This window comes from Anopheles moucheti, unplaced genomic scaffold, assembly GCF_943734755.1.
Source record: "Anopheles moucheti unplaced genomic scaffold, idAnoMoucSN_F20_07 putative_Y_8, whole genome shotgun sequence".
NCBI lineage: Eukaryota > Metazoa > Arthropoda > Insecta > Diptera > Culicidae > Anopheles > Anopheles moucheti.
In genome coordinates this window covers 127,051-199,139 of record NW_026453658.1, presented here as the reverse complement: position 1 = coordinate 199,139, position 72,089 = coordinate 127,051, and the positions used below count along the sequence as shown (strand labels likewise).

Below are 72,089 nucleotides of genomic sequence, written 5' to 3'. Positions count from 1 at the left end.
CAAATCAAAGAACAAAGTTCGAATCGGATGGACAAAGTTAGTTCTAATTAACAGTTTTTGTATGAAAACACACTTCTGGTGGAACTTCAAATCAAAGAACAAAGTTCGAATCGGATGGACAAAGTTAGTTCTAATTAACAGTTTTTGTATGAAAACACACTTCTGGTGGAACTTCAAATCAAAGAACAAAGTTCGAATCGGATGGACAAAGTTAGTTGTAATTAACAGTTTTTGTATGAAAACACACTTGTAGTGGAACTTCATATCAAAGAACAAAGTTCGAATCGGATGGACAAAGTTAGTTGTAATTAACAGTTTTTGTATGAAAACACACTTCTAGTGGAACTTCATATCAAAAAACAAAGTTCGAATCGGATGGACAAAGTTAGTTGTAATTAACAGTTTTTGTATGAAAACACACTTCTGGTGGAACTTCAAATCAAAGAACAAAGTTCGAATCGGATGGACAAAGTTAGTTGTAATTAACAGTTTTTGTATGAAAACACACTTCTGGTGGAACTTCATATCAAAGAACAAAATTCGAATCGGATGGACAAAGTTAGTTGTAATTAACAGTTTTTGTATGAAAACACACTTCTAGTGGAACTTCATATCAAAGAACAAAATTCGAATCGGATGGACAAAGTTAGTTGTAATTAACAGTTTTTGTATGAAAACACACTTCTGGTGGAACTTCAAATCAAAGAACAAAGTTCGAATCGGATGGACAAAGTTAGTTGTAATTAACAGTTTTTGTATGAAAACACACTTCTGGTGGAACTTCAAATCAAAGAACAAAGTTCGAATCGGATGGACAAAGTTAGTTGTAATTAACAGTTTTTGTATGAAAACACACTTCTGGTGGAACATCAAATCAAAGAACAAAGTTCGAATCGGATGGACAAAGTTAGTTGTAATTAACAGTTTTTGTATGAAAACACACTTCTAGTGGAACTTCATATCAAAAAACAAAGTTCGAATCGGATGGACAAAGTTAGTTGTAATTAACAGTTTTTGTATGAAAACACACTTCTGGTGGAACTTCAAATCAAAGAACAAAGTTCGAATCGGATGGACAAAGTTAGTTGTAATTAACAGTTTTTGTATGAAAACACACTTCTGGTGGAACTTCATATCAAAGAACAAAATTCGAATCGGATGGACAAAGTTAGTTGTAATTAACAGTTTTTGTATGAAAACACACTTCTAGTGGAACTTCATATCAAAGAACAAAATTCGAATCGGATGGACAAAGTTAGTTGTAATTAACAGTTTTTGTATGAAAACACACTTCTGGTGGAACTTCAAATCAAAGAACAAAGTTCGAATCGGATGGACAAAGTTAGTTGTAATTAACAGTTTTTGTATGAAAACTCACTTCTGGTGCAACTTCTTATCAAAGAACAAAGTTCGAATCGGATGGACAAAGTTAGTTGTAATTAACAGTTTTTGTATAAAAACACACTTCTGGTGGAACTTCAAATCAAAGAACAAAGTTCGAATCGGATGGACAAAGTTAGTTGTAATTAACAGTTTTTGTATGAAAACACACTTCTGGTGGAACTTCAAATCAAAGAACAAAGTTCGAATCGGATGGACAAAGTTAGTTGTAATTAACAGTTTTTGTATGAAAACACACTTCTAGTGGAACTTTAAATCAAAGAACAAAGTTCGAATCGGATGGACAAAGTTAGTTGTAATTAACAGTTTTTGTATGAAAACACACTTCTAGTGGAACTTCAAATCAAAGAACAAAGTTCGAATCGGATGGACAAAGTTAGTCGTAATTAACAGTTTTTGTATGAAAACACACTTCTGGTGGAACTTCATATCAAAGAACAAAGATCGAATCGGATGGACAAAGTTTGTTGCAACGCAACGTTCTTTCCAGTTTCTGTCTCGCCGTGGACGCGTTTCCTAACACCAATTTTCACAGGTTTCTACCAACTTTATTTTCTACTTCAAACTTCTTTCGCGGAGCACTGGTTTTGGGCAGGTGGTACGGCTTCGCTGGTATAATTCGGGTGCGTGGTACGAGTGTTACGAGTGGTGCGAGTGGTGGTGTTAAAAAATTACACGTCTTATCACTTGCGCGTTTCGGTTGTGAATAACTCTAAATCGATGGCGCACACGCGATGGCCGTTATCGTCCCTTTTCGCGCCTCGATCTCGATCCCTTTATGGCATCGTCCCTTCGGTAACGGCTTCTGTCACCCGTCACCGAGCTGTCACCGTCATTACGTCAGGTGACGAAAACAAAAAACAAATCATGCGTTAAACTACAAGTGCCGACTTCACCGTAGTCTACAACAAAGTTAGTTGTAATTAACAGTTTTTGTATGAAAACACACTTCTGGTGGAACTTCAAATCAAAGAACAAAGTTCGAATCGGATGGACAAAGTTAGTTGTAATTAACAGTTTTTGTATGAAAACACACTTCTGATGGAACTTCAAATCAAAGAACAAAGTTCGAATCGGATGGACAAAGTTAGTTGTAATTAACAGTTTTTGTATGAAAACACACTTCTAGTGGAACTTCATATCAAAGAACAAAATTCGAATCGGATGGACAAAGTTAGTTGTAATTAACAGTTTTTGTATGAAAACACACTTCTGGTGGAACTTCAAATCAAAGAACAAAGTTCGAATCGGATGGACAAAGTTAGTTGTAATTAACAGTTTTTGTATGAAAACTCACTTCTGGTGCAACTTCTTATCAAAGAACAAAGTTCGAATCGGATGGACAAAGTTAGTTGTAATTAACAGTTTTTGTATAAAAACACACTTCTGGTGGAACTTCAAATCAAAGAACAAAGTTCGAATCGGATGGACAAAGTTAGTTGTAATTAACAGTTTTTGTATGAAAACACACTTCTGGTGGAACTTCAAATCAAAGAACAAAGTTCGAATCGGATGGACAAAGTTAGTCGTAATTAACAGTTTTTGTATGAAAACACACTTCTAGTGGAACTTTAAATCAAAGAACAAAGTTCGAATCGGATGGACAAAGTTAGTTGTAATTAACAGTTTTTGTATGAAAACACACTTCTGATGGAACTTCAAATCAAAGAACAAAGTTCGAATCGGATGGACAAAGTTAGTCGTAATTAACAGTTTTTGTATGAAAACACACTTCTGGTGGAACTTCATATCAAAGAACAAAGATCGAATCGGATGGACAAAGTTTGTTGCAACGCAACGTTCTTTCCAGTTTCTGTCTCGCCGTGGACGCGTTTCCTAACACCAATTTTCACAGGTTTCTACCAATTTTATTTTCTACTTCAAACTTCTTTCGCGGAGCACTGGTTTTGGGCAGGTGGTACGGCTTCGCTGGTATAATTCGGGTGCGTGGTACGAGTGTTACGAGTGGTGCGAGTGGTGGTGTTAAAAAATTACACGTCTTATCACTTGCGCGTTTCGGTTGTGAATAACTCTAAATCGATGGCGCACACACGATGGCCGTTATCGTCCCTTTTCGCGCCTCGATCTCGATCCCTTTATGGCATCGTCCCTTCGGTAACGGCTTCTGTCACCCGTCACCGAGCTGTCACCGTCATTACGTCAGGTGACGAAAACAAAAAACAAATCATGCGTTAAACTACAAGTGCCGACTTCACCGTTGTCTACAACATTCTCCCGCCCGGTACTTTGCTCGTATGAGCAATTTACCCTACTTGAAGTCGGTGATCTGTTCTGTTTAATATTCGGCCTTATAAGAAGATGCCCATTGGTAAGCTTGGCTGTATCGTTCCTGTTGGCGTTTTACTTCCGCACTTCCAACACCGCTATCTTTGTTGCAGGGCTCTCGATTATTCCGCTGTATCATCCGATCGCGTCGGTGGAATTGGCCATTCCTTCTCTGGCTGCCAAAGAAAGCTCGGACCTTTGAGCCATCGGCTTGATGTGCTCAAATCGGGAATTCTCGTCCACTTTGTACCATCGTCGGCTACATTGACCTTCGTTGACAGCCACTGCCAATCGTCAACCTTGGTGGACTCGAGTATTTCACCGACTCGGAAAGCTACAAATTGACTATATCGATGATGATCCGACCGTAGCCAATAGATGACGTCACGCGAATCCGTCCAATATGTAGTTCGAGTGATGTTCAAACGGTGCGATTGAATAATCGTATTCGCAAGTCGGACGCCGATAATCGCTGCTTGCAGTTCTAATCGAAGGATCGATAGAAATCGCAGTAGTGCCACTCTAGTTTTCGATCCGACAAGAGCGCATTCTATGGTCCCTTCTTCAAATCGGAAATATGCAAAAGCTGCCATCCCGTTTTCGCTCGCGTCGCAGAATACGTGAAGCTGTATGCTACGAGTCAACGCCGACGCGTTATGTCGATAGCACCTTGGTATCCTGATCTGGCAAACGTCGGGTAATATGGTGATCCACCTTTCCCACTGTTCTGCTAAACGGCCGCTGACTTTTTCATCCCATCCGTCATCAGCACGCCAGATCTCTTGAAGCAGAATTTTCAGGAACATAAGCACATTACCCAAGAGACCCAACGGGTCGTAGATCCGCATTAGGATCCGTAGCACCTCACGTTTAGTTGGATGCTTTGCTCCCGTTAGCAGCTGCTCATCGTTTCTAGGTGAGACTTTATAGGTGAATGTGTCGGATTGCGTATCCCACCACATTCCCAATACCTTTTCTGTTTTCGTATCTGTACCAACGTTAACATCTTTCTCTTTCGTTATAGATGCCTCTAATTGCTGAATCACCACGTTTGAATTGGACAGCCAGTTTCTTATTTCAAAGCCCTGTGCATGTACGTGTCGCACGTCTTTTGCCAGCATTATAGCTTCGCCTTCAGTTTCGACACTTGCCAGCATGTCGTCAACATAGTGCTCTTTAACGATGCATTCGAAGGCGCGAGGAAAATCGGATTTAAATCGCTCGGCGTTAAGGTTCTTCACATAGTGCGCGCAGCATGGTGAACATGCGGCGCCAAACGTCATAACGGTCATGGCGTATACGTCTGGAGTCATGTCAGCCACGCCGCCGTTCCACAGTATCATTTGGCTACGTTGATCTTCGGGTCTGATGGCTACTTGAAAAAACATCTCTTTGATGTCTACAACAATGCCTATTCGGAACTCTCTGAATTTATATAAGACTGTCAGGAGCTCTGCCAGCTGATCTGGTCCCTTGAGGAGAAATGTGTTTAGGCTAACGCCGTTTACTTTGGCAGCAGCATCAAATACCAACCGGATTTTTCCTGGCTTGTTGGGGTTTATGACAGGAAAAATTGGCAAGAACCAATCTGCATCACGTTTTTCCGATAGCTCTCTCGGTGTTAGGCGCCTGATGTAGCCCTTTCTCTCGTACTCATTCATCTTTTCAACGATGGCAGCCCTCAACACTGGTTCTTTTTCCATTTTTCTTTTGAGGCATTCAAAGCGTTTTAGTGCCATCGGCTTACTCGGTGGTAATTGAATTGTGCTGTACTTCCACAACAAACTTGACTCATAACGTTCGCCCTTTAAACGGGTTGTCGCGGCCAGAATTTCTAGCGCCTTTCTTTCATCTTTGGAACCTATGTGATGAGGTAACTTGGTGATACCTAACGAATCAATTACAAAGTATTCCTTCAATTGTGCATCGGTTTTATCGTCGTTGATGTCCATGCATGGGCACACCTTTGGTCTATTGTGGTTGAGAATCCCGTTTGCTTCACCGGGATTCGTTTCGTACGATCCGTAGACAATCCAGCCTAATCGCGTTTTTGCAGCAACGGGTTCATGCGATTTTCCCTCACGATATGTCAACGGATGACCCAGATGACAGTTATCTATGCCGATTAGAACCCTTGGCATGATATTCGTGTACGAGGTCAGTTTTAGGCCGGTCAAGTGCGCGAAAGTGTTCTGAAGTTTCTGGGCGCACAGACTCTGCTTCGGTCGCGCCAAGCTGTGCACGGTATGTACATTGGGCAATACGAATACTTTGCCGGCTTCCGCACTGCCGGATATTCTCAACGATACTCTCACGGAATTTTTCTCTTCTCTTTTCTGGTTTCCGTTAATCATATCCAGCATCTCTTCCTCTACCTCACGCATCAACGAATCCTCGCTGACCTCGTCTTCGATGCGCACCTTGCTGGGACTTCCTTCGCTGGGTGTAGAGGATTTGCTGTCGATCACCGGTGCCGTAAACTCTGCCTCCAATTGGCATGTTTCCATCGCCGGTTCAATTTCTTCAGACGCAGCACAAGCGTCGACGATAGTTGTGGAATCATTTTTGGTCAGCTCCTGACCGTCCACTACCTCTTGCTCCATCACCACTTCCTGTTCGATCACTTCCTGTGGTGATAGTTCGTCCTGTTCAACCAACACTTCCTGTTTAGGCGCTGGCATATATCGCACCTTGTTCACCAGGGAGTGGACAATAATTTCGGGACGGCCGAAAAGCATCCTTAGCGTGGAGATCACGCCAGGTACGTTGGATGGATGCATCAAGCGATAACGTACTGCCTCTAACGCTTTTCCTTTTAGGGCCTTCTGCAGCCGGTCCAGATTCTCCACGTCGTTATAACCGCACGCCTCCGTGGTGTACTCGAAGGATGCAATAAACATCGGCCATTCTTCGGGATTGCCGGAGAACGTCGGCAGGTCCCGTTTCCTCTCTTGCCGGGCTATGTATTGCGTCTGCGAAAGATCAAAGGCTGAGAAGGCGTTCGCCTGCAATCTATCTGGAACGATACTCACGCGTGATAGCGGATGTGCGCTTCGTTGATGATCCGTTGCTTCGAAGGATTGCATCAAGCGGTTTCGCTCCCGAAGATGCTCGATCTCCATGTCTTCCAAAGCCCGCTGAAGATCACGTTCTCGTACGGGATGTACGGCTGTTCTTTTTCCGGTAGCCCCGTACCGGTCTGCTTCGCTACGCCAAGCCGTTGACGGTCCGGCATGCGCGTCATAGCGCAAAAAATCTGGAAACGCAATGGCCGGTCGCAGCGACGCGCTCACAGGTTCACGCTCTGTGTCGCTAATGAATGGCGTCCCAAGCGTCGATCTTCCTGACGGGCCGGCTTGCGCGTCGTAGCGCAGGAAATCTGGAAACGCGATGGCCGGTCGCGGCGATGCGCTCACAGGTTCACTTTCCGTGCCTCTTGCGTAAGGCGTCCCGAGCGTTGATCTCCGCGGCAGGGTGGCGGCCGAAGGAAAAGGCACATCTTCGGCGGTTCCTGTGCGGACGCGTGGGGATATCGCGCCTTCGCGTTGCTCGTTCAGTGACGTTCCGAGTCCTCTTGATACGCTTGGGCTCAACTGAGCGATTTGCGCGGTCAGCCTGATGAAGCTTTCGTTCGCTTTTCTGGCTTGCTGAATCAACTCCTGTATCGAAGCAGTGTCTTCCGCTAGGTCTTGCACTGGGGAAAGTTGTCGCACTGTCGAATTCGCGGCGGGGTTGGACTCAACGTTTTCGCGGTTCATCTTCACTCAATTGTCAATTGTTCACACAAAATCACCAGTGTAATTTTTTAAAATGTTGCAACGCAACGTTCTTTCCAGTTTCTGTCTCGCCGTGGACGCGTTTCCTAACACCAATTTTCACAGGTTTCTACCAATTTTATTTTCTACTTCAAACTTCTTTCGCGGAGCACTGGTTTTGGGCAGGTGGTACGGCTTCGCTGGTATAATTCGGGTGCGTGGTACGAGTGTTACGAGTGGTGCGAGTGGTGGTGTTAAAAAATTACACGTCTTATCACTTGCGCGTTTCGGTTGTGAATAACTCTAAATCGATGGCGCACACGCGATGGCCGTTATCGTCCCTTTTCGCGCCTCGATCTCGATCCCTTTATGGCATCGTCCCTTCGGTAACGGCTTCTGTCACCCGTCACCGAGCTGTCACCGTCATTACGTCAGGTGACGAAAACAAAAAACAAATCATGCGTTAAACTACAAGTGCCGACTTCACCGTAGTCTACAACAAAGTTAGTTGTAATTAACAGTTTTTGTATGAAAACACACTTCTGGTGGAACTTCAAATCAAAGAACAAAGTTCGAATCGGATGGACAAAGTTAGTTGTAATTAACAGTTTTTGTATGAAAACACACTTCTGATGGAACTTCAAATCAAAGAACAAAGTTCGAATCGGATGGACAAAGTTAGTTGTAATTAACAGTTTTTGTATGAAAACACACTTCTGGTGGAACTTCATATCAAAGAACAAAGATCGAATCGGATGGACAAAGTTAGTTGTAATTAACAGTTTTTGTATGAAAACACACTTCTGGTGGAACTTCAAATCAAAGAACAAAGTTCGAATCGGATGGACAAAGTTAGTTGTAATTAACAGTTTTTGTATGAAAACACACTTCTGGTGGAACATCAAATCAAAGAACAAAGTTCGAATCGGATGGACAAAGTTAGTTGTAATTAACAGTTTTTGTATGAAAACACACTTCTGGTGCAACTGCGAATCAAAGAACAAAGTTCGAATCGGATGGACAAAGTTAGTTGTAATTAACAGTTTTTGTATGAAAACTCACTTCTGGTGCAACTTCTTATCAAAGAACAAAGTTCGAATCGGATGGACAAAGTTAGTTGTAATTAACAGTTTTTGTATCAAAACTCACTTCTGGTGCAATTTCATATTAAAGAACAAAGTTCGAATCGGATGGACAAAGTTAGTTGTAATTAACAGTTTTTGTATGAAAACACACTTCTGGTGGAACTTCAAATCAAAGAACAAAGTTCGAATCGGATGGACAAAGTTAGTTGTAATTAACAGTTTTTGTATGAAAACACACTTCTAGTGGAACTTTAAATCAAAGAACAAAGTTCGAATCGGATGGACAAAGTTAGTTGTAATTAACAGTTTTTGTATGAAAACACACTTCTGGTGGAACTTCAAATCAAAGAACAAAGTTCGAATCGGATGGACAAAGTTAGTTGTAATTAACAGTTTTTGTATGAAAACACACTTCTGGCGGAACTTCAAATCAAAGAACAAAGTTCGAATCGGATGGACAAAGTTAGTTGTAATTAACAGTTTTTGTATGAAAACACACTTCTAGTGGAACTTCAAATCAAAGAACAAAGTTCGAATCGGATGGACAAAGTTAGTCGTAGTTAACAGTTTTTGTATGAAAACACACTTCTGGTGGAACTTCAAATCAAAGAACATAGTTCGAATCGGATGGACAAAGTTAGTTGTAATTAACAGTTTTTGTATGAAAACACACTTCTGGTGGAACTTCAAATCAAAGAACAAAGTTCGAATCGGATGGACAAAGTTAGTTGTAATTAACAGTTTTTGTATGAAAACACACTTCTGGTGGAACTTCATATCAAAGAACAAAGATCGAATCGGATGGACAAAGTTAGTTCTAATTAACAGTTTTTGTATGAAAACACACTTCTGGTGGAACTTCAAATCAAAGAACAAAGTTCGAATCGGATGGACAAAGTTAGTTGTAATTAACAGTTTTTGTATGAAAACACACTTCTGGTGGAACTTCAAATCAAACAACAAAGTTCGAATCGGATGGACAAAGTTAGTTGTAATTAACAGTTTTTGTATGAAAACACACTTCTGGTGGAACTTCAAATCAAAGAACAAAGTTCGAATCGGATGGACAAAGTTAGTTGTAATTAACAGTTTTTGTATGAAAACACACTTCTGGTGGAACTTCAAATCAAAGAACAAAGTTCGAATCGGATGGACAAAGTTAGTTGTAATTAACAGTTTTTGTATGAAAACACACTTCTGGTGGAACTTCAAATCAAAGAACAAAGTTCGAATCGGATGGACAAAGTTAGTTGTAATTAACAGTTTTTGTATGAAAACACACTTCTGGTGGAACTTCGTATCAAAGTACAAAGTTCGAATCGGATGGACAAAGTTAGTTGTAATTAACAGTTATTGTATGAAAACACACTTCTGGTGGAACTTCAAATCAAAGAACAAAGTTCGAATCGGATGGACAAAGTTAGTTGTAATTAACAGTTTTTGTATGAAAACACACTTCTGGTGGAACTTCAAATCAAAGAACAAAGTTCGAATCGGATGGACAAAGTTAGTTGTAATTAACAGTTTTTGTATGAAAACACACTTCTGGTGGAACTTCAAATCAAAGAACAAAGTTCGAATCGGATGGACAAAGTTAGTTGTAATTAACAGTTTTTGTATGAAAACACACTTCTAGTGGAACTTCATATCAAAGAACAAAGTTCGTTTCGGATGGACAAAGTTAGTTGTAATTAACAGTTTTTGTATAAAAACACACTTCTGGTGGAACTTTGTATCAAAGAACAAAGTTCGAATCGGATGGACAAAGTTAGTTGTAATTAACAGTTTTTGTATGAAAACACACTTCTGGTGGAACTTCAAATCAAAGAACAAAATTCGAATCGGATGGACAAAGTTAGTTGTAATTAACAGTTTTTGTATGAAAACACACTTCTAGTGGAACTTCATATCAAAAAACAAAGTTCGAATCGGATGGACAAAGTTAGTTGTAATTAACAGTTATTGTATGAAAACACACTTCTGGTGGAACTTCAAATCAAAGAACAAAGTTCGAATCGGATGGACAAAGTTAGTTGTAATTAACAGTTATTGTATGAAAACACACTTCTGGTGGAACTTCAAATCAAAGAACAAAGTTCGAATCGGATGGACAAAGTTAGTTGTAATTAACAGTTATTGTATGAAAACACACTTCTGGTGGAACTTCAAATCAAAGAACAAAGTTCGAATCGGATGGACAAAGTTAGTTGTAATTAACAGTTTTTGTATGAAAACACACTTCTGGTGGAACTTCAAATCAAAGAACAAAGTTCGAATCGGATGGACAAAGTTAGTTGTAATTAACAGTTTTTGTATGAAAACACACTTCTGGTGGAACTTCAAATCAAAGAACAAAGTTCGAATCGGATGGACAAAGTTAGTTGTAATTAACAGTTTTTGTATGAAAACACACTTCTGGTGGAACTTCAAATCAAAGAACAAAGTTCGAATCGGATGGACAAAGTTAGTTGTAATTAACAGTTTTTGTATGAAAACACACTTCTGGTGGAACTTCAAATCAAAGAACAAAATTCGAATCGGATGGACAAAGTTAGTTGTAATTAACAGTTTTTGTATGAAAACACACTTCTGGTGGAACTTCAAATCAAAGAACAAAGTTCGAATCGGATGGACAAAGTTAGTTGTAATTAACAGTTATTGTATGAAAACACACTTCTGGTGGAACTTCAAATCAAAGAACAAAGTTCGAATCGGATGGACAAAGTTAGTTGTAATTAACAGTTTTTGTATGAAAACACACTTCTGGTGGAACTTCAAATCAAAGAACAAAGTTCGAATCGGATGGACAAAGTTAGTTGTAATTAACAGTTTTTGTATGAAAACACACTTCTGGTGGAACTTCAAATCAAAGAACAAAATTCGAATCGGATGGACAAAGTTAGTTGTAATTAACAGTTTTTGTATGAAAACACACTTCTAGTGGAACTTCATATCAAAAAACAAAGTTCGAATCGGATGGACAAAGTTAGTTGTAATTAACAGTTTTTGTATAAAAACACACTTCTGGTGGAACTTCAAATCAAAGAACAAAGTTCGAATCGGATGGACAAAGTTAGTTGTAATTAACAGTTTTTGTATGAAAACACACTTCTGGTGGAACTTCAAATCAAAGAACAAAGTTCGAATCGGATGGACAAAGTTAGTTGTAATTAACAGTTATTGTATGAAAACACACTTCTGGTGGAACTTCAAATCAAAGAACAAAGTTCGAATCGGATGGACAAAGTTAGTTGTAATTAACAGTTTTTGTATGAAAACACACTTCTGGTGGAACTTCAAATGAAAGAACAAAGTTCGAATCGGATGGACAAAGTTAGTTGTAATTAACAGTTTTTGTATGAAAACACACTTCTGGTGGAACTTCAAATCAAAGAACAAAATTCGAATCGGATGGACAAAGTTAGTTGTAATTAACAGTTTTTGTATGAAAACACACTTCTGGTGGAACTTCATATCAAAGAAAAAAGATCGAATCGGATGGACAAAGTTAGTTCTAATTAACAGTTTTTGTATGAAAACACACTTCTGGTGGAACTTCAAATCAAAGAACAAAGTTCGAATCGGATGGACAAAGTTAGTTGTAATTAACAGTTTTTGTATGAAAACACACTTCTGGTGGAACTTCAAATCAAAGAACAAAGTTCGAATCGGATGGACAAAGTAAGTTGTAATTAACAGTTTTTGTATGAAAACACACTTCTGGTGGAACTTCAAATCAAAGAACAAAATTCGAATCGGATGGACAAAGTTAGTTGTAATTAACAGTTTTTGTATGAAAACACACTTCTGGTGGAACTTCATATCAAAGAACAAAGTTCGAATCGGATGGACAAAGTTAGTTGTAATTAACAGTTTTTGTATGAAAACACACTTCTGGTGCAACTGCAAATCAAAGAACAAAGTTCGAATCGGATGGACAAAGTTAATTGTAATTAACAGTTTTTGTATGAAAACACACTTCTGGTGGAACTTCATATCAAAGAACAAAGTTCGAATCGGATGGACAAAGTTAGTTGTAATTAACAGTTTTTGTATGAAAACACACTTCTAGTGGAACTTCAAATCAAAAAACAAAGTTCGAATCGGATGGACAAAGTTAGTTCTAATTAACAGTTTTTGTATGAAAACACACTTCTGGTGGAACTTCAAATCAAAGTACAAAGTTCGAATCGGATGGACAAAGTTAGTTGTAATTAACAGTTTTTGTATGAAAACACACTTCTGGTGGAACTTCAAATCAAAGAACAAAGTTCGAATCGGATGGACAAAGTTAGTTGTAATTAACAGTTTTTGTATGAAAACACACTTCTGGTGGAACTTCATATCAAAGAACAAAGTTCGAATCGGATGGACAAAGTTAGTTGTAATTAACAGTTTTTGTATGAAAACACACTTCTGGTGGAACTTCATATCAAAGAACAAAGTTCGAATCGGATGGACAAAGTTAGTTGTAATTAACAGTTTTTGTATGAAAACACACTTCTGGTGGAACTTCAAATCAAAGAACAAAGTTCGAATCGGATGGACAAAGTTAGTTGTAATTAACAGTTTTTGTATGAAAACACACTTCTGGTGGAACTTCAAATCAAAGAACAAAGTTCGAATCGGATGGACAAAGTTAATTGTAATTAACAGTTATTGTATGAAAACACACTTCTAGTGGAACTTCATATAAAAAAACAAAGTTCGAATCGGATGGACAAAGTTAGTTGTAATTAACAGTTTTTGTATGAAAACACACTTCTGGTGGAACTTCAAATCAAAGAACAAAGTTCGAATCGGATGGACAAAGTTAGTTGTAATTAACAGTTTTTGTATGAAAACACACTTCTGGTGGAACTTCATATCAAAGAACAAAATTCGAATCGGATGGACAAAGTTAGTTGTAATTAACAGTTTTTGTATGAAAACACACTTCTAGTGGAACTTCATATCAACGAACGAAGTTCGAATCGGATAGACAAAGTTAGTTGTAATTAACAGTTTTTGTATGAAAACACACTTCTGGTGGAACTTCAAATCAAAGAACAAAGTTCGAATCGGATGGACAAAGTTAGTTGTAATTAACAGTTTTTGTATGAAAACACACTTCTGGTGGAACTTCAAATCAAAGAACAAAGTTCGAATCGGATGGACAAAGTTAGTTGTAATTAACAGTTTTTGTATGAAAACACACTTCTGGTGGAACTTCAAATCAAAGAACAAAGTTCGAATCGGATGGACAAAGTTAGTTGTAATTAACAGTTTTTGTATGAAAACACACTTCTGGTGGAACTTCATATCAAAGAACAAAATTCGAATCGGATGGACAAAGTTAGTTGTAATTAACAGTTTTTGTATGAAAACACACTTCTGGTGGAACTTCAAATCAAAGAACAAAGTTCGAATCGGATGGACAAAGTTAGTTGTAATTAACAGTTTTTGTATGAAAACACACTTCTGGTGGAACTTCAAATCAAAGAACAAAGTTCGAATCGGATGGACAAAGTTAGTTGTAATTAACAGTTTTTGTATGAAAACACACTTCTGGTGGAACTTCAAATCAAAGAACAAAGTTCGAATCGGATGGACAAAGTTAATTGTAATTAACAGTTTTTGTATGAAAACACACTTCTGGTGGAACTTCAAATCAAAGAACAAAGTTCGAATCGGATGGACAAAGTTAGTTGTAATTAACAGTTTTTGTATGAAAACACACTTGTAGTGGAACTTCATATCAAAGAACAAAGTTCGAATCGGATGGACAAAGTTAGTTGTAATTAACAGTTTTTGTATGAAAACACACTTCTAGTGGAACTTCATATAAAAAAACAAAGTTCGAATCGGATGGACAAAGTTAGTTGTAATTAACAGTTTTTGTATGAAAACACACTTCTGGTGGAACTTCAAATCAAAGAACAAAGTTCGAATCGGATGGACAAAGTTAGTTGTAATTAACAGTTTTTGTATGTAAACACACTTCTGGTGGAACTTCAAATCAAAGAACAAAGTTCGAATCGGATGGACAAAGTTAGTTGTAATTAACAGTTTTTGTATGAAAACACACTTCTGGTGGAACTTCATATCAAAGAACAAAATTCGAATCGGATGGACAAAGTTAGTTGTAATTAACAGTTTTTGTATGAAAACACACTTCTAGTGGAACTTCATATCAACGAACGAAGTTCGAATCGGATAGACAAAGTTAGTTGTAATTAACAGTTTTTGTATGAAAACACACTTCTGGTGGAACTTCAAATCAAAGAACAAAGTTCGAATCGGATGGACAAAGTTAGTTGTAATTAACAGTTTTTGTATGAAAACACACTTCTGGTGGAACTTCAAATCAAAGAACAAAGTTCGAATCGGATGGACAAAGTTAGTTGTAATTAACAGTTTTTGTATGAAAACACACTTCTGGTGGAACTTCAAATCAAAGAACAAAGTTCGAATCGGATGGACAAAGTTAGTTGTAATTAACAGTTTTTGTATGAAAACACACTTCTGGTGGAACTTCATATCAAAGAACAAAATTCGAATCGGATGGACAAAGTTAGTTGTAATTAACAGTTTTTGTATGAAAACACACTTCTAGTGGAACTTCATATCAACGAACGAAGTTCGAATCGGATAGACAAAGTTAGTTGTAATTAACAGTTTTTGTATGAAAACACACTTCTAGTGGAACTTCATATAAAAAAACAAAGTTCGAATCGGATGGACAAAGTTAGTTGTAATTAACAGTTTTTGTATGAAAACACACTTCTGGTGGAACTTCAAATCAAAGAACAAAGTTCGAATCGGATGGACAAAGTTAGTTGTAATTAACAGTTTTTGTATGTAAACACACTTCTGGTGGAACTTCAAATCAAAGAACAAAGTTCGAATCGGATGGACAAAGTTAGTTGTAATTAACAGTTTTTGTATGAAAACACACTTCTGGTGGAACTTCATATCAAAGAACAAAATTCGAATCGGATGGACAAAGTTAGTTGTAATTAACAGTTTTTGTATGAAAACACACTTCTGGTGGAACTTCAAATCAAAGAACAAAGTTCGAATCGGATGGACAAAGTTAGTTGTAATTAACAGTTTTTGTATGAAAACACACTTCTGGTGGAACTTCAAATCAAAGAACAAAGTTCGAATCGGATGGACAAAGTTAGTTGTAATTAACAGTTTTTGTATGAAAACACACTTCTGGTGGAACTTCAAATCAAAGAACAAAGTTCGAATCGGATGGACAAAGTTAATTGTAATTAACAGTTTTTGTATGAAAACACACTTCTGGTGGAACTTCAAATCAAAGAACAAAGTTCGAATCGGATGGACAAAGTTAGTTGTAATTAACAGTTTTTGTATGAAAACACACTTGTAGTGGAACTTCATATCAAAGAACAAAGTTCGAATCGGATGGACAAAGTTAGTTGTAATTAACAGTTTTTGTATGAAAACACACTTCTAGTGGAACTTCATATAAAAAAACAAAGTTCGAATCGGATGGACAAAGTTAGTTGTAATTAACAGTTTTTGTATGAAAACACACTTCTGGTGGAACTTCAAATCAAAGAACAAAGTTCGAATCGGATGGACAAAGTTAGTTGTAATTAACAGTTTTTGTATGTAAACACACTTCTGGTGGAACTTCAAATCAAAGAACAAAGTTCGAATCGGATGGACAAAGTTAGTTGTAATTAACAGTTTTTGTATGAAAACACACCTCTGGTGGAACTTCATATCAAAGAACAAAATTCGAATCGGATGGACAAAGTTAGTTGTAATTAACAGTTTTTGTATGAAAACACACTTCTGGTGGAACTTCAAATCAAAGAACAAAGTTCGAATCGGATGGACAAAGTTAGTTGTAATTAACAGTTTTTGTATGAAAACACACTTCTGGTGGAACTTCAAATCAAAGAACAAAGTTCGAATCGGATGGACAAAGTTAGTTGTAATTAACAGTTTTTGTATGAAAACACACTTCTGGTGGAACTTCAAATCAAAGAACAAAGTTCGAATAAGATGGACAAAGTTAGTTGTAATTAACAGTTTTTGTATGAAAACACACTTCTAGTGGAACTTCATATCAAAGAACAAAATTCGAATCGGATGGACAAAGTTAGTTGTAATTAACAGTTTTTGTATGAAAACACACTTCTGGTGGAACTTCGTATCAAAGAACAAAGTTCGAATCGGATGGACAAAGTTAGTTGTAATTAACAGTTTTTGTATGAAAACACACTTCTGGTGGAACTTCATATCAAAGAACAAAGTTCGTTTCGGATGGACAAAGTTAGTTGTAATTAACAGTTTTTGTATGAAAACACACTTCTGGTGGAACTTCAAATCAAAGAACAAAGTTCGAATAAGATGGACAAAGTTAGTTGTAATTAACAGTTTTTGTATGAAAACACACTTCTGGTGGAACTTCGTATCAAAGTACAAAGTTCGAATCGGATGGACAAAGTTAGTTGTAATTAACAGTTTTTGTATGAAAACACACTTCTGGTGGAACTTCATATCAAAGAACAAAGTTCGAATCGGATGGACAAAGTTAGTTGTAATTAACAGTTTTTGTATGAAAACACACTTCTGATGGAACTTCAAATCAAAGAACAAAGTTCGAATCGGATGGACAAAGTTAGTTGTAATTAACAGTTTTTGTATGAAAACACACTTCTGGTGGAACTTCAAATCAAAGAATAAAGTTCGAATCGGATGGACAAAGTTAGTTGTAATTAACAGTTTTTGTATGAAAACACACTTCTAGTGGAACTTCATATCAAAGAACAAAGTTCGAATCGGATGGACAAAGTTAGTTGTAATTAACAGTTTTTGTATAAAAACACACTTCTGGTGGAACTTCAAATCAAAGTACAAAGTTCGAATCGGATGGACAAAGTTAGTTGTAATTAACAGTTTTTGTATGAAAACACACTTCTGGTGGAACTTCAAATCAAAGAACAAAATTCGAATCGGATGGACAAAGTTAGTTGTAATTAACAGTTTTTGTATGAAAACACACTTCTGGTGGAACTTCAAATCAAAGAACAAAGTTCAAATCGGATGGACAAAGTTAGTTGTAATTAACAGTTTTTGTATGAAAACACACTTCTGGTGGAACTTCAAATCAAAGAACAAAGTTCAAATCGGATGGACAAAGATAGTTGTAATTAACAGTTTTTGTATGAAAACACACTTCTGGTGGAACTTCATACCAAAGAACAAAGTTCGAATCGGATGGACAAAGTTAGTTGTAATTAACAGTTTTTGTATGAAAACACACTTCTGGTGGAACTTCGTATCAAAGTACAAAGTTCGAATCGGATGGACAAAGTTAGTTGTAATTAACAGTTTTTGTATGAAAACACACTTCTGGTGGAACTTCAAATCAAAGAACAAAGTTCGAATCGGATGGACAAAGTTAGTTGTAATTAACAGTTTTTGTATGAAAACACACTTCTGGTGGAACTTCATATCAAAGAACAAAGTTCGTTTCGAATGGACAAAGTTAGTTGTAATTAACAGTTTTTGTATAAAAACACACTTCTGGTGGAACTTCAAATCAAAGAACAAAGTTCGAATCGGATGGACAAAGTTAGTTTTAATTAACAGTTTTTGTATGAAAACACACTTCTGGTGGAACTTCGTATCAAAGTACAAAGTTCGAATCGGATGGACAAAGTTAGTTGTAATTAACAGTTTTTGTATAAAAACACACTTCTGGTGGAACTTCAAATCAAAGAACAAAGTTCGAATCGGATGGACAAAGTTAGTTGTAATTAACAGTTTTTGTATGAAAACACACTTCTAGTGGAACTTCAAATCAAAGTACAAAGTTCGAATCGGATGGACAAAGTTAGTTGTAATTAACAGTTTTTGTATAAAAACACACTTCTGGTGGAACTTCAAATCAAAGAACAAAGTTCGAATCGGATGGACAAAGTTAGTTGTAATTAACAGTTTTTGTATGAAAACACACTTCTAGTGGAACTTCAAATCAAAGTACAAAGTTCGAATCGGATGGACAAAGTTAGTTGTAATTAACAGTTTTTGTATAAAAACACACTTCTGGTGGAACTTCAAATCAAAGAACAAAGTTCGAATCGGATGGACAAAGTTAGTTGTAATTAACAGATTTTGTATAAAAACACACTTCTGGTGGAACTTCGTATCAAAGTACAAAGTTCGAATCGGATGGACAAAGTTAGTTGTAATTAACAGTTTTTGTATGAAAACACACTTCTGGTGGAACTTCAAATCAAAGAACAAAGTTCGAATCGGATGGACAAAGTTAATTGTAATTAACAGTTTTTGTATGAAAACACACTTCTGGTGGAACTTCGTATCAAAGTACAAAGTTCGAATCGGATGGACAAAGTTAGTTGTAATTAACAGTTTTTGTATAAAAACACACTTCTGGTGGAACTTCAAATCAAAGAACAAAGTTCGAATAAGATGGACAAAGTTAGTTGTAATTAACAGTTTTTGTATGAAAACACACTTCTGGTGGAACTTCGTATCAAAGTACAAAGTTCGAATCGGATGGACAAAGTTAGTTGTAATTAACAGTTTTTGTATGAAAACACACTTCTAGTGGAACTTCAAATCAAAGTACAAAGTTCGAATCGGATGGACAAAGTTAGTTGTAATTAACAGTTTTTGTATAAAAACACACTTCTGGTGGAACTTCAAATCAAAGAACAAAGTTCGAATCGGATGGACAAAGTTAGTTGTAATTAACAGTTTTTGTATGAAAACACACTTCTAGTGGAACTTCAAATCAAAGTACAAAGTTCGAATCGGATGGACAAAGTTAGTTGTAATTAACAGTTTTTGTATAAAAACACACTTCTGGTGGAACTTCAAATCAAAGAACAAAGTTCGAATCGGATGGACAAAGTTAGTTGTAATTAACAGTTTTTGTATAAAAACACACTTCTGGTGGAACTTCGTATCAAAGAACAAAGTTCGAATCGGATGGACAAAGTTAGTTGTAATTAACAGTTTTTGTATGAAAACACACTTCTGGTGGAACTTCAAATCAAAGAACAAAGTTCGAATCGGATGGACAAAGTTAGTTGTAATTAACAGTTTTTGTATGAAAACACACTTCTGGTGGAACTTCGTATCAAAGTACAAAGTTCGAATCGGATGGACAAAGTTAGTTGTAATTAACAGTTTTTGTATAAAAACACACTTCTGGTGGAACTTCAAATCAAAGAACAAAGTTCGAATAAGATGGACAAAGTTAGTTGTAATTAACAGTTTTTGTATGAAAACACACTTCTGGTGGAACTTCGTATCAAAGTACAAAGTTCGAATCGGATGGACAAAGTTAGTTGTAATTAACAGTTTTTGTATGAAAACACACTTCTGGTGGAACTTCATATCAAAGAACAAAGTTCGAATCGAATGGACAAAGTTAGTTGTAATTAACAGTTTTTGTATGAAAACACACTTCTGGTGGAACTTCAAATCAAAGAACAAAGTTCGAATCGGATGGACAAAGTTAGTTGTAATTAACAGTTTTTGTATGAAAACACACTTCTGGTGGAACTTCAAATCAAAGAATAAAGTTCGAATCGGATGGACAAAGTTAGTTGTAATTAACAGTTTTTGTATGAAAACACACTTCTAGTGGAACTTCATATCAAAGAACAAAGTTCGAATCGGATGGACAAAGTTAGTTGTAATTAACAGTTTTTGTATAAAAACACACTTCTGGTGGAACTTCAAATCAAAGTACAAAGTTCGAATCGGATGGACAAAGTTAGTTGTAATTAACAGTTTTTGTATGAAAACACACTTCTGGTGGAACTTCAAATCAAAGAACAAAATTCGAATCGGATGGACAAAGTTAGTTGTAATTAACAGTTTTTGTATGAAAACACACTTCTGGTGGAACTTCAAATCAAAGAACAAAGTTCAAATCGGATGGACAAAGTTAGTTGTAATTAACAGTTTTTGTATGAAAACACACTTCTGGTGGAACTTCAAATCAAAGAACAAAGTTCGAATCGGATGGACAAAGTTAGTTGTAATTAACAGTTTTTGTATGAAAACACACTTCTGGTGGAACTTCATACCAAAGAACAAAGTTCGAATCGGATGGACAAAGTTAGTTGTAATTAACAGTTTTTGTATGAAAACACACTTCTAGTGGAACTTCATATCAAAGAACAAAGTTCGAATCGGATGAACAAAGTTAGTTGTAATTAACAGTTTTTGTATGAAAACACACTTCTGGTGGAACTTCGTATCAAAGTACAAAGTTCGAATCGGATGGACAAAGTTAGTTGTAATTAACAGTTTTTGTATGAAAACACACTTCTGGTGGAACTTCAAATCAAAGAACAAAGTTCGAATCGGATGGACAAAGTTAGTTGTAATTAACAGTTTTTGTATGAAAACACACTTCTGGTGGAACTTCATATCAAAGAACAAAGTTCGTTTCGGATGGACAAAGTTAGTTGTAATTAACAGTTTTTGTATAAAAACACACTTCTGGTGGAACTTCAAATCAAAGAACAAAGTTCGAATCGGATGGACAAAGTTAGTTGTAATTAACAGTTTTTGTATGAAAACACACTTCTGGTGGAACTTCGTATCAAAGAACAAAGTTCGAATCGGATGGACAAAGTTAGTTGTAATTAACAGTTTTTGTATAAAAACACACTTCTGGTGGAACTTCGTATCAAAGTACAAGGTTCGAATCGGATGGACAAAGTTAGTTGTAATTAACAGTTTTTGTATGAAAACACACTTCTGGTGGAACTTCAAATCAAAGAACAAAATTCGAATCGGATGGACAAAGTTAGTTGTAATTAACAGTTTTTGTATGAAAACACACTTCTGGTGGAACTTCGTATCAAAGAACAAAGTTCGAATCGGATGGACAAAGTTAGTTGTAATTAACAGTTTTTGTATGAAAACACACTTCTGGTGGAACTTCATATCAAAGAACAAAGTTCGTTTCGGATGGACAAAGTTAGTTGTAATTAACAGTTTTTGTATGAAAACACACTTCTGGTGGAACTTCAAATCAAAGAACAAAATTCGAATCGGATGGACAAAGTTAGTTGTAATTAACAGTTTTTGTATGAAAACACACTTCTAGTGTAACTTCATATCAAAGAACAAAGTTCGAATCGGATGGACAAAGTTAGTTGTAATTAACAGTTTTTGTATAAAAACACACTTCTGGTGGAACTTCATATCAAAGAACAAAGTTCGAATCGGATGGACAAAGTTAGTTGTAATTAACAGTTTTTGTATGAAAACACACTTCTGGTGGAACTTCATATCAAAGAACAAAGTTCGTTTCGGATGGACAAAGTTAGTTGTAATTAACAGTTTTTGTATGAAAACACACTTCTGGTGGAACTTCAAATCAAAGAACAAAGTTCGAATCGGATGGACAAAGTTAGTTGTAATTAACAGTTTTTGTATGAAAACACACTTCTAGTGTAACTTCATATCAAAGAACAAAGTTCGAATCGGATGGACAAAGTTAGTTGTAATTAACAGTTTTTGTATAAAAACACACTTCTGGTGGAACTTCGTATCAAAGTACAAGGTTCGAATCGGATGGACAAAGTTAGTTGTAATTAACAGTTTTTGTATGAAAACACACTTCTGGTGGAACTTCAAATCAAAGAACAAAATTCGAATCGGATGGACAAAGTTAGTTGTAATTAACAGTTTTTGTATGAAAACACACTTCTGGTGGAACTTCGTATCAAAGAACAAAGTTCGAATCGGATGGACAAAGTTAGTTGTAATTAACAGTTTTTGTATGAAAACACACTTCTGGTGGAACTTCATATCAAAGAACAAAGTTCGTTTCGGATGGACAAAGTTAGTTGTAATTAACAGTTTTTGTATGAAAACACACTTCTGGTGGAACTTCAAATCAAAGAACAAAATTCGAATCGGATGGACAAAGTTAGTTGTAATTAACAGTTTTTGTATAAAAACACACTTCTAGTGTAACTTCATATCAAAGAACAAAGTTCGAATCGGATGGACAAAGTTAGTTGTAATTAACAGTTTTTGTATAAAAACACACTTCTGGTGGAACTTCATATCAAAGAACAAAGTTCGAATCGGATGGACAAAGTTAGTTGTAATTAACAGTTTTTGTATGAAAACACACTTCTGGTGGAACTTCATATCAAAGAACAAAGTTCGTTTCGGATGGACAAAGTTAGTTGTAATTAACAGTTTTTGTATGAAAACACACTTCTGGTGGAACTTCAAATCAAAGAACAAAGTTCGAATCGGATGGACAAAGTTAGTTGTAATTAACAGTTTTTGTATGAAAACACACTTCTAGTGTAACTTCATATCAAAGAACAAAGTTCGAATCGGATGGACAAAGTTAGTTGTAATTAACAGTTTTTGTATAAAAACACACTTCTGGTGGAACTTCGTATCAAAGTACAAGGTTCGAATCGGATGGACAAAGTTAGTTGTAATTAACAGTTTTTGTATGAAAACACACTTCTGGTGGAACTTCAAATCAAAGAACAAAATTCGAATCGGATGGACAAAGTTAGTTGTAATTAACAGTTTTTGTATGAAAACACACTTCTGGTGGAACTTCGTATCAAAGAACAAAGTTCGAATCGGATGGACAAAGTTAGTTCTAATTAACAGTTTTTGTATGAAAACACACTTCTGGTGGAACTTCGTATCAAAGTACAAGGTTCGAATCGGATGGACAAAGTTAGTTGTAATTAACAGTTTTTGTATGAAAACACACTTCTGGTGGAACTTCAAATCAAAGAACAAAATTCGAATCGGATGGACAAAGTTAGTTGTAATTAACAGTTTTTGTATGAAAACACACTTCTAGTGGAACTTCATATCAAAAAACAAAGTTCGAATCGGATGGACAAAGTTAGTTGTAATTAACAGTTTTTGTATAAAAACACACTTCTGGTGGAACTTCGTATCAAAGTACAAAGTTCGAATCGGATGGACAAAGTTAGTTGTAATTAACAGTTTTTGTATGAAAACACACTTCTAGTGTAACTTCATATCAAAGAACAAAGTTCGAATCGGATGGACAAAGTTAGTTGTAATTAACAGTTTTTGTATGAAAACTCACTTCTGGTGGAACTTCATATCAAAGAACAAAGTTCGAATCGGATGGACAAAGTTAGTTGTAATTAACAGTTTTTGTATGAAAACACACTTCTGGTGGAACTTCATATCAAAGAACAAAGTTCGAATCGGATGGACAAAGTTAGTTGTAATTAACAGTTTTTGTATAAAAACACACTTCTGGTGGAACTTCGAATCAAAGAACAAAGTTCGAATCGGATGGACAAAGTTAGTTGTAATTAACAGTTTTTGTATGAAAACACACTTCTGGTGGAACTTCAAATCAAAGAACAAAATTCGAATCGGATGGACAAAGTTAGTTGTAATTAACAGTTTTTGTATGAAAACACACTTCTGGTGGAACTTCGTATCAAAGTACAAGGTTCGAATCGGATGGACAAAGTTAGTTGTAATTAACAGTTTTTGTATGAAAACACACTTCTGGTGGAACTTCAAATCAAAGAACAAAATTCGAATCGGATGGACAAAGTTAGTTGTAATTAACAGTTTTTGTATGAAAACACACTTCTGGTGGAACTTCATATCAAAGAACAAAGTTCGAATCGGATGGACAAAGTTAGTTGTAATTAACAGTTTTTGTATAAAAACACACTTCTGGTGGAACTTCGTATCAAAGTACAAGGTTCGAATCGGATGGACAAAGTTAGTTGTAATTAACAGTTTTTGTATGAAAACACACTTCTGGTGGAACTTCAAATCAAAGAACAAAGTTCGAATCGGATGGACAAAGTTAGTTGTAATTAACAGTTTTTGTATGAAAACACACTTCTGGTGGAACTTCGTATCAAAGTACAAGGTTCGAATCGGATGGACAAAGTTAGTTGTAATTAACAGTTTTTGTATGAAAACACACTTCTGGTGGAACTTCAAATCAAAGAACAAAATTCGAATCGGATGGACAAAGTTAGTTGTAATTAACAGTTTTTGTATGAAAACTCACTTCTGGTGGAACTTCGAATCAAAGAACAAAGTTCGAATCGGACGGACAAAGTTAGTTGTAATTAACAGTTTTTGTATGAAAACACACTTCTAGTGTAACTTCATATCAAAGAACAAAGTTCGAATCGGATGGACAAAGTTAGTTCTAATTAACAGTTTTTGTATGAAAACACACTTCTGGTGGAACTTCAAATCAAAGAACAAAGTTCGAATCGGATGGACAAAGTTAGTTGTAATTAACAGTTTTTGTATGAAAACACACTTCTGGTGGAACTTCCTATCAAAGAACAAAGTTCGTTTCGGATGGACAAAGTTAGTTGTAATTAACAGTTTTTGTATGAAAACACACTTCTGGTGGAACTTCATATCAAAGAACAAAGTTCGAATCGGATGGACAAAGTTAGTTGTAATTAACAGTTTTTGTATAAAAACACACTTCTGGTGGAACTTCGTATCAAAGTACAAAGTTCGAATCGGATGGACAAAGTTAGTTGTAATTAACAGTTTTTGTATGAAAACACACTTCTGGTGGAACTTCATATCAACAAACAAAGTTCGAATCGGATGGACAAAGTTGGTTCTAATTAACAGTTTTTGTATGAAAACACACTTCTGGTGGAACTTCATATCAAAGAACAAAGTTCGAATCGGATGGACAAAGTTAGTTGTAATTAACAGTTTTTGTATGAAAACACACTTCTGGTGGAACTTCAAATCAAAGAACAAAGTTCGAATCGGATGGACAAAGTTAGTTGTAATTAACAGTTTTTGTATGAAAACACACTTCTGGTGGAACTTCAAATCAAAGAACAAAGTTCGAATCGGATGAACAAAGTTAGTTGTAATTAACAGTTTTTGTATGAAAACACACTTCTGGTGGAACTTCAAATCAAAGAACAAAGTTCGAATCGGATGGACAAAGTTAGTTGTAATTAACAGTTTTTGTATGAAAACACACTTCTGGTGGAACTTCAAATCAAAGAACAAAGTTCGAATCGGATGGACAAAGTTAGTTCTAATTAACAGTTTTTGTATAAAAACACACTTCTGGTGGAACTTCGAATCAAAGAACAAAGTTCGAATCGGATGGACAAAGTTAGTTGTAATTAACAGTTTTTGTATGAAAACACACTTCTGGTGGAACTTCGTATCAAAGAACAAAGTTCGAATCGGATGGACAAAGTTAGTTGTAATTAACAGTTTTTGTATGAAAACACACTTCTGGTGGAACTTCATATCAAAGAACAAAGTTCGAATCGGATGGACAAAGTTAGTTCTAATTAACAGTTTTTGTATAAAAACACACTTCTGGTGGAACTTCGAATCAAAGAACAAAGTTCGAATCGGATGGACAAAGTTAGTTGTAATTAACAGTTTTTGTATGAAAACACACTTCTGGTGGAACTTCAAATCAAAGAACAAAGTTCAAATCGGATGGACAAAGTTAGTTGTAATTAACAGTTTTTGTATGAAAACACACTTCTGGTGGAACTTCAAATCAAAGAACAAAGTTCGAATCGGATGGACAAAGTTAGTTGTAATTAACAGTTTTTGTATAAAAACACACTTCTGGTGGAACTTCGTATCAAAGTACAAAGTTCGAATCGGATGGACAAAGTTAGTTGTAATTAACAGTTTTTGTATGAAAACACACTTCTGGTGGAACTTCATATCAAAGAACAAAGTTCGAATCGGATGGACAAAGTTAGTTCTAATTAACAGTTTTTGTATAAAAACACACTTCTGGTGGAACTTCGAATCAAAGAACAAAGTTCGAATCGGATGGACAAAGTTAGTTGTAATTAACAGTTTTTGTATGAAAACACACTTCTGGTGGAACTTCGTATCAAAGTACAAAGTTCGAATCGGATGGACAAAGTTAGTTGTAATTAACAGTTTTTGTATGAAAACACACTTCTGGTGGAACTTCATATCAAAGAACAAAGTTCGAATCGGATGGACAAAGTTAGTTGTAATTAACAGTTTTTGTATGAAAACACACTTCTGGTGGAACTTCAAATCAAAGAACAAAGTTCGAATCGGATGGACAAAGTTAGTTGTAATTAACAGTTTTTGTATGAAAACACACTTCTGGTGGAACTTCGTATCAAAGTACAAAGTTCGAATCGGATGGACAAAGTTAGTTGTAATTAACAGTTTTTGTATGAAAACACACTTCTGGTGGAACTTCATATCAAAGAACAAAGTTCGAATCGGATGGACAAAGTTAGTTCTAATTAACAGTTTTTGTATAAAAACACACTTCTGGTGGAACTTCGAATCAAAGAACAAAGTTCGAATCGGATGGACAAAGTTAGTTGTAATTAACAGTTTTTGTATGAAAACACACTTCTGGTGGAACTTCAAATCAAAGAACAAAGTTCAAATCGGATGGACAAAGTTAGTTCTAATTAACAGTTTTTGTATAAAAACACACTTCTGGTGGAACTTCGAATCAAAGAACAAAGTTCGAATCGGATGGACAAAGTTAGTTGTAATTAACAGTTTTTGTATGAAAACACACTTCTGGTGGAACTTCGTATCAAAGAACAAAGTTCGAATCGGATGGACAAAGTTGGTTCTAATTAACAGTTTTTGTATGAAAACACACTTCTGGTGGAACTTCATATCAAAGAACAAAGTTCGAATCGGATGGACAAAGTTAGTTGTAATTAACAGTTTTTGTATGAAAACACACTTCTGGTGGAACTTCAAATCAAAGAACAAAGTTCGAATCGGATGGACAAAGTTAGTTGTAATTAACAGTTTTTGTATGAAAACACACTTCTGGTGGAACTTCAAATCAAAGAACAAAGTTCGAATCGGATGAACAAAGTTAGTTGTAATTAACAGTTTTTGTATGAAAACACACTTCTGGTGGAACTTCAAATCAAAGAACAAAGTTCGAATCGGATGGACAAAGTTAGTTGTAATTAACAGTTTTTGTATGAAAACACACTTCTGGTGGAACTTCAAATCAAAGAACAAAGTTCGAATCGGATGGACAAAGTTAGTTCTAATTAACAGTTTTTGTATAAAAACACACTTCTGGTGGAACTTCGAATCAAAGAACAAAGTTCGAATCGGATGGACAAAGTTAGTTGTAATTAACAGTTTTTGTATGAAAACACACTTCTGGTGGAACTTCGTATCAAAGTACAAAGTTCGAATCGGATGGACAAAGTTAGTTGTAATTAACAGTTTTTGTATGAAAACACACTTCTGGTGGAACTTCATATCAAAGAACAAAGTTCGAATCGGATGGACAAAGTTAGTTCTAATTAACAGTTTTTGTATAAAAACACACTTCTGGTGGAACTTCGAATCAAAGAACAAAGTTCGAATCGGATGGACAAAGTTAGTTGTAATTAACAGTTTTTGTATGAAAACACACTTCTGGTGGAACTTCAAATCAAAGAACAAAGTTCAAATCGGATGGACAAAGTTAGTTGTAATTAACAGTTTTTGTATGAAAACACACTTCTGGTGGAACTTCAAATCAAAGAACAAAGTTCGAATCGGATGGACAAAGTTAGTTGTAATTAACAGTTTTTGTATAAAAACACACTTCTGGTGGAACTTCGTATCAAAGTACAAAGTTCGAATCGGATGGACAAAGTTAGTTGTAATTAACAGTTTTTGTATGAAAACACACTTCTGGTGGAACTTCAAATCAAAGAACAAAGTTCGAATCGGATGGACAAAGTTAGTTGTAATTAACAGTTTTTGTATGAAAACACACTTCTAGTGGAACTTCATATCAAAGAACAAAGTTCGAATCGGATGGACAAAGTTAGTTGTAATTAACAGTTTTTGTATGAAAACACACTTCTGGTGGAACTTCAAATCAAAGAACAAAATTCGAATCGGATGGACAAAGTTAGTTGTAATTAACAGTTTTTGTATGAAAACACACTTCTAGTGGAACTTCATATCAAAAAACAAAGTTCGAATCGGATGGACAAAGTTAGTTGTAATTAACAGTTTTTGTATAAAAACACACTTCTGGTGGAACTTCGTATCAAAGTACAAAGTTCGAATCGGATGGACAAAGTTAGTTGTAATTAACAGTTTTTGTATGAATACACACTTCTGCTGGAACTTCAAATCAAAGAACAAAGTTCGAATCGGATGGACAAAGTTAGTTGTAATTAACAGTTTTTGTATGAAAACACACTTCTAGTGGAACTTCATATCAAAGAACAAAGTTCGAATCGGATGGACAAAGTTAGTTGTAATTAACAGTTTTTGTATGAAAACACACTTCTGGTGGAACTTCAAATCAAAGTACAAAGTTCGAATCGGATGGACAAAGTTAGTTGTAATTAACAGTTTTTGTATGAAAACACACTTCTGGTGGAACTTCAAATCAAAGAACAAAATTCGAATCGGATGGACAAAGTTAGTTGTAATTAACAGTTTTTGTATGAAAACACACTTCTAGTGGAACTTCATATCAAAAAACAAAGTTCGAATCGGATGGACAAAGTTAGTTGTAATTAACAGTTTTTGTATAAAAACACACTTCTGGTGGAACTTCGTATCAAAGTACAAAGTTCGAATCGGATGGACAAAGTTAGTTGTAATTAACAGTTTTTGTATGAATACACACTTCTGGTGGAACTTCAAATCAAAGAACAAAGTTCGAATCGGATGGACAAAGTTAGTTGTAATTAACAGTTTTTGTATGAAAACACACTTCTGGTGGAACTTCATATCAAAGAACATAGTTCGAATCGGATGGACAAAGTTAGTTGTAATTAACAGTTTTTGTATAAAAACACACTTCTGGTGGAACTTCGAATCAAAGAACAAAGTTCGAATCGGATGGACAAAGTTAGTTGTAATTAACAGTTTTTGTATGAAAACACACTTCTGGTGGAACTTCAAATCAAAGAACAAAGTTCGAATCGGATGGACAAAGTTAGTTGTAATTAACAGTTTTTGTATGAAAACACACTTCTGGTGGAACTTCGTATCAAAGTACAAAGTTCGAATCGGATGGACAAAGTTAGTTGTAATTAACAGTTTTTGTATGAAAACACACTCCTGGTGGAACTTCGTATCGAAGTACAAAGTTCGAATCGGATGGACAAAGTTAGTTGTAATTAACAGTTTTTGTATGAAAACACACTTCTGGTGGAACTTCATATCAAAGAACAAAGTTCGAATCGGATGGACAAAGTTAGTTGTAATTAACAGTTTTTGTATGAAAACACACTTCTGGTGGAACTTCAAATCAAAGAACAAAGTTCGAATCGGATGGACAAAGTTAGTTGTAATTAACAGTTTTTGTATGAAAACACACTTCTGGTGGAACTTCAAATCAAAGAACAAAGTTCGAATCGGATGGACAAAGTTAGTTGTAATTAACAGTTTTTGTATGAAAACACACTTCTGGTGGAACTTCAAATCAAAGAACAAAGTTCGAATCGGATGGACAAAGTTAGTTGTAATTCACAGTTATTGAATGAAATCGCACTTCTGGTGCAATTTCATATTAACGTACAAAGTTCGAATCGGATGGACAAAGTTAGTTGTAATTCACAGTTTTTGAATGAAATCGCACTTCTGGTGCAATTTCATATCAACGTACAAAGTTCGAATCGGATGGACAAAGTTAGTTGTAATTAACAGTTTTTGTATGAAAACACACTTCTGGTGGAACTTCAAATCAAAGAACAAAGTTCGAATCGGATTGTTGAGAACGGATAAACTTAACTTGGTAAAATATCTGCGGTTGACTTCTTTATAAAAAACACGATCCTGTGGTCCGCTTGGATGTAGTCACTCTTCTCTTTCTATTCTTTTTTTTTGCACGTTCGCTTGCGTTCACTACAGGAGTTGCTTGAAAAATATATCGGCTAGAGTCTGAATAACGACCCCCCCCACTCACGAGTGACCATTTTGTGCGGTTTGAGTGAACTAGGGAGCCTTCTCTCTGCTCAAATTTCGGGGGATAATTCACGGAGGCTGCGTACGTATTTTAGGCGGTTGCGTTCTGCTTTTTTTTTTATTCCCGTTCGAAATGGCGGTTGCGGTCAAGCGATCGGTGCACGGTTCGGATTGCATTATTTGAATAAACTATTTTTCGCGTTGCGCATGCACCGATGCTGATGCGGGTGCGTTGTTTTTTATTAATTAACATTAAATACACAGTCCGGAAAGAGTTGCGCACTGTAAAAATAACATTTTTGTTTGATTTTAAATATATTTCTGGCATGTTTGCCGTCATAAACGATGGTTTAAAAATTATTTTTCTTCCATTATTCCGTCAGCACATTCCATGCAGGTATGTTTGCAAGCGTTTCAACTTGCGACACTGATTGTTTTCTCTCTTTTATGTGTTTGCCTAATGGGTTTCATGAATTCTATCAGGTAAGTTACGTTCAAAACCGCCTTACCGTGGATTAACGTAGTGCATATAATATTGCACAGGCATGTTTAATGAATTATTTAAAGTTTATCGTTTAAACAGTAATTTATCGTCCGGCTTTATCACCATTTCGATCACATGTAGGTCCATAATGGAGTGGAGGATTACACATTGATTCTTCGTCCGGTATCGCGCTATGGTTTGGGAGGGTGGCTGTCTCGCTACCGATCCAACTTGGATGTTCTCTACTTGTATTGTATCATGTAGTCGAATAGTCTGTTCCTGCTGTTCTGGGGGACAAGAGTCTGGATGGGATAGTGTATCGATAGTTCGCAACCATAGCTTTAGTTCGTTGGAGGTCCTGTGCGGATTTAAAAGCCCTGGGGATGCGGAAGGTTACTATGGGAGATAATGGAATGCATAAAATCATTATGCAATAGAAGAGAACGTGGAGTATTTCGTGGCGTGGTTGTTCGTGGTAATTGTCTTAAAGGTTTTTTGTCTTGCGCTTCAGAGTGTTCATTCCAAAAGAATGTGTGCACCTGAATATGCTGGTATGATACTGCTAGTTCGACGTAAAGGATTTCCGAGTATATTTTATAAAATTATTTCTTACTTGTTTGGACCATTGCTTCACCATACAGGGAGAACGAAACGGCCTCGATCTTCATCTTTGAATTCTGTTGCAATTTACGGCCACAGCTGTTGCCGGGTAACCAGTGCAAGGCTTCTGTTTGACACTAGATGGAAAAAGATAATCTAGATGCCTGGTCAGCTTAATCTGACGAATCCGAAATGTCCAACCATGTGAAGCTTCTTGATTTCGGTAAGATGCCTGTCGTTCGAGCAAAACCTTTGAAGTAGTTGGACCGTCTGTTTACGAAGGACCTGATACAATTCGACTGATGTCGTCTAATGTTGAATGTACATAATATGATAGCTACCAAAGGCTAAGCTATGATGGATTGTCCACTAGGCAGCAGGGAGCTCCGGGAATGAAAAATCATTAAAATGTAAAGTTCTGTGGCTAATCCATGATGATGTACATCCATAGCGTAAAAACTCCCACGTTTCGTTAGCTCGCTTAGTGGAGAAAGTCAAAATTTTGCTCAAGGCCACCCGCCACCGTTTAGTCTATCTACCGATGAATTGATCACTGCTTTCACGATGTTTTACCATTGCCTAGCAATGGCAACGTCCTTCATTGTCTACGTTGTGCTGCCTTTATGTTTAATGTCTGGATTGTCCGTACATTATTTTTAACGGTAGCTAATATTAAGATTCACAAAAATGCACGGCACTATATAGCCACGACACTATTGGTAACGTCCACTTGCTCGCGCGTTGACTTAAGGACTGTTAGGTCTATCCTCTCCTTCCTTACATCCCCTCATCATCAATGATGATAACTTGTTGATGATGATGTTTTACTCATTTGAACACATTACACAGAAGGGATATATAAAAACAGCCTATGTACGTCCAAATCCAGCTACATTATGCGCATCTCTAACTCCTCGTGGTAGCTTGTAGTACAATTTCATTTTTTTAAGTGCAACCAATTTCTTGATAATTTTGTTTAAAAGTTTTGAGTTTTGGTGCTCGTGCATGGCTGTTTCTTTCTTCGAACAAGTGTTCTAACACGTTTCAGGGTAAAGCATGTGGTTGACTTACTAGACTTAATTTTGCCACGTAAAAGGAGAGTGTTTGCTCCTTGCTACTATGTTTCCTTTGTAGGAATCATTATGGACAATTTATTAAATCAGGCTTACAATGGTTTGGTTTAGAAAGTAAAGAATAAAATTATACCGTATTACACGAATGAAAATAGCTCAGGTTTTGGCTTCGTGCTGGTGTATCCTTCTGAACACGAAGCTTTGCATAGTGAAGAGTATCTAATCGTTCATTTAAAAAATTAAAATAAAATCTCAATCATTCCTTTCCTCAAAAACACAAACACATGTGCTAAAGCTAAGGCACATAAAGCACCGAAAGCTTGATCAATAACATTGTCATTAACATTGATGCAGACTGGTAAAGGGCGAGGTTACTTCCAATTGTAAAACCAAACGATACAAGAAGCATTGATTCAAAAAAGCTTCTAATGACAGTCTACAGAAGCTACTAGGTGCAACAATACCTTATTATTAAACTTAACTTGTAGGTTTATTCTGTAGGAAGGTGTTATCGGTGATATCAGAGCATGAGTTGCTGAGGTCGGCTTAAACAAATAAACCCTTAAGAATATCATTCAATGGCTGCGAATGATCAGGAAGGATGCCTGCCCCACGTGCCACACGTGGTTTGTAATGTCCAAAGGCTAGATCAAATGAAGCAGGACTTTTGGCAGCTTGGATTATAATGAGCGTGAGAAAATATAGCCAAAGATCAAATGATTTTCGTTCGATCGATCTTAACTAATACACCAATGTCGTATGGGTAGCAACCGTTACGGTTAATGAATATATACATAATAGAGTCTAATTATCTGATGGACACTGATGGACGCATACGTAGACGCTAACGAAACGCAGATTAAGACATACCGAATTCGTATCGAAGTTATAATATTTGTCGAAGACAGTGCACACTACTTATATGGGATCAGCTTGACCAAAAATAGTCCTGTAGCGAGTAGTCCGGATTATTTCCCGCTGTCTTAGCCTTAGTCGTCTAGGGCGCAAAACATTGATAGAACTAAGAAAACTTTATTGCGTCAATTTCGTTACCGATCAGACCAGCAACAAACATACACTGAGCCGTCGTACTTCCAGTGGCTGGAGTCCCAAATGCAGGCATCGTGGGGCATAAGTTGGGCGTGAATCGTTGGCTCTCTAGGGAAGAAGTCTGATGGCAAATCACGTAGCCTTAAGTTGAATTGTTTCGATGCCCTGGCTTCAGATATGTGTTGAAGGGTACCAAACAATGCTTGCGTACTCTAAGATAGAAGGAAGATAAAGGATTGATCGACTAGCCAGATAGTTATGGTGTCGTATCGGAACAATCAGTCTTGTTGCTCGCAATAATTATGGATTCAATTATCAATTACTCAATAATTATAATTATTAACGATACACATGCAACAGATGTGAATACTAGGTTCGAATAATTTATTGTAATATTTTACCGCGAGCCTGCGAGGCTGATCTTATATATTTAACTTAAAAAACACACTTTGCAAAATTGCAACGCAATTAAATGGCACATTGCGCAGGTTTAACGGTGCTTTCATGAACGGTTTCAAAAAGTGACACATCGACGAAAAGAGAGGTTCGTGAGTTCCATCATGCTATCCTCTTTATTCAGGCTGCGAACAGAATCAAAACAATATCAGCATGCAGCCTAAATCAAAGCAAATCATTTCAAACTTACCAATGTAATGTATTTTCTTGCCATTATCAAAAGAAGTTCTACAAGTAGTGAAACTATTCCAAAATCGGACCAGTGTTTCAGTGTACATCTGATCACAACTCTTCTCCATACGAGCGTTTATTCATTTATCGCGAGCCAGTGAGTAAACGTCTACAAACCCGTTGGGTACAAGGTATGTTTGTACGGACCACAACACAACAACCCGACTCGTCCTTTTATACCCGGCTGTATTTATGCTTCTTTTTAGCGTTGCAGCTTAAATCGGCAATCCTGTATCTGATCTGAAAGTGTATCTAGGGCAGCGGGCGTCACAGCTGCAATCATTGGGCCGGCAGTTTGCTTAATTTTGGACACAAACTTCAAGCAGGCATTCTTCAGCTCTGCGACGCTGTATCATTTCTTCCGTAATGTATTGGAACATTTCCAATATACCACAGTGGAACTACAGTCAGCCGTACCATCGATCAGTATAGTGTAAGTTTCAATATTTCGATACAGTAAAATGTACCCGACTAAAGATTGAGTTATACCTCTTGCAGATCACATGATCCAATCCCTTTTCCGGACACAAACAGGCGATCAATGAACCAGCGCCTACAGAGTGACTACAGGATTATTATTTGGCGTAGTGCTTAGTGTATCCGGTTGGCAGACGACGACGGCGCTTGGTCGGAAGCGGCTACGAGGAATCCTACACCAGGTCAAGACCGCGAAGCGCCTAAAGAAGGAAGCAAATGTTTAGTGCTCGTGCTCGTTTACGTAACGCTGCGTCGATTATTATATATAGACGATAGAAAGTCTAAATTAAAATTTGGGTTTACAGTTGTTATTTCAATAAATTAATTAATACTTACGATCGAATTGCGGTCTACAAAGCTTCGTTTTCCTACCTTACAAATGCCATTTGCTAAATGATTTGAATACAATTTACAGGTGATGCTAATAACCGGTAAGTATAAGCATAGGTTTTACAAGTCCATTTGAAGCTGCTACACGGGTTATTTGATTTTTGCTGGAGCGGATAGGAATAGACAAAATAGCTCGAACTACATCGAACAGTCGAACAAACTGTAAGTATTAATTGTTAGTGAAAATGTTGGTAAAATTTATTTTTTCAATACCAGCACGTTATCGGTAAAGTGTTTTTCATTCAGTCTATGTATTCAGAATTCGTATTGCAAATATAGGAGTGCATATGATCGTATCAATACGGATCAGTTCGTAATTCGTAGCTTGTTCGATCAGATCGCGTTTGAGTGTGGATTGCCAACGTGGAATGTAGTTGCTATGGTTGTGGAATGTTTCGAGAGCACAGGTTGGATTTGTTACGCATTAGAAAAATTGTTTCTATCATACACTGACAAACCGGTAGAGGCTTACTTACCATCATAGATCCTGCTTGAAATGCTATCGGAAATCTGTTCTCCAATTCAATACACCGATTAATGGTCCATAATTTGCTTTTCACTGAGGAGATGAGAAAGCATATGTATCACAAAGTGGGACCGTGGCTATTGAAGCTATACTAAATGCATATTTGGTTTTTTTCAAACCTTTTACAGTGGGGACAACCACACCGATACCCGAGATAAGTGATGAAGGTTTACAGGGGAAGGATTGCTATGAACTCGAGATAAAATTGTTTCAACTGCTTGGCAGAAATGGTGCAGCTCAATTGCTCAATCAAGTGCCTTCGATGCGCTAGCAGGTTGATCCGATGCGTTTGTGGATGAGGGAGTCTGCTTACGTAGCGGCTCAGATGTTCACATTGATGCAATGATGCATAAGAAAGTGTGCTTATTGTTATTGGACTTTTGTAACTGGTGGCATCTTACCTCATGTTAACACTCGTGAAGGACGGGCACGTCAACATTCAGAGCTTCAATAAAAAAATTGTTTGTTAATGAGTTGTTAACAAAATAGTGTTGTGAGTAGGTTAGTGTAATAGAAAGTGCGTTTTTTTTTTTTTTTTTTTTTTTTTTTTACAAGGAGGGGAAACCTTCCAAAGGCTGACACGTGTAACGGATTGCGGACACGTAGTGGGGGATTCACAACTTTAAGAGTTGCGGGACCGCCCTAAAACCCAACTCCTTGGGCCATTTTGCTTAAGCAGGGCTGGCGTCAACCGACTAGCATATAATCCGTTCCTGAATAGTGACGGAAGCAATATACTTACCGTGTTATGCTAGTTATGTTGGTTTGCTGTTAGTGTGCAAACTGATTAACCGGGGGGGTTACATCAACCGATCGCGGATATGATCCGTGCCTGAATAGAAACGAAAGAAATATTAGAATTGAACTGTTGATTAATATGCTGCTACTTACCGGATGATGGTGATTGTCCTGCTGTTCGTGTGGATCCTGGTGGGTACGTGGCCAGACGTCAGCCGACTAGAATGCGATCCAATCCTGAATAGTTTGTTGAACACAAAAATTAACATTTGATAAACCTCATTGCTCAGAACAATTTTGATACTTACTGGATGATCAACACGTTTCCCGTGCAATGACTGCAAGAAGGGCCCCAAATACATCGTTCTCGTGCTCTTTGCGGAACATGTACTCCGCAAAGTAGCCCTCCAACGATCCTTGAATGTTGGTGCCCTTCTGCTTTAGGAAGTGTTTCAGCCACCGCCACACATTCTCAATTCGTTGGGTGTGTACATCACCCTGGAGCGGATCCACGAAATTGTATGAATGGTTGACGGTGGCGTGATCGTATCCCAACCCGGTGAGTCCGTTGTAACCCGCCCAGCAGTCGGAAAGGATCCGCGTTCCAGGTGCCACGTGCCGTTGGATCAGCTCGTGGAGCACAGCCTGGGTCCGGGCCTCCACACGCTCCAAGAAAATCTCGCCGGTTTCCCGGCAAATACCGCCAACCAACCACTCCTTGTTGGCGCTGCTGATCCGGCCGATGTTATATTTGCGGCGGACGACCTTCGTCTCGTCTACCTCGACGGTCATCCCTGCTCCGCCGATTTGTCGTGATGTTCGATCAAACTCAAAATCGAACAAGAAATCGCGGAGCAGCCTGAACCACTCCAGGACCGCGCAGCGGCTCAGCCCGGTCTCGCTCATCGCGCGACTCACGGGCGACTTTGCCGCCCACTCGTAAAACAAACGCGTCAAAGTAGCCAAGCTACTTTTCGCGTCGTAGAAAATGGATGCAGTCCGGATACTGCAGGTAGCCGTACACGCCTTACGGCGGCACAGCCACTTCACCCGGTCACCGGCGGTCACTTTTTTAAGCTTCATGGCTCCACTGCACTTCGGGCACGATTGCTCGCGCTTCAGGAGCCCCTTGCCCTGCAGCCACTCGATCCCTCGCAGTGGATCCTCAAACAGCGCACTTAGTTCACCACTGTTTTTTATTTCCATCGTGGAAAACGTGCGGAAAATTGGTGTAGCACTTAAAAACGGGCAAGCAAAAATGTTCACACAGAACCACAGAACACACGCGCTGTCAATGTTTTTGCCAGTATGAACTTTTGGCGCTTTTCCGATTTACCTCAATCTAACTTACCAATACCACCAATCCACCCGTACCGATTTAGTAAACTTGCTGGTATGTGTGCCATTAGCGCACCTACACATACGCAATTGCACTAGTAGGATACTAGAACGACAGCAGCATGAAACAAAGAAACTCATTCATTCTGTGCAGCACCTAGCACAACTAGCTCCTATCCTATTAGTGCAATTGCGTATGTGTAGGTGCGCTAATGGTGATTAGCGATACACATACCAGCAAGTTTACTAAATCGGTACGGGTGGATTGGTGGTATTGGTAAGTTAGATTGAGGTAAATCGGAAAAGCGCCAAAAGTTCATACTGGCAAAAACATTGACAGCGCGTGTGTTCTGTGGTTCTGTGTGAACATTTTTGCTTGCCCGTTTTTAAGTGCTACACCAATTTTCCGCACGTTTTCCACGATGGAAATAAAAAACAGTGGTGAACTAAGTGCGCTGTTTGAGGATCCACTGCGAGGGATCGAGTGGCTGCAGGGCAAGGGGCTCCTGAAGCGCGAGCAATCGTGCCCGAAGTGCAGTGGAGCCATGAAGCTTAAAAAAGTGACCGCCGGTGACCGGGTGAAGTGGCTGTGCCGCCGTAAGGCGTGTGCGGCTACCTGCAGTATCCGGACTGCATCCATTTTCTACGACGCGAAAAGTAGCTTGGCTACTTTGACGCGTTTGTTTTACGAGTGGGCGGCAAAGTCGCCCGTGAGTCGCGCGATGAGCGAGACCGGGCTGAGCCGCTGCGCGGTCCTGGAGTGGTTCAGGCTGCTCCGCGATTTCTTGTTCGATTTTGAGTTTGATCGAACATCACGACAAATCGGCGGAGCAGGGATGACCGTCGAGGTAGACGAGACGAAGGTCGTCCGCCGCAAATATAACATCGGCCGGATCAGCAGCGCCAACAAGGAGTGGTTGGTTGGCGGTATTTGCCGGGAAACCGGCGAGATTTTCTTGGAGCGTGTGGAGGCCCGGACCCAGGCTGTGCTCCACGAGCTGATCCAACGGCACGTGGCACCTGGAACGCGGATCCTTTCCGACTGCTGGGCGGGTTACAACGGACTCACCGGGTTGGGATACGATCACGCCACCGTCAACCATTCATACAATTTCGTGGATCCGCTCCAGGGTGATGTACACACCCAACGAATTGAGAATGTGTGGCGGTGGCTGAAACACTTCCTAAAGCAGAAGGGCACCAACATTCAAGGATCGTTGGAGGGCTACTTTGCGGAGTACATGTTCCGCAAAGAGCACGAGAACGATGTATTTGGGGCCCTTCTTGCAGTCATTGCACGGGAAACGTGTTGATCATCCAGTAAGTATCAAAATTGTTCTGAGCAATGAGGTTTATCAAATGTTAATTTTTGTGTTCAACAAACTATTCAGGATTGGATCGCATTCTAGTCGGCTGACGTCTGGCCACGTACCCACCAGGATCCACACGAACAGCAGGACAATCACCATCATCCGGTAAGTAGCAGCATATTAATCAACAGTTCAATTCTAATATTTCTTTCGTTTCTATTCAGGCACGGATCATATCCGCGATCGGTTGATGTAACCCCCCCGGTTAATCAGTTTGCACACTAACAGCAAACCAACATAACTAGCATAACACGGTAAGTATATTGCTTCCGTCACTATTCAGGAACGGATTATATGCTAGTCGGTTGACGCCAGCCCTGCTTAAGCAAAATGGCCCAAGGAGTTGGGTTTTAGGGCGGTCCCGCAACTCTTAAAGTTGTGAATCCCCCACTACGTGTCCGCAATCCGTTACACGTGTCAGCCTTTGGAAGGTTTCCCCTCCTTGTAAAAAAAAAAAAAAAAAAAAAAAAAAACGCACTTGCTATTACACTAACCTACTCACAACACTATTTTGTTAACAACTCATTAACAAACAATTTTTTTATTGAAGCTCTGAATGTTGACGTGCCCGTCCTTCACGAGTGTTAACATGAGGTAAGATGCCACCAGTTACAAAAGTCCAATAACAATAAGCACACTTTCTTATGCATCATTGCATCAATGTGAACATCTGAGCCGCTACGTAAGCAGACTCCCTCATCCACAAACGCATCGGATCAACCTGCTAGCGCATCGAAGGCACTTGATTGAGCAATTGAGCTGCACCATTTCTGCCAAGCAGTTGAAACAATTTTATCTCGAGTTCATAGCAATCCTTCCCCTGTAAACCTTCATCACTTATCTCGGGTATCGGTGTGGTTGTCCCCACTGTAAAAGGTTTGAAAAAAACCAAATATGCATTTAGTATAGCTTCAATAGCCACGGTCCCACTTTGTGATACATATGCTTTCTCATCTCCTCAGTGAAAAGCAAATTATGGACCATTAATCGGTGTATTGAATTGGAGAACAGATTTCCGATAGCATTTCAAGCAGGATCTATGATGGTAAGTAAGCCTCTACCGGTTTGTCAGTGTATGATAGAAACAATTTTTCTAATGCGTAACAAATCCAACCTGTGCTCTCGAAACATTCCACAACCATAGCAACTACATTCCACGTTGGCAATCCACACTCAAACGCGATCTGATCGAACAAGCTACGAATTACGAACTGATCCGTATTGATACGATCATATGCACTCCTATATTTGCAATACGAATTCTGAATACATAGACTGAATGAAAAACACTTTACCGATAACGTGCTGGTATTGAAAAAATAAATTTTACCAACATTTTCACTAACAATTAATACTTACAGTTTGTTCGACTGTTCGATGTAGTTCGAGCTATTTTGTCTATTCCTATCCGCTCCAGCAAAAATCAAATAACCCGTGTAGCAGCTTCAAATGGACTTGTAAAACCTATGCTTATACTTACCGGTTATTAGCATCACCTGTAAATTGTATTCAAATCATTTAGCAAATGGCATTTGTAAGGTAGGAAAACGAAGCTTTGTAGACCGCAATTCGATCGTAAGTATTAATTAATTTATTGAAATAACAACTGTAAACCCAAATTTTAATTTAGACTTTCTATCGTCTATATATAATAATCGACGCAGCGTTACGTAAACGAGCACGAGCACTAAACATTTGCTTCCTTCTTTAGGCGCTTCGCGGTCTTGACCTGGTGTAGGATTCCTCGTAGCCGCTTCCGACCAAGCGCCGTCGTCGTCTGCCAACCGGATACACTAAGCACTACGCCAAATAATAATCCTGTAGTCACTCTGTAGGCGCTGGTTCATTGATCGCCTGTTTGTGTCCGGAAAAGGGATTGGATCATGTGATCTGCAAGAGGTATAACTCAATCTTTAGTCGGGTACATTTTACTGTATCGAAATATTGAAACTTACACTATACTGATCGATGGTACGGCTGACTGTAGTTCCACTGTGGTATATTGGAAATGTTCCAATACATTACGGAAGAAATGATACAGCGTCGCAGAGCTGAAGAATGCCTGCTTGAAGTTTGTGTCCAAAATTAAGCAAACTGCCGGCCCAATGATTGCAGCTGTGACGCCCGCTGCCCTAGATACACTTTCAGATCAGATACAGGATTGCCGATTTAAGCTGCAACGCTAAAAAGAAGCATAAATACAGCCGGGTATAAAAGGACGAGTCGGGTTGTTGTGTTGTGGTCCGTACAAACATACCTTGTACCCAACGGGTTTGTAGACGTTTACTCACTGGCTCGCGATAAATGAATAAACGCTCGTATGGAGAAGAGTTGTGATCAGATGTACACTGAAACACTGGTCCGATTTTGGAATAGTTTCACTACTTGTAGAACTTCTTTTGATAATGGCAAGAAAATACATTACATTGGTAAGTTTGAAATGATTTGCTTTGATTTAGGCTGCATGCTGATATTGTTTTGATTCTGTTCGCAGCCTGAATAAAGAGGATAGCATGATGGAACTCACGAACCTCTCTTTTCGTCGATGTGTCACTTTTTGAAACCGTTCATGAAAGCACCGTTAAACCTGCGCAATGTGCCATTTAATTGCGTTGCAATTTTGCAAAGTGTGTTTTTTAAGTTAAATATATAAGATCAGCCTCGCAGGCTCGCGGTAAAATATTACAATAAATTATTCGAACCTAGTATTCACATCTGTTGCATGTGTATCGTTAATAATTATAATTATTGAGTAATTGATAATTGAATCCATAATTATTGCGAGCAACAAGACTGATTGTTCCGATACGACACCATAACTATCTGGCTAGTCGATCAATCCTTTATCTTCCTTCTATCTTAGAGTACGCAAGCATTGTTTGGTACCCTTCAACACATATCTGAAGCCAGGGCATCGAAACAATTCAACTTAAGGCTACGTGATTTGCCATCAGACTTCTTCCCTAGAGAGCCAACGATTCACGCCCAACTTATGCCCCACGATGCCTGCATTTGGGACTCCAGCCACTGGAAGTACGACGGCTCAGTGTATGTTTGTTGCTGGTCTGATCGGTAACGAAATTGACGCAATAAAGTTTTCTTAGTTCTATCAATGTTTTGCGCCCTAGACGACTAAGGCTAAGACAGCGGGAAATAATCCGGACTACTCGCTACAGGACTATTTTTGGTCAAGCTGATCCCATATAAGTAGTGTGCACTGTCTTCGACAAATATTATAACTTCGATACGAATTCGGTATGTCTTAATCTGCGTTTCGTTAGCGTCTACGTATGCGTCCATCAGTGTCCATCAGATAATTAGACTCTATTATGTATATATTCATTAACCGTAACGGTTGCTACCCATACGACATTGGTGTATTAGTTAAGATCGATCGAACGAAAATCATTTGATCTTTGGCTATATTTTCTCACGCTCATTATAATCCAAGCTGCCAAAAGTCCTGCTTCATTTGATCTAGCCTTTGGACATTACAAACCACGTGTGGCACGTGGGGCAGGCATCCTTCCTGATCATTCGCAGCCATTGAATGATATTCTTAAGGGTTTATTTGTTTAAGCCGACCTCAGCAACTCATGCTCTGATATCACCGATAACACCTTCCTACAGAATAAACCTACAAGTTAAGTTTAATAATAAGGTATTGTTGCACCTAGTAGCTTCTGTAGACTGTCATTAGAAGCTTTTTTGAATCAATGCTTCTTGTATCGTTTGGTTTTACAATTGGAAGTAACCTCGCCCTTTACCAGTCTGCATCAATGTTAATGACAATGTTATTGATCAAGCTTTCGGTGCTTTATGTGCCTTAGCTTTAGCACATGTGTTTGTGTTTTTGAGGAAAGGAATGATTGAGATTTTATTTTAATTTTTTAAATGAACGATTAGATACTCTTCACTATGCAAAGCTTCGTGTTCAGAAGGATACACCAGCACGAAGCCAAAACCTGAGCTATTTTCATTCGTGTAATACGGTATAATTTTATTCTTTACTTTCTAAACCAAACCATTGTAAGCCTGATTTAATAAATTGTCCATAATGATTCCTACAAAGGAAACATAGTAGCAAGGAGCAAACACTCTCCTTTTACGTGGCAAAATTAAGTCTAGTAAGTCAACCACATGCTTTACCCTGAAACGTGTTAGAACACTTGTTCGAAGAAAGAAACAGCCATGCACGAGCACCAAAACTCAAAACTTTTAAACAAAATTATCAAGAAATTGGTTGCACTTAAAAAAATGAAATTGTACTACAAGCTACCACGAGGAGTTAGAGATGCGCATAATGTAGCTGGATTTGGACGTACATAGGCTGTTTTTATATATCCCTTCTGTGTAATGTGTTCAAATGAGTAAAACATCATCATCAACAAGTTATCATCATTGATGATGAGGGGATGTAAGGAAGGAGAGGATAGACCTAACAGTCCTTAAGTCAACGCGCGAGCAAGTGGACGTTACCAATAGTGTCGTGGCTATATAGTGCCGTGCATTTTTGTGAATCTTAATATTAGCTACCGTTAAAAATAATGTACGGACAATCCAGACATTAAACATAAAGGCAGCACAACGTAGACAATGAAGGACGTTGCCATTGCTAGGCAATGGTAAAACATCGTGAAAGCAGTGATCAATTCATCGGTAGATAGACTAAACGGTGGCGGGTGGCCTTGAGCAAAATTTTGACTTTCTCCACTAAGCGAGCTAACGAAACGTGGGAGTTTTTACGCTATGGATGTACATCATCAAGCCACAGAACTTTACATTTTAATGATTTTTCATTCCCGGAGCTCCCTGCTGCCTAGTGGACAATCCATCATAGCTTAGCCTTTGGTAGCTATCATATTATGTACATTCAACATTAGACGACATCAGTCGAATTGTATCAGGTCCTTCGTAAACAGACGGTCCAACTACTTCAAAGGTTTTGCTCGAACGACAGGCATCTTACCGAAATCAAGAAGCTTCACATGGTTGGACATTTCGGATTCGTCAGATTAAGCTGACCAGGCATCTAGATTATCTTTTTCCATCTAGTGTCAAACAGAAGCCTTGCACTGGTTACCCGGCAACAGCTGTGGCCGTAAATTGCAACAGAATTCAAAGATGAAGATCGAGGCCGTTTCGTTCTCCCTGTATGGTGAAGCAATGGTCCAAACAAGTAAGAAATAATTTTATAAAATATACTCGGAAATCCTTTACGTCGAACTAGCAGTATCATACCAGCATATTCAGGTGCACACATTCTTTTGGAATGAACACTCTGAAGCGAAAGACAAAAAACCTTTAAGACAATTACCACGAACAACCACGCCACGAAATACTCCACGTTCTCTTCTATTGCATAATGATTTTATGCATTCCATTATCTCCCATAGTAACCTTCCGCATCCCCAGGGCTTTTAAATCCGCACAGGACCTCCAACGAACTAAAGCTATGGTTGCGAACTATCGATACACTATCCCATCCAGACTCTTGTCCCCCAGAACAGCAGGAACAGACTATTCGACTACATGATACAATACAAGTAGAGAACATCCAAGTTGGATCGGTAGCGAGACAGCCACCCTCCCAAACCATAGCGCGATACCGGACGAAGAATCAATGTGTAATCCTCCACTCCATTATGGACCTACATGTGATCGAAATGGTGATAAAGCCGGACGATAAATTACTGTTTAAACGATAAACTTTAAATAATTCATTAAACATGCCTGTGCAATATTATATGCACTACGTTAATCCACGGTAAGGCGGTTTTGAACGTAACTTACCTGATAGAATTCATGAAACCCATTAGGCAAACACATAAAAGAGAGAAAACAATCAGTGTCGCAAGTTGAAACGCTTGCAAACATACCTGCATGGAATGTGCTGACGGAATAATGGAAGAAAAATAATTTTTAAACCATCGTTTATGACGGCAAACATGCCAGAAATATATTTAAAATCAAACAAAAATGTTATTTTTACAGTGCGCAACTCTTTCCGGACTGTGTATTTAATGTTAATTAATAAAAAACAACGCACCCGCATCAGCATCGGTGCATGCGCAACGCGAAAAATAGTTTATTCAAATAATGCAATCCGAACCGTGCACCGATCGCTTGACCGCAACCGCCATTTCGAACGGGAATAAAAAAAAAAGCAGAACGCAACCGCCTAAAATACGTACGCAGCCTCCGTGAATTATCCCCCGAAATTTGAGCAGAGAGAAGGCTCCCTAGTTCACTCAAACCGCACAAAATGGTCACTCGTGAGTGGGGGGGGTCGTTATTCAGACTCTAGCCAATATATCAGTGCTCCTACTTTCTTCTTTTCCTAATTCCGCATAGTTCAGTTAACGTTTTGCGTTAACATTCCGGCCACCTTGAAATAACGCATTTATTTCAACTCTTCAATCGGTAGCAAAGCAATCCTTGAAACCAGCCGAGTAATGATCTTTCCGCGAGGTGTTCTTAATGATACTACTCTAACTATGTTATCTTTGCCAGGGTGAACGTCTGTTATAAGGCCAAGCGGCCATTGGGCTGGCGGGACATTATCTTCCTTGAGGATCACAACTCTTCCAACACTTATGTTGGTTGCTGGATGGCGCTTGTCGGTTGTGCGTGCTTGCAGTTGTTGTAGGTATTCTGCATACCACCTAGTCCAAATGGTTTGTAACATCTTCTGGGTTTGCCTCCAGTGAGTCAAACGGTTATCAGGAACTTTGGTGATGTCAGTGTCTGGAACCATTTGAAAGCTTGAACCTACTAGGAAGTGCCCAGGTGTTAACACTTCAATATCAGTTGTCTCCGTGGGAATCGGGATCAGAGGACGTGAATTGAGACACATTTCTATTTGAGAAGTGAGTGTCATAAAATCTTCGTACATCATAGTTGTTGTGCCAACTACCTTTAGCAGATGGTTCTTGACTGACTTGACTGCAGCCTCCCACAGTCCGCCGAATTGAGGTGCTCTTGGGGGAATGAATCGCCAAGTGATTTCATTTATAGAACACCAGTTGAATATACATTCTCTTGAGTAATCGTCTGTCTTTAACATTGCATATATTTCTCGCAACTGGTGTGCAGCTCCTTTAAATGCTGTACCATTATCCGAATGGAGTTCGATCACCTTACCCCGTCGAGAAATAAACCTTTTTAATGCTGCGATAAATGCTGCCGATGACAAATCGCTGACTACTTCAATATGGACAGCTCGAGTAGAGAAGCATACAAAAATAGCAATGTATACCTTGCGTGGATTGGAACGTCGTGTATTGAACTTCACTAAGAATGGACCACAATAGTCGACCCCAGATACTGCAAATGGTCTTGTAGGTTGCACACGGCTAGGTGGTAGGTCGGCTATTGGTTGGGTGATGAACGACGGTTTTTGTTTGAAACAAAGGATACATCGGTGATATACACTACGACTAAGATCTCTGCCTCCAAGAATCCAATATTTCTGGCGAAGTGTAGCTAGCATTAGTTGAGGTCCGGCATGCAAAAGCTTGATATGACAATCTCTTACTAACAGTACAGTAAGTGGATGCTTTGATGATAATATTATTGGATGTATGGGGGTTGCGTGTTCAGATCACGTCGGGGTCACCAGTTATGGGGTACTATTTTGTCTATTTTCGGTATTGGAATATCAGAGTCGAAGGATAGCTGTTGTTCGCTCAATGGTCACTTGCATACTGACTTATTTTATTACGTTACGATTAATCGTTAGTGGTAGTTAGTGCTTACAACTGTTAGTGCTGTTGTAACACGCGCGGTCCGTGCGTACGATGTGTGTGTGCGTAAGACGTATGAAGAGGAGTTTACACGTCTTCGCCACAGATGCTTCGACTCCTCTGGCAAGTTGGCATGGCTTAACCTTCCACCGACACGAATAAGTCCATCATCACATACTTTAGGATTCACCCATCTTAATGGAGACGAACGAGGAATTGTTCGGTTTTTTTGTAGGGCAATTAGTTCTTCGGAGTACATCTGCTTCTGCTGCAGTAAGTATAAGCATCTTTCTGCAGCCTTTAGTTCTTCCGTTGTCACCCATGGCGAAAATAATGTCTTCGGAACATCAGCTTGTTTCTTATTCTGCATGAACCGATGTTGTAGATACATGATGAAACGACGATAGTAAACCACAGCACGACGAAGTTTAGTGTAGCTTGAATACCTTGCAAACAATCTTTCGCAGAACGAACTAGCTGTTGCTGTCATTGCAACAACTGTAGAATTGCGACATTCTTCGTTGACGACAAATGGATCAGTGAGCTCAGGGATTCCCTTTGGCCATGTATCATATGGTTGTGATAACCAAGATGGTCCTGACCACCAACGAGGGGAATTAATTAAACCGACTGGATCCATTCCTCTAGAGATGTCATCGGCTGGGTTGTCGATTCCTGGGACGTGATACCATTGACTGACGTCTGATGCTTCTAAAATCTCGGACGTTCGATTTGCTACGAATGGTTTCCATCTTGTAGGTGTTGCTTGGAGCCAGTGTAGCACAGTTGTTGAATCTGTCCATAACATAATCTTGGAGGGTTTGCATTGTATTGCTACTAACACCTTTGGTAAAAGACGGATACATAACAGCGCCGCGCATAGTTCCAAACGGGCAATTGTGTGTCGTGTTGAAATCGGAGCTACTTTAGACTTGGACACAAGTAAGTTTGAATGAATACCGGTGTTAGATATAAATCTTACATAACAACATGCCCCGTATGCTTTCTCTGATGCATCGCCAAAAAAATGTAGTTCGAATGCTGAGTTGTTTGCAGTAAAGATGAACCGCGGGATGGTCAATTTCTTTAGCAAGTGGATGTCATTATGAAAAGATTTCCATGCTATTTGGAGTTTTAAGGGTAACGGCTTGTCCCAACCATACTGTTTTCCCTGTTCATCTGTTACTAACCAAGCTTGCTGCATCATCAATTTAGCCTTACAGACAACAGGACCAACTAAACCCAATGGGTCAAATATTTGGAAAACTGATGAAAGCAGGTTTCGCCTGGTTACCACAGCTGGTGGCGATGAGTTTATGCTTTTAAAGCTGAAAGCATCTTCTGTAGGATTCCATGTAACGCCAAGGGTGGTTATTGTGTTTTCTGCTTGAAGATCATGACATTTATGCAAGGCTAAGTCTTCATTTGGAATGTTTTGGAGCACTAATGTGGAGTTCGAAGCCCATTTTTTTAAACTAAAACCATATTGTTTCAGTACTTTGGAGACGTCTTGTTGCAGAGCTATAGCTGATTGCTCGTCGTGGGAACCAGAAAGGAAATCATCTACATAAAAATGGGTTTGTATGGCATCAGCAACGATCGGCTGAGATTCGGTTATGTCTATTGCTATTTGTTTCAAAGAACGAGTTGCTAGAAACGGTGCCGAAGCAGTTCCATATGTAACCGTTTGTAATTCATAACATTGCAATCGCTGGTCTGAATTCGATCTCCAAAGGATGCGATGTAGCGGTTGATCATCAGGGTGAATCAGAACCTGACGGTACATCTTCTCTATATCCGCCGATAACGCAATGGCAAAGGTTCGGAAGCGTAAAATTATGGAGAATAAATCAGGTTGCACTATAGGTCCAACTATTAAAATGTCATTCAGCGAAAACCCTGAATCGGTCTGACATGAGGCATCGAATACGACACGTAATTTTGTAGTTGAACTCGACTCTTTTATCACCGGATGGTGTGGCAAGTAACAGTGCAGTGTTGAGTCGTTGGTAAGTTCCGGCATCAGTGTCATATGACCTAGCTGTTCGTATGTAGACATAAATTGTCGATACTGCTCATAGATGTTAGGATTGCGTTGCAGGCGTCGTTCAGTATTGTAAAATCTGCGTTCAGCTATACTTCGAGATTCACCAAGCTTAACTTTGGAATTTGATGTTTTAGGTACTCTCACGACGAATCTGCCTTCTTCATTACGAGTAGTTGTCGTTTTGTACAGTTGCTCACACGGGTCAGCGTCTTCGGAAAGTTTACTTGACGTGGCGACCGTATCCAGCTCCCAAAATCGACTAATTTCTTCTTTTAACGTATCAGGAAGCGTTGCAACATGAGATGACTGCCGATTGTCAACCGATTTTATAGGAACTGAACCTGTTATAGTCCAGCCAAATTTAGTATTAACTAACGATGGATAATTTGGACCGATATATCGTTTTCCCGGACAGTGGACTAACCAATATGCTTCGCAACCAAGAACGATGTCGATAGGGCCTGGTGTGTGGAATAATGGATCGGCTAATGGAATGTTGTCAATATTCCACTTGCAAGGATCAACTTGTACTATTGGTAATTCGACTGTTGGAGAATCGATAACTAGGAAACAGAGCTTCATGGAAAATTGCTGAATCTTGGATGCTATTATTGCTTCAACAGATTGGCTGATATTGCTCTGACGTTGACCTATTCCAGCAATGCATACGTCGGTGTTCTTCATAGTATTGGACAATCGTTTGGCTAAAGCAGTTGACATAAAATTACACATTGACCCGGAATCTAGTAATGCGCGCACTTGGTAGACTTTGCCTGAATCATCAATAACCTGAACTGCTGCCGTCTGCAGTAAAACAGTCAAACTATTGGTACAGATGTGTGATGTTGCATCAACTTGATCTTTCGTTGGTTGTTCCACAGAATTCGCAACTACTTCTTCCATATGGAGCAATGTGTGGTGGTTCCGTTGACACTTATAACATTTGTGTTTTGATTTACATTCCTTTGCAGAGTGTCCAGTTCTGAAGCAGTTGAAACATAGTCTATTGGTGTTGATGAGCTTACGTCGCTCACTAACATGCATAGATTTGAAAACCTGACATTGGTAGAGTAGGTGTGATTCTTCACAAGCGTGGCAGCGATTGGACACAGAAGCTACATTAGTACTAGCCAGACTTCTTGTTTGCTTTGCGCCGGCTACCTTCGTGGTATTTGCTTTAGGAGAAGATAATGAGACTTGGGACGGTGCAGCTAGAATTTTGATTCTAATTTGCAAAAACTCAATGAGCTTGGAAAAGCTATCGGTGTTATCACTTGCAGAAAATAGTTCCCATGCCATGACGGTTTTAGCATCCAACTTATAGAGCAGCAGATTCGCAAGCGGTGTGTCCCAATGCTCGATGGGCTCCTTCAGTTTGCTAGCTCCTTCGGTGAGTCTAATGAAATCATCAGACACGCGACGTAATTCCTCTAAGGAATTGTCCTTGATTGGTGCTACGGAGTAAATAGCTTTAAAGTACTCACGCTTTAGGGCTCGAATGTTGTCATATCTCTCTAACAACGCCTTCCAGGTGGTGGAGTAATTTTCGGCAGCAATGTCGACATATTCAAATCGTTTCGCAACGTCACCCTTCAACGATGCTAGAAGATATTCTAGCTTCATGACATCCGGAATGTCGTTGGATGAAGTTACCATTGCAGTGAAACGATCCTTAAAGCTGAGCCATGAGGTGATCTTCCCGTCAAACGTTGGTAGACTTATTTTCGGTAACTTTAGGTGAGGTGAAGCAGCGACAGGGATGTTGGCGTTTACTTTTGCTTCAATCACAGTGCTGTTCAAATCTTGTTTGGATGATGTGAGGTGACCTTTTATGAAGCAATATCGATCGTACATATCATTTCTCTCTTTGAGCATGCGAACAATTTCTGCTTCATCTTCTTCGGCATCTTCAAGAGTCGTTTGCATCCTGTCGAACGTCTGCCAACAACTCTCGAGTAACTTCAATCGGTGTTCACATTGCGTAGATTGCTCACTGGTGTACGTTTCAATAAAACTTTCGAGGTTATGTATCTGCGACATAACGCGCATCAAGTCCACCTTACTTGGTGGTGCTTTCTTCGGATCCATTGTTGGTTAGGTAAATTGACGCTTCGTTGATAAACAACACAAGATCGATGAATTAGTCCGCAGATCCGAATCGAAGGACCAAAAATGATGAGAACGGATAAACTTAACTTGGTAAAATATCTGCGGTTGACTTCTTTATAAAAAAACACGATCCTGTGGTCCGCTTGGATGTAGTCACTCTTCCTTTTTATTCTTTTTTTTGCACGTTCGCTTGCTGTCACTACAGGAGTTGCTTGAAAAATATATCAGTGCTCCTACTTCCTTCTTTTCCTAATTCCGCATAGTTCAGTTAACGTTTTGCGTTAACACGGATGGACAAAGTTAGTTGTAATTAACAGTTTTTGTATAAAAACACACTTCTGGTGGAACTTCGTATCAAAGTACAAAGTTCGAATCGGATGGACAAAGTTAGTTGTAATTAACAGTTTTTGTATGAAAACACACTTCTGGTGGAACTTCAAATCAAAGAACAAAGTTCGAATCGGATGGACAAAGTTAGTTGTAATTAACAGTTTTTGTATGAAAACACACTTCTGGTGGAACTTCAAATCAAAGAACAAAGTTCGAATCGGATGGACAAAGTTAGTTGTAATTAACAGTTTTTGTATGAAAACACACTTCTGGTGGAACTTCGTATCAAAGTACAAAGTTCGAATCGGATGGACAAAGTTAGTTGTAATTAACAGTTTTTGTATGAAAACACACTTCTGGTGGAACTTCAAATCAAAGAACAAAGTTCGAATCGGATGGACAAAGTTAGTTGTAATTAACAGTTTTTGTATGAAAACACACTTCTGGTGGAACTTCGTATCAAAGAACAAAGTTCGAATCGGATGGACAAAGTTAGTTGTTAGTAACAGTTTTTGTATGAAAACACACTTCTAGTGGAACTTCATATCAACGAACAAAGTTCGAATCGGATGGACAAAGTTAGTTGTAATTAACAGTTTTTGTATGAAAACACACTTCTGGTGGAACTTCAAATCAAAGAACAAAGTTCGAATCGGATGGACAAAGTTAGTTGTAATTAACAGTTTTTGTATGAAAACACACTTCTGGTGGAACTTCGTATCGAAGTACAAAGTTCGAATCGGATGGACAAAGTTAGTTGTAATTAACAGTTTTTGTATGAAAATACACTTCTGGTGGAACTTCATATCAAACAACAAAGTTCGAATCGGAAGGACAAAGTTAGTTGTAATTAACAGTTTTTGTATGAAAACACACATCTGGTGGAACTTCATATCAAAGAACAAAGTTCGAATCGGATGGACAAAGTTAGTTGTAATTAACAGTTTTTGTATGAAAACACACTTCTAGTGGAACTTCATATCAACGAACAAAGTTCGAATCGGATGGACAAAGTTAGTTGTAATTAACAGTTTTTGTATGAAAACACACATCTGGTGAACTTCGTATCAAAGTACAAAGTTCGAATCGGATGGACAAAGTTAGTTGTTATTAACAGTTTTTGTATGAAAACACTCTTCTAGTGGAACTTCATATCAACGAACAAAGTTCGAATCGGATGGACAAAGTTAGTTGTAATTAACAGTTTTTGTATGAAAACACACTTCTGGTGGAACTTCATATCAAAGAACAAAGTTCGAATCGGATGGACAAAGTTAGTTGTAATTAACAGTTTTTGTATGAAAACACACTTCTGGTGGAACTTCAAATCAAAGAACAAAGTTCGAATCGGATGGACAAAGTTAGTTGTAATTAACAGTTTTTGTATGAAAACACACATCTGGTGGAACTTCATATCAAAGAACAAAGTTCGAATCGGAAGGACAAAGTTAGTTGTAATTAACAGTTTTTGTATGAAAACACACATCTGGTGGAACTTCAAATCAAAGAACAAAGTTCGAATCGGATGGACAAAGTTAGTTGTAATTAACAGTTTTTGTATGAAAACACACTTCTGGTGGAACTTCAAATCAAAGAACAAAGTTCGAATCGGATGGACAAAGTTAGTTGTAATTAACAGTTTTTGTATGAAAACACACTTCTGGTGGAACTTCAAATCAAAGAACAAAGTTCGAATCGGATGGACAAAGTTAGTTGTAATTAACAGTTTTTGTATGAAAACACACATCTGGTGGAACTTCATATCAAAGAACAAAGTTCGAATCGGAAGGACAAAGTTAGTTGTAATTAACAGTTTTTGTATAAAAACACACTTCTAGTGGAACTTCAAATCAAAGAACAAAGTTCGAATCGGAAGGACAAAGTTAGTTGTAATTAATAGTTTTTGTATGAAAACACACTTCTGGTGGAACTTCATATCAAACAACAAAGTTCGAATCGGATGGACAAAGTTAGTTGTAATTAACAGTTTTTGTATGAAAACACACTTCTGGTGGAACTTCAAATCAAAGAACAAAGTTCGAATCGGATGGACAAAGTTAGTTGTAATTAACAGTTTTTGTATGAAAACACACTTCTGGTGGAACTTCGTATCGAAGTACAAAGTTCGAATCGGATGGACAAAGTTAGTTGTAATTAACAGTTTTTGTATGAAAATACACTTCTGGTGGAACTTCATATCAAACAACAAAGTTCGAATCGGAAGGACAAAGTTAGTTGTAATTAACAGTTTTTGTATGAAAACACACATCTGGTGGAACTTCATATCAAAGAACAAAGTTCGAATCGGAAGGACAAAGTTAGTTGTAATTAACAGTTTTTGTATGAAAACTCACTTCTGGTGGAACTTCATATCAAACAACAAAGTTCGAATCGGAAGGACAAAGTTAGTTGTAATTAACAGTTTTTGTATGAAAACACACATCTGGTGGAACTTCGTATCAAAGTACAAAGTTCGAATCGGATGGACAAAGTTAGTTGTTATTAACAGTTTTTGTATGAAAATACACTTCTGGTGGAACTTCATATCAAACAACAAAGTTCGAATCGGAAGGACAAAGTTAGTTGTAATTAACAGTTTTTGTATGAAAACACACATCTGGTGGAACTTCATATCAAAGAACAAAGTTCGAATCGGATGGACAAAGTTAGTTGTAATTAACAGTTTTTGTATGAAAACACACATCTGGTGGAACTTCATATCAAAGAACAAAGTTCGAATCGGAAGGACAAAGTTAGTTGTAATTAACAGTTTTTGTATGAAAACACACATCTGGTGGAACTTCGTATCAAAGTACAAAGTTCGAATCGGATGGACAAAGTTAGTTGTTATTAACAGTTTTTGTATGAAAATACACTTCTGGTGGAACTTCATATCAAACAACAAAGTTCGAATCGGAAGGACAAAGTTAGTTGTAATTAACAGTTTTTGTATGAAAACACACTTCTGGTGGAACTTCGTATCGAAGTACAAAGTTCGAATCGGATGGACAAAGTTAGTTGTAATTAACAGTTTTTGTATGAAAATACACTTCTGGTGGAACTTCATATCAAACAACAAAGTTCGAATCGGAAGGACAAAGTTAGTTGTAATTAACAGTTTTTGTATGAAAACACACATCTGGTGGAACTTCATATCAAAGAACAAAGTTCGAATCGGATGGACAAAGTTAGTTGTAATTAACAGTTTTTGTATGAAAACACACATCTGGTGGAACTTCAAATCAAAGAACAAAGTTCGAATCGGAAGGACAAAGTTAGTTGTAATTAACAGTTTTTGTATGAAAACACACTTCTGGTGGAACTTCGTATCAAAGTACAAAGTTCGAATCGGATGGACAAAGTTAGTTGTTAGTAACAGTTTTTGTATGAAAACACACTTCTAGTGGAACTTCATATCAACGAACAAAGTTCGAATCGGATGGACAAAGTTAGTTGTTATTAACAGTTTTTGTATGAAAACACACTTCTGGTGGAACTTCAAATCAAAGAACAAAGTTCGAATCGGATGGACAAAGTTAGTTGTAATTAACAGTTTTTGTATGAAAACACGCATCTGGTGGAACTTCAAATCAAACAACAAAGTTCGAATCGGATGGACAAAGTTAGTTGTTATAAACAGTTTTTGTATGAAAACACACTTCTGGTGGAACTTCATATCAAAGAACAAAGTTCGAATCGGATGGACAAAGTTAGTTGTAATTAACAGTTTTTGTATGAAAACACGCATCTGGTGGAACTTCAAATCAAACAACAAAGTTCGAATCGGATGGACAAAGTTAGTTGTTATAAACAGTTTTTGTATGAAAACACACTTCTGGTGGAACTTCATATCAAAGAACAAAGTTCGAATCGGATGGACAAAGTTAGTTGTAATTAACAGTTTTTGTATGAAAACACACATCTGGTGGAACTTCATATCAAAGAACAAAGTTCGAATCGGAAGGACAAAGTTAGTTGTAATTAACAGTTTTTGTATGAAAACACACTTCTGGTGGAACTTCGTATCGAAGTACAAAGTTCGAATCGGATGGACAAAGTTAGTTGTAATTAACAGTTTTTGTATGAAAATACACTTCTGGTGGAACTTCATATCAAACAACAAAGTTCGAATCGGAAGGACAAAGTTAGTTGTAATTAACAGTTTTTGTATGAAAACACACTTCTGGTGGAACTTCAAATCAAAGAACAAAGTTCGAATCGGATGGACAAAGTTAGTTGTAATTAACAGTTTTTGTATGAAAATACACTTCTAGTGGAACTTCATATCAACGAACAAAGTTCGAATCGGATGGACAAAGTTAGTTGTAATTAACAGTTTTTGTATGAAAACACACTTCTAGCGGAACTTCAAATCAAACAACAAAGTTCGAATCGGATGGACAAAGTTAGTTGTAATTAACAGTTTTTGTATGAAAACACGCATCTGGTGGAACTTCAAATCAAACAACAAAGTTCGAATCGGATGGACAAAGTTAGTTGTAATTAACAGTTTTTGTATGAAAATACACTTCTAGTGGAACTTCATATCAAAGAACAAAGTTCGAATCGGATGGACAAAGTTAGTTGTAATTAACAGTTTTTGTATGAAAACACACTTCTGGTGGAACTTCGTATCAAAGTACAAAGTTCGAATCGGATGGACAAAGTTAGTTGTTAGTAACAGTTTTTGTATGAAAACACACTTCTAGCGGAACTTCAAATCAAACAACAAAGTTCGAATCGGATGGACAAAGTTAGTTGTAATTAACAGTTTTTGTATGAAAACACGCATCTGGTGGAACTTCAAATCAAACAACAAAGTTCGAATCGGATGGACAAAGTTAGTTGTAATTAACAGTTTTTGTATGAAAACACACTTCTGGTGGAACTTCAAATCAAAGAACAAAGTTCGAATCGGATGGACAAAGTTAGTTGTAATTAACAGTTTTTGTATGAAAACACGCATCTGGTGGAACTTCAAATCAAACAACAAAGTTCGAATCGGATGGACAAAGTTAGTTGTTATAAACAGTTTTTGTATGAAAACACACTTCTGGTGGAACTTCAAATCAAAGAACAAAGTTCGAATCGGATGGACAAAGTTAGTTGTAATTAACAGTTTTTGTATGAAAACACACATCTGGTGGAACTTCATATCAAAGAACAAAGTTCGAATCGGAAGGACAAAGTTAGTTGTAATTAACAGTTTTTGTATGAAAACACACTTCTGGTGGAACTTCGTATCAAAGAACAAAGTTCGAATCGGAAGGACAAAGTTAGTTGTAATTAACAGTTTTTGTATGAAAACACACTTCTGGTGGAACTTCGTATCGAAGTACAAAGTTCGAATCGGATGGACAAAGTTAGTTGTTATAAACAGTTTTTGTATGAAAACACACTTCTGGTGGAACTTCATATCAAAGAACAAAGTTCGAATCGGATGGACAAAGTTAGTTGTAATTAACAGTTTTTGTATGAAAACACACATCTGGTGGAACTTCATATCAAAGAACAAAGTTCGAATCGGAAGGACAAAGTTAGTTGTAATTAACAGTTTTTGTATGAAAACACACTTCTGGTGGAACTTCGTATCAAAGAACAAAGTTCGAATCGGAAGGACAAAGTTAGTTGTAATTAACAGTTTTTGTATGAAAACACACTTCTGGTGGAACTTCGTATCGAAGTACAAAGTTCGAATCGGATGGACAAAGTTAGTTGTAATTAACAGTTTTTGTATGAAAACACACATCTGGTGGAACTTCATATCAAAGAACAAAGTTCGAATCGGATGGACAAAGTTAGTTGTAATTAACAGTTTTTGTATGAAAACACACATCTGGTGGAACTTCATATCAAAGAACAAAGTTCGAATCGGAAGGACAAAGTGAGTTGTAATTAACAGTTTTTGTATGAAAACACACTTCTGGTGGAACTTCATATAAAAGAACAAAGTTCGAATCGGATGGACAAAGTTAGTTGTAATTAACAGTTTTTGTATGAAAACACACATCTGGTGGAACTTCATATCAAAGAACAAAGTTCGAATCGGAAGGACAAAGTTAGTTGTAATTAACAGTTTTTGTATGAAAACACACTTCTGGTGGAACTTCGTATCAAAGAACAAAGTTCGAATCGGAAGGACAAAGTTAGTTGTAATTAACAGTTTTTGTATGAAAACACACTTCTGGTGGAACTTCGTATCGAAGTACAAAGTTCGAATCGGATGGACAAAGTTAGTTGTAATTAACAGTTTTTGTATGAAAACACACTTCTGGTGGAACTTCATATCAAAGAACAAAGTTCGAATCGGATGGACAAAGTTAGTTGTAATTAACAGTTTTTGTATGAAAACACACATCTGGTGGAACTTCATATCAAAGAACAAAGTTCGAATCGGAAGGACAAAGTTAGTTGTAATTAACAGTTTTTGTATGAAAACACACTTCTGGTGGAACTTCGTATCAAAGAACAAAGTTCGAATCGGAAGGACAAAGTTAGTTGTAATTAACAGTTTTTGTATGAAAACACACTTCTGGTGGAACTTCGTATCGAAGTACAAAGTTCGAATCGGATGGATAAAGTTAGTTGTAATTAACAGTTTTTGTATGAAAATACACTTCTGGTGGAACTTCATATCAAACAACAAAGTTCGAATCGGAAGGACAAAGTTAGTTGTAATTAACAGTTTTTGTATGAAAACACACTTCTGGTGGAACTTCAAATCAAAGAACAAAGTTCGAATCGGATGGACAAAGTTAGTTGTAATTAACAGTTTTTGTATGAAAATACACTTCTAGTGGAACTTCATATCAACGAACAAAGTTCGAATCGGATGGACAAAGTTAGTTGTAATTAACAGTTTTTGTATGAAAACACACTTCTGGTGGAACTTCAAATCAAAGAACAAAGTTCGAATCGGATGGACAAAGTTAGTTGTAATTAACAGTTTTTGTATGAAAACACGCATCTGGTGGAACTTCAAATCAAACAACAAAGTTCGAATCGGATGGACAAAGTTAGTTGTTATAAACAGTTTTTGTATGAAAACACACTTCTGGTGGAACTTCATATCAAAGAACAAAGTTCGAATCGGATGGGCAAAGTTAGTTGTAATTAACAGTTTTTGTATGAAAACACACTTCTGGTGGAACTTCGTATCAAAGTACAAAGTTCGAATCGGATGGACAAAGTTAGTTGTAATTAACAGTTTTTGTATGAAAACACGCATCTGGTGGAACTTCAAATCAAACAACAAAGTTCGAATCGGATGGACAAAGTTAGTTGTAATTAACAGTTTTTGTATGAAAACACACTTCTGGTGGAACTTCATATCAAAGAACAAAGTTCGAATCGGATGGACAAAGTTAGTTGTAATTAACAGTTTTTGTATGAAAACACGCATCTGGTGGAACTTCAAATCAAACAACAAAGTTCGAATCGGATGGACAAAGTTAGTTGTTATAAACAGTTTTTGTATGAAAACACACTTCTGGTGGAACTTCATATCAAAGAACAAAGTTCGAATCGGAAGGACAAAGTTAGTTGTAATTAACAGTTTTTGTATGAAAACACACATCTGGTGGAACTTCGTATCAAAGTACAAAGTTCGAATCGGATGGACAAAGTTAGTTGTTATTAACAGTTTTTGTATGAAAATACACTTCTGGTGGAACTTCATATCAAACAACAAAGTTCGAATCGGAAGGACAAAGTTAGTTGTAATTAACAGTTTTTGTATGAAAACACACTTCTGGTGGAACTTCATATCAAACAACAAAGTTCGAATCGGAAGGACAAAGTTAGTTGTAATTAACAGTTTTTGTATGAAAACACACATCTGGTGGAACTTCATATCAAAGAACAAAGTTCGAATCGGATGGACAAAGTTAGTTGTAATTAACAGTTTTTGTATGAAAACACACATCTGGTGGAACTTCATATCAAAGAACAAAGTTCGAATCGGAAGGACAAAGTTAGTTGTAATTAACAGTTTTTGTATGAAAACACACTTCTGGTGGAACTTCGTATCAAAGTACAAAGTTCGAATCGGATGGACAAAGTTAGTTGTTAGTAACAGTTTTTGTATGAAAACACACTTCTAGTGGAACTTCATATCAACGAACAAAGTTCGAATCGGATGGACAAAGTTAGTTGTAATTAACAGTTTTTGTATGAAAACACACTTCTGGTGGAACTTCAAATCAAAGAACAAAGTTCGAATCGGATGGACAAAGTTAGTTGTAATTAACAGTTTTTGTATGAAAACACGCATCTGGTGGAACTTCAAATCAAACAACAAAGTTCGAATCGGATGGACAAAGTTAGTTGTTATAAACAGTTTTTGTATGAAAACACACTTCTGGTGGAACTTCATATCAAAGAACAAAGTTCGAATCGGATGGACAAAGTTAGTTGTAATTAACAGTTTTTGTATGAAAACACACATCTGGTGGAACTTCAAATCAAACAACAAAGTTCGAATCGGATGGACAAAGTTAGTTGTAATTAACAGTTTTTGTATGAAAACACACATCTGGTGGAACTTCAAATCAAACAACAAAGTTCGAATCGGATGGACAAAGTTAGTTGTTATAAACAGTTTTTGTATGAAAACACACTTCTGGTGGAACTTCATATCAAAGAACAAAGTTCGAATCGGATGGACAAAGTTAGTTGTAATTAATAGTTTTTGTATGAAAACACACTTCTGGTGCAACTTCATATCAAAGTACAAAGTTCGAATCGGATGGACAAAGTTAGTTGTAATTAACAGTTTTTGTATGAAAACACACTTCTGGTGGAACTTCAAATCAAAGAACAAAGTTCGAATCGGATGGACAAAGTTAGTTGTAATTAACAGTTTTTGTATGAAAACACACATCTGGTGGAACTTCATATCAAAGAACAAAGTTCGAATCGGAAGGACAAAGTTAGTTGTAATTAACAGTTTTTGTATAAAAACACACTTCTAGTGGAACTTCAAATCAAAGAACAAAGTTCGAATCGGATGGACAAAGTTAGTTGTAATTAATAGTTTTTGTATGAAAACACACTTCTGGTGCAACTTCATATCAAAGTACAAAGTTCGAATCGGATGGACAAAGTTAGTTGTAATTAACAGTTTTTGTATGAAAACACACTTCTGGTGGAACTTCGTATCAAAGTACAAAGTTCGAATCGGATGGACAAAGTTAGTTGTTAGTAACAGTTTTTGTATGAAAACACACTTCTAGTGGAACTTCATATCAACGAACAAAGTTCGAATCGGATGGACAAAGTTAGTTGTAATTAACAGTTTTTGTATGAAAACACACTTCTGGTGGAACTTCAAATCAAACAACAAAGTTCGAATCGGATGGACAAAGTTAGTTGTAATTAACAGTTTTTGTATGAAAACACACATCTGGTGGAACTTCATATCAAAGAACAAAGTTCGAATCGGATGGACAAAGTTAGTTGTAATTAACAGTTTTTGTATGAAAATACACTTCTGGTGGAACTTCATATCAAACAACAAAGTTCGAATCGGAAGGACAAAGTTAGTTGTAATTAACAGTTTTTGTATGAAAACACACATCTGGTGGAACTTCGTATCAAAGTACAAAGTTCGAATCGGATGGACAAAGTTAGTTGTAATTAACAGTTTTTGTATGAAAACACACTTCTGGTGGAACTTCATATCAAAGAACAAAGTTCGAATCGGATGGACAAAGTTAGTTGTAATTAACAGTTTTTGTATGAAAACACACTTCTGGTGGAACTTCGTATCAAACAACAAAGTTCGAATCGGATGGACAAAGTTAGTTGTAATTAACAGTTTTTGTATGAAAACACACTTCTGGTGGAACTTCATATCAAAGAACAAAGTTCGAATCGGAAGGACAAAGTTAGTTGTAATTAACAGTTTTTGTATAAAAACACACTTCTAGTGGAACTTCAAATCAAAGAACAAAGTTCGAATCGGATGGACAAAGTTAGTTGTAATTAACAGTTTTTGTATGAAAACACACTTCTGGTGCAACTTCATATCAAAGTACAAAGTTCGAATCGGATGGACAAAGTTAGTTGTAATTAACAGTTTTTGTATGAAAACGCACTTCTGGTGGAACTTCATATCAAAGAACAAAGTTCGAATCGGATGGACAAAGTTAGTTGTAATTAACAGTTTTTGTATGAAAACACACTTCTGGTGGAACTTCATATCAAAGAACAAAGTTCGAATCGGATGGACAAAGTTAGTTGTAATTAACAGTTTTTGTATGAAAACACACATCTGGTGGAACTTCGTATCAAAGTACAAAGTTCGAATCGGATGGACAAAGTTAGTTGTAATTAACAGTTTTTGTATGAAAACACACTTCTGGTGGAACTTCATATCAAAGAACAAAGTTCGAATCGGATGGACAAAGTTAGTTGTAATTAACAGTTTTTGTATGAAAACACACTTCTGGTGGAACTTCATATCAAAGAACAAAGTTCGAATCGGAAGGACAAAGTTAGTTGTAATTAACAGTTTTTGTATGAAAACACACTTCTGGTGGAACTTCATATCAAACAACAAAGTTCGAATCGGAAGGACAAAGTTAGTTGTAATTAACAGTTTTTGTATGAAAACACACTTCTGGTGGAACTTCGTATCAAAGAACAAAGTTCGAATCGGATGGACAAAGTTAGTTGTAATTAACAGTTTTTGTATGAAAACACACTTCTGGTGGAACTTCATATCAAAGAACAAAGTTCGAATCGGATGGACAAAGTTAGTTGTAATTAACAGTTTTTGTATGAAAACACACTTCTGGTGGAACTTCAAATCAAAGAACAAAGTTCGAATCGGATGGACAAAGTTAGTTGTAATTAACAGTTTTTGTATGAAAACACACATCTGGTGGAACTTCATATCAAAGAACAAAGTTCGAATCGGAAGGACAAAGTTAGTTGTAATTAACAGTTTTTGTATGAAAACACACTTCTAGTGGAACTTCAAATCAAAGAACAAAGTTCGAATCGGATGGACAAAGTTAGTTGTAATTAGCAGTTTTTGTATGAAAACACACTTCTGGTGCAACTTCATATCAAAGTACAAAGTTCGAATCGGATGGACAAAGTTAGTTGTAATTAACAGTTTTTGTATGAAAACACACTTCTGGTGGAACTTCGTATCAAAGTACAAAGTTCGAATCGGATGGACAAAGTTAGTTGTTAGTAACAGTTTTTGTATGAAAACACACTTCTAGTGGAACTTCATATCAACGAACAAAGTTCGAATCGGATGGACAAAGTTAGTTGTAATTAACAGTTTTTGTATGAAAACACACTTCTGGTGGAACTTCAAATCAAAGAACAAAGTTCGAATCGGATGGACAAAGTTAGTTGTAATTATCAGTTTTTGTATGAAAACACACATCTGGTGGAACTTCAAATCAAACAACAAAGTTCGAATCGGATGGACAAAGTTAGTTGTTATAAACAGTTTTTGTATGAAAACACACTTCTGGTGGAACTTCATATCAAAGAACAAAGTTCGAATCGGATGGACAAAGTTAGTTGTAATTAACAGTTTTTGTATGAAAACACACTTCTGGTGGAACTTCGTATCAAAGTACAAAGTTCGAATCGGATGGACAAAGTTAGTTGTTAGTAACAGTTTTTGTATGAAAACACACTTCTAGTGGAACTTCATATCAACGAACAAAGTTCGAATCGGATGGACAAAGTTAGTTGTAATTAACAGTTTTTGTATGAAAACACACATCTGGTGGAACTTCAAATCAAACAACAAAGTTCGAATCGGATGGACAAAGTTAGTTGTAATTAACAGTTTTTGTATGAAAACACACATCTGGTGGAACTTCAAATTAAACAACAAAGTTCGAATCGGATGGACAAAGTTAGTTGTTATAAACAGTTTTTGTATGAAAACACACTTCTGGTGGAACATCATATCAAAGAACAAAGTTCGAATCGGATGGACAAAGTTAGTTGTAATTAATAGTTTTTGTATGAAAACACACTTCTGGTGCAACTTCATATCAAAGTACAAAGTTCGAATCGGATGGACAAAGTTAGTTGTAATTAACAGTTTTTGTATGAAAACACACTTCTGGTGGATCTTCAAATCAAAGAACAAAGTTCGAATCGGACGGACAAAGTTAGTTGTAATTAATAGTTTTTGTATGAAAACACACTTCTGGTGGAACTTCGTATCAAAGTACAAAGTTCGAATCGGATGGACAAAGTTAGTTGTAATTAACAGTTTTTGTATGAAAACACACTTCTGGTGGAACTTCGTATCAAAGTACAAAGTTCGAATCGGATGGACAAAGTTAGTTGTAAGTTACAGTTTTTGTATGAAAACACACTTCTGGTGGAACTTCATATCAAAGAACAAAGTTCGAATCGGATGGACAAAGTTAGTTGTAATTAACAGTTTTTGTATGAAAATACACTTCTGGTGGAACTTCATATCAAACAACAAAGTTCGAATCGGAAGGACAAAGTTAGTTGTAATTAACAGTTTTTGTATGAAAACACACTTCTGGTGCAACTTCATATCAAAGTACAAAGTTCGAATCGGATGGACAAAGTTAGTTGTAATTAACAGTTTTTGTATGAAAACACACTTCTGGTGGAACTTCGTATCAAAGTACAAAGTTCGAATCGGATGGACAAAGTTAGTTGTTAGTAACAGTTTTTGTATGAAAACACACTTCTAGTGGAACTTCATATCAACGAACAAAGTTCGAATCGGATGGACAAAGTTAGTTGTAATTAACAGTTTTTGTATGAAAACACACTTCTGGTGGAACTTCAAATCAAAGAACAAAGTTCGAATCGGATGGACAAAGTTAGTTGTAATTAACAGTTTTTGTATGAAAACACACTTCTGGTGGAACTTCGTATCAAAGTACAAAGTTCGAATCGGATGGACAAAGTTAGTTGTTAGTAACAGTTTTTGTATGAAAACACACTTCTAGTGGAACTTCATATCAACGAACAAAGTTCGAATCGGATGGACAAAGTTAGTTGTAATTAACAGTTTTTGTATGAAAACACACATCTGGTGGAACTTCAAATCAAACAACAAAGTTCGAATCGGATGGACAAAGTTAGTTGTAATTAACAGTTTTTGTATGAAAATACACTTCTGGTGGAACTTCATATCAAACAACAAAGTTCGAATCGGAAGGACAAAGTTAGTTGTTATAAACAGTTTTTGTATGAAAACACACTTCTGGTGGAACATCATATCAAAGAACAAAGTTCGAATCGGATGGACAAAGTTAGTTGTAATTAATAGTTTTTGTATGAAAACACACTTCTGGTGCAACTTCATATCAAAGTACAAAGTTCGAATCGGATGGACAAAGTTAGTTGTAATTAACAGTTTTTGTATGAAAACACACTTCTGGTGGATCTTCAAATCAAAGAACAAAGTTCGAATCGGACGGACAAAGTTAGTTGTAATTAATAGTTTTTGTATGAAAACACACTTCTGGTGGAACTTCGTATCAAAGTACAAAGTTCGAATCGGATGGACAAAGTTAGTTGTAATTAACAGTTTTTGTATGAAAACACACTTCTGGTGGAACTTCGTATCAAAGTACAAAGTTCGAATCGGATGGACAAAGTTAGTTGTAATTAACAGTTTTTGTATGAAAACACACTTCTGGTGGAACTTCATATCAACGAACAAAGTTCGAATCGGATGGACAAAGTTAGTTGTAATTAACAGTTTTTGTATAAAAACACACTTCTAGTGGAACTTCAAATCAAAGAACAAAGTTCGAATCGGATGGACAAAGTTAGTTGTAATTAACAGTTTTTGTATGAAAACACACTTCTGGTGCAACTTCATATCAAAGTACAAAGTTCGAATCGGATGGACAAAGTTAGTTGTAATTAACAGTTTTTGTATGAAAACACACTTCTGGTGGAACTTCGTATCAAAGTACAAAGTTCGAATCGGATGGACAAAGTTAGTTGTTAGTAACAGTTTTTGTATGAAAACACACTTCTAGTGGAACTTCATATCAACGAACAAAGTTCGAATCGGATGGACAAAGTTAGTTGTAATTAACAGTTTTTGTATGAAAACACACTTCTGGTGGAACTTCAAATCAAAGAACAAAGTTCGAATCGGATGGACAAAGTTAGTTGTAATTAACAGTTTTTGTATGAAAACACACATCTGGTGGAACTTCAAATCAAACAACAAAGTTCGAATCGGATGGACAAAGTTAGTTGTTATAAACAGTTTTTGTATGAAAACACACTTCTGGTGGAACTTCATATCAAAGAACAAAGTTCGAATCGGATGGACAAAGTTAGTTGTAATTAACAGTTTTTGTATGAAAACACACTTCTGGTGGAACTTCGTATCAAAGTACAAAGTTCGAATCGGATGGACAAAGTTAGTTGTAATTAACAGTTTTTGTATGAAAACACACTTCTAGTGGAACTTCATATCAACGAACAAAGTTCGAATCGGATGGACAAAGTTAGTTGTAATTAACAGTTTTTGTATGAAAACACACATCTGGTGGAAATTCAAATCAAACAACAAAGTTCGAATCGGATGGACAAAGTTAGTTGTAATTAACAGTTTTTGTATGAAAACACACATCTGGTGGAACTTCATATCAAAGAACAAAGTTCGAATCGGAAGGACAAAGTTAGTTGTAATTAACAGTTTTTGTATGAAAACTCACTTCTGGTGGAACTTCATATCAAACAACAAAGTTCGAATCGGAAGGACAAAGTTAGTTGTAATTAATAGTTTTTGTATGAAAACACACATCTGGTGGAACTTCGTATCAAAGTACAAAGTTCGAATCGGAAGGACAAAGTTAGTTGTAATTAACAGTTTTTGTATGAAAACACACATCTGGTGGAACTTCGTATCAAAGTACAAAGTTCGAATCGGATGGACAAAGTTAGTTGTTATTAACAGTTTTTGTATGAAAATACACTTCTGGTGGAACTTCATATCAAACAACAAAGTTCGAATCGGAAGGACAAAGTTAGTTGTAATTAACAGTTTTTGTATGAAAACACACTTCTGGTGGAACTTCGTATCGAAGTACAAAGTTCGAATCGGATGGACAAAGTTAGTTGTAATTAACAGTTTTTGTATGAAAATACACTTCTGGTGGAACTTCATATCAAACAACAAAGTTCGAATCGGAAGGACAAAGTTAGTTGTAATTAACAGTTTTTGTATGAAAACACACATCTGGTGGAACTTCATATCAAAGAACAAAGTTCGAATCGGAAGGACAAAGTTAGTTGTAATTAACAGTTTTTGTATGAAAACACACTTCTGGTGGAACTTCGTATCAAAGTACAAAGTTCGAATCGGATGGACAAAGTTAGTTGTTAGTAACAGTTTTTGTATGAAAACACACTTCTAGTGGAACTTCATATCAACGAACAAAGTTCGAATCGCATGGACAAAGTTAGTTGTAATTAACAGTTTTTGTATGAAAACACACTTCTGGTGGAACTTCAAATCAAAGAACAAAGTTCGAATCGGATGGACAAAGTTAGTTGTAATTAACAGTTTTTGTATGAAAACACGCATCTGGTGGAACTTCAAATCAAACAACAAAGTTCGAATCGGATGGACAAAGTTAGTTGTTATAAACAGTTTTTGTATGAAAACACACTTCTGGTGGAACTTCATATCAAAGAACAAAGTTCGAATCGGATGGACAAAGTTAGTTGTAATTAACAGTTTTTGTATGAAAACACACTTCTGGTGGAACTTCGTATCAAAGTACAAAGTTCGAATCGGATGGACAAAGTTAGTTGTTAGTAACAGTTTTTGTATGAAAACACACTTCTAGCGGAACTTCATATCAACGAACAAAGTTCGAATCGCATGGACAAAGTTAGTTGTAATTAACAGTTTTTGTATGAAAACACACATCTGGTGGAACTTCGTATCAAAGTACAAAGTTCGAATCGGATGGACAAAGTTAGTTGTAATTAACAGTTTTTGTATGAAAATACACTTCTGGTGGAACTTCATATCAAACAACAAAGTTCGAATCGGAAGGACAAAGTTAGTTGTAATTAACAGTTTTTGTATGAAAACACACATCTGGTGGAACTTCATATCAAAGAACAAAGTTCGAATCGGATGGACAAAGTTAGTTGTAATTAACAGTTTTTGTATGAAAACACACTTCTAGTGGAACTTCATATCAACGAACAAAGTTCGAATCGGATGGACAAAGTTAGTTGTAATTAACAGTTTTTGTATGAAAACACACATCTGGTGAACTTCGTATCAAAGTACAAAGTTCGAATCGGATGGACAAAGTTAGTTGTTATTAACAGTTTTTGTATGAAAACACTCTTCTAGTGGAACTTCATATCAACGAACAAAGTTCGAATCGGATGGACAAAGTTAGTTGTAATTAACAGTTTTTGTATGAAAACACACTTCTGGTGGAACTTCATATCAAAGAACAAAGTTCGAATCGGATGGACAAAGTTAGTTGTAATTAACAGTTTTTGTATGAAAACACACTTCTGGTGGAACTTCAAATCAAAGAACAAAGTTCGAATCGGATGGACAAAGTTAGTTGTAATTAACAGTTTTTGTATGAAAACACACATCTGGTGGAACTTCATATCAAAGAACAAAGTTCGAATCGGAAGGACAAAGTTAGTTGTAATTAACAGTTTTTGTATGAAAACACACATCTGGTGGAACTTCAAATCAAAGAACAAAGTTCGAATCGGATGGACAAAGTTAGTTGTAATTAACAGTTTTTGTATGAAAACACACTTCTGGTGGAACTTCAAATCAAAGAACAAAGTTCGAATCGGATGGACAAAGTTAGTTGTAATTAACAGTTTTTGTATGAAAACACACTTCTGGTGGAACTTCATATCAAAGTACAAAGTTCGAATCGGATGGACAAAGTTAGTTGTAATTAACAGTTTTTGTATGAAAACACACATCTGGTGGAACTTCATATCAAAGAACAAAGTTCGAATCGGAAGGACAAAGTTAGTTGTTATTAACAGTTTTTGTATGAAAACACTCTTCTAGTGGAACTTCATATCAACGAACAAAGTTCGAATCGGATGGACAAAGTTAGTTGTAATTAACAGTTTTTGTATGAAAACACACTTCTGGTGGAACTTCATATCAAAGTACAAAGTTCGAATCGGATGGACAAAGTTAGTTGTAATTAACAGTTTTTGTATGAAAACACACATCTGGTGAACTTCGTATCAAAGTACAAAGTTCGAATCGGATGGACAAAGTTAGTTGTTATTAACAGTTTTTGTATGAAAACACTCTTCTAGTGGAACTTCATATCAACGAACAAAGTTCGAATCGGATGGACAAAGTTAGTTGTAATTAACAGTTTTTGTATGAAAACACACTTCTGGTGGAACTTCAAATCAAAGAACAAAGTTCGAATCGGATGGACAAAGTTAGTTGTAATTAACAGTTTTTGTATGAAAACACACTTCTGGTGGAACTTCATATCAAAGAACAAAGTTCGAATCGGAAGGACAAAGTTAGTTGTAATTAACAGTTTTTGTATGAAAACACACTTCTGGTGGAACTTCAAATCAAAGAACAAAGTTCGAATCGGATGGACAAAGTTAGTTGTAATTAACAGTTTTTGTATGAAAACACACATCTGGTGGAACTTCATATCAAAGAACAAAGTTCGAATCGGAAGGACAAAGTTAGTTGTAATTAACAGTTTTTGTATAAAAACACACTTCTAGTGGAACTTCAAATCAAAGAACAAAGTTCGAATCGGATGGACAAAGTTAGTTGTAATTAATAGTTTTTGTATGAAAACACACTTCTGGTGCAACTTCATATCAAATTACAAAGTTCGAATCGGATGGACAAAGTTAGTTGTAATTAACAGTTTTTGTATGAAAACACACTTCTGGTGGAACTTCGTATCAAAGTACAAAGTTCGAATCGGATGGACAAAGTTAGTTGTAATTAACAGTTTTTGTATGAAAACACACATCTGGTGGAACTTCAAATCAAACAACAAAGTTCGAATCGGATGAACAAAGTTAGTTGTAATTAACAGTTTTTGTATGAAAACACACATCTGGTGGAACTTCATATCAAAGAACAAAGTTCGAATCGGATGGACAAAGTTAGTTGTAATTAATAGTTTTTGTATGAAAACACACTTCTGGTGCAACTTCATATCAAATTACAAAGTTCGAATCGGATGGACAAAGTTAGTTGTAATTAACAGTTTTTGTATGAAAACACACATCTGGTGGAACTTCAAATCAAACAACAAAGTTCGAATCGGATGAACAAAGTTAGTTGTAATTAACAGTTTTTGTATGAAAACACACATCTGGTGGAACTTCATATCAAAGAACAAAGTTCGAATCGGATGGACAAAGTTAGTTGTAATTAACAGTTTTTGTATGAAAACACACTTCTGGTGGAACTTCAAATCAAAGAACAAAGTTCGAATCGGATGGACAAAGTTAGTTGTAATTAACAGTTTTTGTATGAAAACACACTTCTGGTGGAACTTCAAATCAAAGAACAAAGTTCGAATCGGATGGACAAAGTTAGTTGTAATTAACAGTTTTTGTATGAAAACACACTTCTGGTGGAACTTCAAATCAAAGAACAAAGTTCGAATCGGATGGACAAAGTTAGTTGTAATTAACAGTTTTTGTATGAAAACACACATCTGGTGGAACTTCGTATCGAAGTACAAAGTTCGAATCGGATGGACAAAGTTAGTTGTAATTAACAGTTTTTGTATGAAAATACACTTCTGGTGGAACTTCATATCAAACAACAAAGTTCGAATCGGAAGGACAAAGTTAGTTGTAATTAACAGTTTTTGTATGAAAACACACATCTGGTGGAACTTCGTATCAAAGTACAAAGTTCGAATCGGATGGACAAAGTTAGTTGTTATTAACAGTTTTTGTATGAAAACACACTTCTCGTGGAACTTCATATCAACGAACAAAGTTCGAATCGGATGGACAAAGTTAGTTGTGATTAACAGTTTTTGTATGAAAACACACTTCTGGTGGAACTTCATATCAAAGAACAAAGTTCGAATCGGATGGACAAAGTTAGTTGTAATTAACAGTTTTTGTATGAAAACACACTTCTGGTGGAACTTCAAATCAAAGAACAAAGTTCGAATCGGATGGACAAAGTTAGTTGTAATTAACAGTTTTTGTATGAAAACACACATCTGGTGGAACTTCATATCAAAGAACAAAGTTCGAATCGGAAGGACAAAGTTAGTTGTAATTAACAGTTTTTGTATAAAAACACACTTCTAGTGGAACTTCAAATCAAAGAACAAAGTTCGAATCGGATGGACAAAGTTAGTTGTAATTAACAGTTTTTGTATGAAAACACACTTCTGGTGCAACTTCATATCAAAGTACAAAGTTCGAATCGGATGGACAAAGTTAGTTGTAATTAACAGTTTTTGTATGAAAACACACTTCTGGTGGAACTTCGTATCAAAGTACAAAGTTCGAATCGGATGGACAAAGTTAGTTGTTAGTAACAGTTTTTGTATGAAAACACACTTCTAGTGGAACTTCATATCAACGAACAAAGTTCGAATCGGATGGACAAAGTTAGTTGTAATTAACAGTTTTTGTATGAAAACACACTTCTGGTGGAACTTCAAATCAAAGAACAAAGTTCGAATCGGATGGACAAAGTTAGTTGTAATTAACAGTTTTTGTATGAAAACACACATCTGGTGGAACTTCAAATCAAACAACAAAGTTCGAATCGGATGGACAAAGTTAGTTGTTATAAACAGTTTTTGTATGAAAACACACTTCTGGTGGAACTTCATATCAAAGAACAAAGTTCGAATCGGATGGACAAAGTTAGTTGTAATTAACAGTTTTTGTATGAAAACACACTTCTGGTGGAACTTCGTATCAAAGTACAAAGTTCGAATCGGATGGACAAAGTTAGTTGTTAGTAACAGTTTTTGTATGAAAACACACTTCTAGTGGAACTTCATATCAACGAACAAAGTTCGAATCGGATGGACAAAGTTAGTTGTAATTAACAGTTTTTGTATGAAAACACACATCTGGTGGAACTTCAAATCAAACAACAAAGTTCGAATCGGATGGACAAAGTTAGTTGTAATTAACAGTTTTTGTATGAAAACACACATCTGGTGGAACTTCAAATCAAACAACAAAGTTCGAATCGGATGGACAAAGTTAGTTGTAATTAACAGTTTTTGTATGAAAACACACTTCTGGTGGAACTTCATATCAAAGAACAAAGTTCGAATCGGATGGACAAAGTTAGTTGTAATTAATAGTTTTTGTATGAAAACACACTTCTGGTGCAACTTCATATCAAAGTACAAAGTTCGAATCGGATGGACAAAGTTAGTTGTAATTAACAGTTTTTGTATGAAAACACACTTCTGGTGGATCTTCAAATCAAAGAACAAAGTTCGAATCGGACGGACAAAGTTAGTTGTAATTAATAGTTTTTGTATGAAAACACACATCTGGTGGAACTTCGTATCAAAGTACAAAGTTCGAATCGGATGGACAAAGTTAGTTGTAATTAACAGTTTTTGTATGAAAACACACTTCTGGTGGA

At 37.1% G+C, this 72,089-nt stretch overlaps 2 protein-coding genes across 2 annotated transcripts; one reads left to right on the top strand and one right to left on the bottom strand.

Moving 5' to 3' along the window:
* Window positions 1–36,585: 36,585 nt before the first annotated feature.
* Window positions 36,586–37,724, bottom strand: LOC128309284 (uncharacterized). Its single transcript, XM_053045643.1, has 3 exons — window positions 36,879–37,724; window positions 36,672–36,737; window positions 36,586–36,612 (listed from the first exon to the last, which is right to left on the bottom strand). The coding sequence occupies exons 1-3, from the start codon at window positions 37,722–37,724 to the stop codon at window positions 36,586–36,588; spliced, it is 939 nt and encodes a 312-aa protein (XP_052901603.1).
* Window positions 37,725–38,278: 554 nt separating this feature from the next.
* Window positions 38,279–39,331, top strand: LOC128309283 (uncharacterized; the record flags this gene model as incomplete). Its single annotated transcript, XM_053045642.1, has 2 exons — window positions 38,279–39,124; window positions 39,266–39,331. Coding segments are annotated over exons 1-2 (912 nt in total), but the record flags the coding sequence as incomplete, so codon positions are not given.
* Window positions 39,332–72,089: the final 32,758 nt, after the last annotated feature.

Excerpts from the sequence above, each read along its gene's own strand:
- LOC128309284 (XM_053045643.1), bottom strand. The coding sequence starts at position 37,724 with ATGGAAATAAAAAACAGTGGTGAACTAAGTGCGCTGTTTGAGGATCCA. Across the intron at positions 36,738-36,878 it reads GCAAAGAGCACGAGAACGAT|TCGGCTGACGTCTGGCCACG; the intron begins GTATTTGGGGCC and ends ATCGCATTCTAG. Across the intron at positions 36,613-36,671 it reads AGGACAATCACCATCATCCG|GCACGGATCATATCCGCGAT; the intron begins GTAAGTAGCAGC and ends GTTTCTATTCAG.